Below are 72,089 nucleotides of genomic sequence, written 5' to 3' on the forward strand. Positions count from 1 at the left end.
TTACTTGCAACATTTTATTACGTTGTGATTGCTGTTAAATTCTTGTAGTGAAGACAGGGGATTAAATCTCCCAGTTCACCTTCTGCAAGCCACTAATTAATTCCTGTATTTCTTCTGTCTATCCTTATTTATCTCCTCCCTCATATAACTAATTTTGTTTCATTCCTATAGATCTTCACTTAGGAGTTTCTCTGCGCTTCCAATGAATTTTTATGTTTGCAAAATGAATGTTTATTTTCTATTTTGAGGTAACTCTCCTGACAAAGTAACTAGAACAACAAAGTTTCACATACTTGATAAATCACATTGCGTACAGAAAAACATTAGAATGTTTCTTCAAAATCCTTTTTAAAAAAAAAATAAATTGTTACTTTTCTTATTTCTACTGCAGTCCCAACTCACTACTGCTACCTTCTGTTTCAGCATTTGGGAATGATCTCATCGCTTTACTTCAAGTTCTACTTAGCCTACCTATCAAGGCCCTCCAGCTAGGAACCTACTTGGATAACTTTGAGATAGCATTTTCCTTTATATGCCCTTTTTCATTTATTTCCCAGGCTGTACCAACTAATTGGTTTAATGAAATGATTTGTCGCTTCACATTTCAAAGGTAGAGCCTGTCATGGAGGAATTCATCCTCCTTTTCACGTTCATCATGTAAGTTGAAGATGTCAAAGGCAGATACTTTTCAAACCTGCAAACCTTTTGGAAATAGTTTTCTATCTGGGTGTATTGGGAGACAATGGTAGTCTCTGACTTTTTCACATAGCATTCTTTTTCTATTTAAGAGTTTCATTTGGGCTTTGCAAAACTAAACAGCGTGTAACTTATAATGTAGCTGCTGTAATTAAAATAACTACTAGTTCCTCCATAAAATCTGAATCTGCACTGGCTCCTTCTATATATAAAAAGGCCAGTGACCTAATGAACATCTTCAAACTGTTTAATTAAATGTAAGAAACATAGCATAGCATTATCAAAATAACTTCTTTCTTTGACAAAAGGCCCCATTGCTAGAGAGGGGGAAAAAGTATTTTGTATACTGAAAACAACTGTCCACATTCTGTTTCCAGATACAGATTAATTATGCTGGAATTACTCTGAGGGAAATACTATCTTCAAAACAGTACTTCTAGATTTATTATTCTAGATCTGTAGCAATGTAACATGAAGAATTTGATTTAATTTCTCCTTAAAATAATCCATTAATTTCATAGAGTCATTGTAAAAATTTGCAGCCTAAATCTATTTCTTTTATAAAAGACAATCCTCCTATGCGAGCCACAGACCAGGAAACATTTATAAATCCTTCAGGACATCTTTTTAGATTACTTTCTTTTTTTTTTTTTTTTTTTTTTTTTTTTTTTGTACTACTGCACTTATGTGAAGTTATTTTTTTAGTTTAGTTTTAGACCATTTTTCTGTCATACAATCTCAGGAGATCCTGTCATCCCAGGAGGAGATTCAGATGTAATGCTGATACTCCTTACAGCTTCCCCCATGCAAACAGTCATTAAGCACACGTAACCTGACAGTGAAAAATCAATGTGATATATAAGAAAACCACAGTGGGTATCATGGAATTATTAAGCAAACAATGAAATCCCAATGAAAATCAAATTAATGCTTAGACAACCAGCACAGTACAAAGCCACTTCTATCAACAGCTGTTTTAAGGGCAATTATTAGAATCACAATTTTTCTACCTCAACTCATGTAAAAAGGATGGTTTCTAAGTAAGAACTTCCAATTTAAAAATGTGGAAGGCAAAACAGAGTGGTCCTTCCTTAACATTTCTCTAAATGGTAAGACTTCTTCTTGCTGTATGGATTATGCTTTAAAAAAGACAAAGCAGTCCTTCACCAGTAATGGAGTTGTTAGTATGAACACCACAGTATCAGCAAGGCAGGCTGGCTTAACCAAGAATAAAAGAGATTGAGACTTAGGGAGGATCCTATTGTTTGATGGCCCCTTTTTATAGTGGTATTTAGGCACCTCACAATCTTTGTCTTTGTAGTATAATTGCAAAGTGAGGAATTATTATAATTGCCATTCTCCAAATGAAAAAGAGACTAAGGACGTATATTTTAAAGGTACTTAGGTGCCTAAAGACACCAATAGGCACCTACTGGTGTTTTAGCTCTTAACCTAATTAGCAGATTTAGTTGCAAATTCTAGCCTTGGGCCTTAGTGTTTGATAGCTTTACTATCTATGATATCTCTAGGAATATCACTACAGCTGTCTTCCTGAAGTACATGTTTAGTATTTACATGTAACTTCAGTTAAATGGAAGAGGAGGAGAATATTCCAAAAGAGTGGGGAAGAGACTTAAAAAGAATATACATTAATAATTTGCGCCAAAATACATAACAGGCATCGGAATTATGCCAAGACAGGATATTAGGTACCCTAATTTAGTTACCTTAGTTGCATGGCCTTAGATATATTAACAACATACAAAATATACGTTACAATTTCTCCTTTCGTTCTCAAATTCTAGTTCATGATGCTCCGCTCGAGCTCAAGTAAATCTCTACATTGATTTTACTCCTTGTTTTAACACTTATTTAACCTTTGTATATTGTGTCTTTATCTAAGGTTCAAAAAAAAGTGTTGACTGTATTGGGTTTCGTACGACAAATAGTGTGTTCATACAGCTAAGAAACTCTCCGTTACAACTCAGGTGCAACTTCATGTTAAATGAGTTAGATACATCCAGAAAAGGAGCTCCCAAAGCAAATACTAAATGGAGGGTTAGCAACATGGCTAGGAATTAAAAAATAAGTACTTTAAATGAACCTGAAACCATTAATATGTCAAACTTCCCAAACCAAACCAAAACATTAGAAGGATGAAGTTTATTCTTTTATTTGTACAAATTGCATCATATCTGCATTTATGTCAATTCAAAATTAAAACAGTGGATAGCAAATGTTTCCCATCTTGGTTTGCTTTATAGGTTCTACTAAATTTCATTGTTCAGTGTAACCAAATTAATATTAAATTACTACTGTGTCTATTGTGACCTAAGTATTAACTATAATTCTGCTATATCAGGTGATGTGACAGGAAATGAACTGGCTTCAGTTTGCATTTCTCCTTGGTGCTATGTACTTGCCAGAGCTGTCATCATTTTCTCTTCTGCAAGAAAACTTCACAGTTCAGAAGACCTCTTGCTGCCACCACTATATTTCAAGATCTTACCTCTGTGGACGTATGTATGCAGAACCATACTGTATTCCATTAACAACAGATAAATTAGTCATTGAAATATGTAAAAAAATTAGATGCTTGGGCTTAGCATCAAATAAAAGATAATATTGAATTTAGTTGTGGATATAAGTATCTAATAATATCTATTGATAATGAGTAAGGATTTCTAAATTTAGCTTTAAATTTAGATTGACCAGTTGTTGGTCAATCAATTTCAACAGCCAAGTTAAGAAAGGTCGGTATCTTCATTTGAAATTCACAATCCCAGTCTGATCAATTAAAATAATCCTGGTAAGAAAAAAAAAACCACCACCAACACCAACCCAATACTTTCATAGAGAAAAGCCATTTCCTATTATCATACTATAACACTATTTTTAACGTGCACCTTTGGATAGGCAAGCACAATGTTATAGGGATAACTTAAAAGGAAGAAAAAACTGAAGTCTTTATATTAAGTCTTACAGATGTGTAGGGTAGGTGTTTAGCTTTTTAAAACTATATTAGGTAGAAGTTCTCCTCTAAGGCAAGACATAAAGCTACTGTTATCCTGGGGAAATTTGCTTTAGTTCTCCCCAGAAGACCCATTGCCACCCTACCTTTTCTGAGCCCTGCAGCATGAGGACACTGAACCCACTGTCCGTAATTTATCTAGTTCTTCCCTCTGTGACATACATACTAGTTCAGCCTTACAAATAGATTAATAGCTACCCCCTGCAGTGCCAACAAAGCCAGTTCTTGGACTGGGCTTTAGGAGATGTTACAGGATTAGCCTAGTTACCACGACCTTTCAGGTGACCTCAGAGCTAGCAATATTTTTATCTGAAGTTACCTATGTCCACTCCTACAGTTCTCATCTCAGCAACCCATAACCTATACATGTCTTCAAGAACATCACAACACAGGCAATATCTCCAAAGTTATTTACTGGACCATTTATGCTATCAGAGTTAAATCTCACACAACAGAGAAAAATAAAAATTCCCATTAAATACTAGGGAAATAAGTAAGGCAAATGTGACAAGTGGAACTAGACCATACTTTATTCTTCCTATTAGAAGAGGGCTTATCAAAGCACATGGTTACTTCACATTACACACTCGCTCTCATGTGTTTATGTATATACAATCCTCTTTCATAAGGAAAGAATTAGCTTGACCTTCTTGCCTTAAAATTCCTGGCTGAACACCTGAATCCAGTACTGCCACAGCACATTTATTTGCTTGCATACCCGCTATACCTGAGCCTAGAACAAGAAAAAAACAGCTCCATGTGCTGTTACACACACCAGCCAGCTTTATTACATGTATCTGACCACATTTGGTTTCTAGCAGGTACAAAATCCAGATGGGCCAATCAACTGTTTGGTGTGCCCTTTCTCCCATCACCTGTAAGTCAGCAGAGCTCAGCATGGTTGGGTCCTCTATTTTTTGAGCAGGCAACAGTCCTGACCAAATTCAGGCTGTACAAAGACCTTTCACTGGAGCCACTCCAGTAATATCAGTGATGCTCTTTGTAACATCAAGTTAAGTGACATACACAGAGATATCTTTCTGGCTTTCTTTAAGACAGCAGAGCACTCAGATATAGAGCATCTTGATTTACTGGTAGATTATTTAATGACAGCACTGACATTGCCCAAAAAAAAAAAATATTTAACAGGAACAACCATGATATGGCAGAGAATGATCTCCAAAGAATAAAACAAAGGCCAGACTAAGTCTATGTAATCTCTCATAGAGTTGTCATCTTTTTTCTTTCTGTTACATGATTTATAGCATCACAAATTGTGAAAGAGACTTAATAACTGCAAAGTCTGATGTTAAATTAGTTTTCTGACTCCCCTTATCTTCTTTAGCACTGAAAAGGCCATGTATGTCTGTCAAAGAGCACTTCTCCCTCCAGCAGAATCTCCAGAATCCAGCCTGAGTATACTCTATGCAGGAGAACAGCAGACAGGCTGTCAGTGCCTGGCTTTGTTAACAATATTTTGGGGAAACACTTCTACCACAGTCCTCAGTCCAGAGGAAGCAATAGGGAATTTTTTTGGCCATTAGAGTTGGAGAACATTCTCCAGCATTTGTTTTTCTGTCATTAAGTTTTTGTGTGCAACCACCTAAACTTAATTCAAGAAGGGCCAAGACAGAATCTTCATAGAGTCTTCAGCAGATACCAAATGACTGCAGAGGCTGATTACGGTAGAGGTGTCTGCTTCATTTATTCCCACTATATTGTTCATTGTTGAATATTAGATTTTGGTGGAGTAGGGCAGCTGGCAGATATAAAAATGCTTCTTTGCTTTGCACCGGGTACTGCAATTTGGGTGAGATGGATATCTCTAGGGAAAGGTGGAGGAATATCTCCTTTTCTGAGAGCTGCACAGACTGTTAAATTGCTCAAAGGTTCCAGAGTGCAGGTGAAACAGGCCTGATTCAAAAATCTGACTTCTCCAAGGATGAAGCATGGTCAGTGTCAAAATCACTGCAATGCAAAAAGCTGTTGAAAGTTGCTGGATGGAGAACAAGACTGAAGCAGAAGATTTGTCCTTCAGTGACACACTAAGCAAAGTGTAGATTTGTTTTCCAATCATTTATTTTTATCCAGTCTCAGCCAGGAGACCTCCGAGGTTTGGGGTGTTTTTAATTTAGGTATCACAAAATAACCTTTACTGTGGGAGTTTGTCTCCAAATAATACTGGACTTGAGGTACAGTTTGTAAACTGATCTGACTTTTCTGTAAGCACCTTTTAAAAGAAAGATGCAGGAAGATATACTTCAAAAGTCTGGCTTACACAAATTTTCCTCTATGCTTCCTCAAAGCAAAATGGCAGCCAGTCCCTAGGTGTTGCTCCAGGGGCATGATGAAGGCCTAACTGTACAACAGTAGAACAGAGGGCTCGCCTGTGGGCCCACCCTGAGACACAGATGCCCATTTGCCATCTACATTAGTATACAAGACCTGCTAGATGAGTGCAGAAGGCTGGGAGCCCCAGCTTAGATCCAGCTCCCGCTACAGTTGCCGTCCATTTTTTATAAGGAATGGCCACAGACAACAGTAGGGGTGCTACGGAAACAGGACAGGCCGTGCGCGGAGGGCTTGACAGGGACACCTGGCCAGCACGTTCACACAAGGTCTGTGTTAGGCTGCGTGTGAGGCTGTGGGTTTTACACATACAGAGAACCCAAGCACACCGTGGGCTAAAAGGGGCCTTGCTAGCAGCGCTATGAACGTTTCCAAACATTTGGAAGGGGGAAGAAGGGAAGGGGGGGGGGGGGGGGGTGAGAGGTAAGGGAAGGGAAAAGGAAGGGGCAAATAACCCCAAAACCAAGAAATAAGAGGCCCGTGGGTTGGGATAAGGATAGTTTACTAAGATAACAGAAAGATACAATATAACAATGCTAACAGGACTTTAGAGCAAAAATCTATGAAGCTGTTGATACACAATGCAGTTTCTCACCAAAACCACAACTCAGGCCGTGCCACCCAGAGCCGTCCCAGAACCCGACCGTCCCCCAAGAACCGCGTGTCCTGGAGCCGCCCCAGGCCTTCCTCCCATCAGCCCCCGATATCCTGGGCAGGACGTAACTGGCGTGGAATACTCTCTTTGGTCAGTTGGGTCACCTGTCCTGGCTTCGCCCCTCCTTTCTCACGAAGAGCTGAGAAAGTCCTTGACTGTCTGACAGCAATTAACAACATCAGGGTGTTATCGGCACTACTCCCATTTTAACTCCCAAACACAGCATTCCATCCACTGTTACAAATGAATTTAACTCCATCCTGACCAAAACCAGGACAGGGTTAATTTGTGAAAGTGTCACTGACAGAGTGAGAAGAGCATCACTATTCAGGTGCTGAAATATGGGTGTCTATTGGCATTTTTAAAACCCTGGTATGCCGTCAGACCTCCTGTAAGTATGCTTCCTATCTGCCAGCCCTCTGCAGATGACTCACATACCCAAGACCATAAAAAACAGTTGTCAGATGCTTATGGGTAACCACCCAAGACCTCCTCTCAGTGTTTCAGAGACATTTCTAAGAAAGCAATAGATGGCAGGTTGGCCATGAGCCAGCAGTGTGCCCTGGTGGCTAAGAGAGCCAATGGGATCATGGGGTGCATCCGGAGGAGTGTGGCCAGCAGGTCAAAGGAGGTGATCGTCCTCCACTACTCTGCCCTGGTCAGGCCCCACCTGGAATATTGTGTCCAGTTCTGGGCTCCCTGGCATAAAAAAGACAGGGATCTCCTGGAGAGAGTCCAGAGAAGGGCTACGAAGATGATTAAAGGACTGAAGCATCTCCCCTACAAGGAAAGGCTGAAAAGAACTGGGGCTGTTCAGCCTTGAGAAAAAGAGGACTAAGAGGGGATCTTATTAATGTTTATAAATATCTGAAGTGTGTGACACAGGGGGAAATGGTCAGCTTCTTCTCAGTGGTCTCTGGAGACAGGACAAGGGGCAATGGCTGCAAGTTGGAGCACAGGAAGTTCCGCACCAACATGCAGAAGAACTTTTTCACAGCGAGGGTGACAGAGCCCTGGGACAGGCTGCCCAGGGGGGTTGTGGAGTCTCCTTCCCTGGAGATATTCAAGACCCGTCTGGACGCCTCCCTGTGCGACCTGTCCTAGAGAACCTGCTTTGGCAGGGGTGTTGGACCCGATGAGCTCTGAGGGTCCCTTCCAACCCCTACGTTTCCGTGATTATTCTTGGGCTTTAACTAAGCAAAATATTCATTTAAGATAATTAGAGCTAAATATGAAAAAAGTGAAAATCTGACAGTCTGGATTGTCCCACGTGAAGGGCAGCAGGGCAGGATGGAAAAAGAAATTCAGTAGTAGCCTTCTGATCTGAGCTTTCTATAGCTGTTCTATTAGAGAAATGAACCATCAAAACAGAGATTTGACGTTCTTACTCTAATTCCAGAGACAGACAAGAAGATTCATGATTGTGAACAAGCTCCAAGTTCTTCTCATTTCCCATTCTGGCTCTCTGGTGGCTGAGATGAACGTAAAACCCAACGTACAAACCCGTGAGACTGACTCTCAGATATGACAGCTGGTGGTAGACAGCAACTGGGCGAGCGCAGACAGGAAATTGTTACCAGAGATGCAGACAGGATGGCAGACGTTGCAGGCTCCATCCTAAACTTTTTCTTTGGGGCATGTGGCAGATTTGGAGCTGCTCTGTAGTTATTTAGGATTACCATGCATTAAAACTTGGTCATTAGAATGTTTTTTCTACAGCTGTAGTGATTTACTTTGGTCACAGTCTGTCTGGAAAAGCAGGCAGGAAAGAAAAGCATGGCAAAATATGTGCCACTTCTTTAAGAGTTAAAAGCCAATGGTAAAAGAGGTAGTTTTGTTTCTTTTCCAACCAATCTATAAAAGCAGCTCTGACCCGGACAGGCAAAGAATGCAAATACTGAAGAATGTATAAATGAAGATGAACACTAACAAAACAAGTCTCATGTTCCAAAACTGTCTTATTTACTAATGGAAAAAAGTTATTAACAAGTAATATTATTTACACAAAGTCCATGCTATTCCCTCCTTCCACTGCTGCTGCCTTAATACAAGATACTTTGTGTTAAGAGCGCCTTCTTCAAGGATTATACACCATAAAGCACAAATTCCCAAAAAGAAGAACGATGAATAACTCCAGTCAGTCAGAGAGATGGTATAGCAGACCGGATCAACTAAGAAAACTGAAATTTCACTTTGAGATATGAAATAGTCACACCTTCCCCACTGAGAATGAGACACACGCAGATGGTGTTCAGCAAGCTATTCTCTGCAATTAACCCTAGATATCACGCAACTGCAACACTGTGTACCCTTAAGTATTCACCCAGTCCACACCTGAAACATAGATGCTCAGCCACAGGAGAGAAGCTGCAGCTGCTGCTGTGGTGGCATCAACCTGGGCCCAGCACTCAGAGGAATCCTACTTCTAAAAAAACCAACAACAATAGACCTTTGTTTCAGATTAGCACTGTGGTCTCTCCCCACCACTTTCCCATAGTCCACTTTTCTTTCACACGATGGGAGCATTTTATGGAAGAGAAAAAAAAAATCAGCAGAGAATGAAACAGCAGAGTTACAAATGCTACTGCACAAAGCAACGTTCTCTATGACTCTAGATAGAGGCCAGCAATATTATCAGTATTCACTTGGAGGTACCCATAACCTGATATTTTTATTTTGAAAATGTCAAGACTCGTGTCTTTGTTCATTGTGAAATTCACCCTAATGGACAAAAGCTGTTCAGTTCAGAAGGTCTAGGTGTAATTTCTTCTTTTAGAGAGGAAGTTACAATGAAAATGAAGCACATGAAGCAGTGACTCTACTCTCCCTGTGGTAAGTCTTCTTCAAAATGGTCATCAGACTTTTCTCCTCAGTTCTCATGAGCCTGCAACCTTGTACAAAGCCCTACTGAATTTCTCTTCTTATTATTTCCCCAGGTTGATGAAAATGCAGCTCTTGTAAGTGTCTTTCTGAAGCCCCTTATGTAAATTTAATTCTTCCAATCAGGTGAGGGCTACATGAGGGCAACAATATATACTGAATATACCACACTGAACAAAACCTTTAACCAAACTCTCAAAGATGCTAATGGAAGTCATTCAGTTAGTGGACAATGCTAAAGAGCAGGAAAAACTGGGTATCAAACATCATATTTAGGCTAGAATAAGACATGATCTTTACACTGACAGGAAGCATTGCTAGAAAGGCACACCCCATCTGGTGGCAATCACACACAGTATTTTATCAAAGGTTAAAGCCAAATACAGGTGGCAAAAAAAGCAATTCTCCGGAACTGCCTAAGCACCAGGGACAAGGTTTTCAAAATAGTATGTATCATCACAGAATTATAGAACCAAAGAATATCCTGAGTAGGAAGGGACCTGTAAAATCATCAAGTCCAACTCCTGGCTCCACATAGGACCAGCCAAGTCAGAGCATGGGACAGTGTGCATCGTCCAGACTTCTTGAACTCAGCCAAGCTTGGTGCTCTGACCACTTCCCTGGGGAGCCCGTTCCAGTGCCTGACCACCCTCTCAGGAAAGAACTTTTCTCTAACATCCAACCTAAACCTCCCCTGAGCAGCTTCATACCATTTCCTCAGGTTCTATGAGTGGTTGCCAAAGACAGGAGATCAGTGCCTGCCCCTTCGCTCCCCCTTGTCAGGAGGCCATAGACCATGATGAGGTCTCCCCTCAGCCTCCTCTTCTCCTGGCTGAACAAACTAAGGGCCTTCAGCCTCTCCTCATAAGACTTCCCCTCCAGAGCCTTCACCATCCTTGTTGCCCTCCTCTGGACACTCTCCAATACTTTTATGTCCCTCTTGTACTCCAGCACCCAAAACTGCACACAGCCCTTGAGGTGAGGCCGCACCAGCGCAGTGTAGAGCAGGACAGTCCTCTCCCAGGACCGGCTGGCAATGCCGTGCTTGATGCACCCCAGGATACAGTTGGCCCTCCTGGCTGCCTGGGCACACTGCTGGCTCATGTTTAACTTGCTGTCAACCAAGACCCCCAAATCCCTCTCAGCATGGCTGGCCTTCAGTGTCCAATCCCCCAGTCTGGATGTGCAGCCAGGGTTGCCCCTTCCCAGGTGCAGAATCTGTCACTTGCCCTTGCTAAACTTCACGCTGTTGGTAATTGCCCAGCTCTCTCATCTGTCCAGGTCCCTCTGCAAGGCTTCTCCACCCTCAACGGAGTCAACAGCTCCTCCCAATTTGGTGTAATCTGGACATTTACTTAAAATCCCCTCTAGTCCTGTGTCCATGTCACTTATGAGAATATTAAAAAAGACCTGGACCTGAAATAGAGCCCTGGGGAAGCCCACTAGTGACTGGCCACCAGCCAGATGTAACCCCATTTACTATCACACTCTGGGCCCAACCCATCAGCCAGTTAGTTGCCCATCCAAGGCACTATGGCTTTGTCTAGTTGTACACTGGACATTTTGACCCTCAAGGTGCTGTGAGACACTGTATTGAAAGCCTTACTGAAATCCACAAACATAACATCAAGTGGTATCCCTTGGTCAACCAGCTGGGTGACCTTGTCATAAAAGGAAATCAAACTGCATAGACAGGACCTTCCTCTCCTGAACCCTTGTTGGCTGAGACCAATGACTATGATGTCATACTCTCAGACTCATAAATAAGAATCCTTGGTTTTAAAAAGGATTTTTTTTTTAGTCCTCCAAAAGATTGTACTAAAGAGTAAAGGAAGCTGACAGTGGGGTTTCCTGGTGTGCTTTGGGAAAGATGTCGGTTACCTCATTTATGCTTAAATTGAGGGAGGCCCTTTAGGAAGTTTTAACAATTACAAGGCAAGATAGGAATTGCTGGAGTCATGAACACAACCTCTGGTTTTGCCATCAATTATAACAACACAAGTACATTTTTTGTGACAAGAATATGCAGCACATTATATTATTTCATCTGAGTCTGCCATTTCATTCACGTTAAATTTACTCTATCACAAAATTGAATAAATCGTCTGCTGCTACACAAAATAGCCCCTTAGGGTTTTAGCTTAAAATCAACTCTGCTTTTGCTGGAGGTGGACTGATACGAGGCTTACTTTCTGATACACTTTGCAACACCACAGCTGGAAAGATGTTATCACACATGTGGCACTCTTTTTCTGGTCAAGTATCTGCAGCGGTCTATACAATACATGTTTTGAGAGTGCACGCAGAGATCTCTACAATTTAACTAAGAGTATTCCCTTATTATATTCCCTTACATCTTGAGACAGGATATAGCAGTTTTGTTTATCTGCTGAATTATATATGTTTACTTAGCCCCTCAAGGATACAGCCCACGATACCTTTTTCACAGGCAAGAGAGAAAGATGTCAAAATACGAAGTCCATACCACCTGAGAAAACAAAGAACAATGAAGGAGGCACCTCTCACATTTATTCTCCTCCAGCAAAGAAGCTGCAGATTTTGAACTTTGACTAGCCCAGAAACTGACCCTTCCCCCTGGTCCCGAACTCTTACTACCACTGGCCATCAGTGAGTAGGTGGCTGTGGTTTTTACACTGATGGACAGAAAAAATGGCTCGGAGTTCATCTGAAACAGGGAAAAACATAGGGAGCTAATTTTGATAAGAAAATGAGTTTAAAGGTCTCAGGAGCAGGGAAAGAATGTAAGCAAGGAGACAGGAATGAGTCAAGGAAATGATTATGAATGTGCTGAAAAAAAGTACAAAGCTCCTCAGGAAGGGGAAGGTTATACAAGAGTGAGGACAGGGGGAGGGGGAGGAAGCAAGGGAACACACCAGAAAAAAAAAAAAAAAAAAAAAACAAACAAAAAACTGGAAAAGATATACAAAAAGCACAGCAAAGGAAGATTAGGCTACGTTTACAGCTTTCCTACTCACATTTCATTCCCTTTACTACTAACTTTTTAATAATACTTTCTCATTGGCTGTAATAGAATCCTCCAAGTTCTTTCAGCCTGCCAGTATGACATATAGCACATATAAGAGAGAATCCCTCAACAAGTGACAGGATCAACATCATAGCTACTATCCCAGTCACTTACAACCAGATTGAATCCACAGCCTGAAAAAGAAGGCCACTAGAAGCGTTTCCCAGTCTTTCTCTTGTCTTGTAAGAAACCTAAAAAACCACCACCTGTCCTAGAAAGACAGAACCTAGTAAAAAGCAGCAGCAGGCCAGTAATATGTGGGCTGATGAGTAAACGATGAGAGACTGAGAAAAAGCAGATAATCTTCAATTTATCAGTTCACTGATCCCTAGGTGTCACCACTCCTGATATGTTCATTAAGTCATCAAGCAGTCCTGTAATCTATTAGCTACATCTCTTCAAATTTATAGTGCTGAAATGTGTAATTAATTGTGTGTTGTTGTTACATTATTTGTTCTGCAGTCACAAAAGCTAATCCATTTCTGTGTTCTAGCCAGATAGCTAGCCTGGGAATCTTTGTATATGTTGATCATTTAATGCTAAACAAGTGCGTTATTGACATTTAGAGTCATCACAAAAGACTCTTGTAATTCAAAAAATCTGTTCCTGTAAGTACTTTAAAACCAGCTGACCTTAATGCAAGTGATTGCATGAATCCAAAAGAAAACACAGTAAGAGAAGGCTAGCTGGAAATTTCAACAATCTTTTAATCCTCTCACAATTCTTTATATTACCATAACTCTTCAGGAAATCCACCATCAAAATTAGGCAATTGCAAACAGATGTGTGGTGTATTTTAAACCCTTGTCAATATCCTGGTTACTGAGCTAGAATCCCAAACAGCACAAAAAACATGAACTCGGGAGGTCACAACGCTCCCTGATTTACTCAGTTCAAAAAGGAACCCCGTACCATCAGCTTTATTATCCATAGTATCACTTAAGCATCAAGATGGCACTCATCCTACTTCTGTAAAAAGGTTTTGTCTTCTCTTGGGGCAAGAAGAAGAATGTATGCTTGACAATGGAATCTGTATACGAGCATCTATCCACTTCAAGAGACCCTTCATACCAGTCAGCAATTGATAGGATAAATGCAACACCAATCATAGTATGAATGGAACTCTGAAATCACTTAAGGCTCGCAGTACAGTATTGAATGCAACAGAGATGTTGACACTTCAAGGCTGAATACATACCACTAAGCAGAATATACAACCAATATGAATTACATCACCAAGGAAACTATGCACTCTTGATGCGTGAAACATGTCCAAACATTTACTTTATCTTATAAGCATACATATGTAGATTTCAAGTAGAAGTAAATCTGCATTTTGTATTGCTGCTGTACTTTCAGCTGGGGAAAATGATGAAGTTTAAACCAGGAAAAATAGGAGAATAAAGAGGGGAAAAATAGTAAAGAATATTGTTTTCAGATTATATGATGTAAATACAATTTCACTGAAACATCTTATTAGAGCAAGAAAGTGAAAGCGTAACTGAGAGGCTGAACCTAAATAATCATCAAAGTGGGATTCACCTCATTACCTAGATCAGTCAAAACATTTGGCATATAAACTCTTCTTTCTAGCTAGATATCTATTCCAAGCCAGGTAAATCTCTCTCTTTCTCTGTTGGCAGCCATTCCAAAAGCAAATTTTTTCTGCCTAGCGAGGGCACCTACATTACGATGGCACAGGACACCATTTTTCTCTCTGACTTCACATGGAGGCAACAAACTTTCATGTGACAAAAACCACACAAATGAAATCTGAGGTTTTCTGTTATTATGACTGACAGCTTATCACCAATTTCTCTAGAGGACTGCAAAGGCAAAGCAAAACCTACCTCCAATCTGAGGTACTGGAAGTGCCTAGATTCTAAAATCTGACCTTTTGAACACCAGACCTAGCTTTTCTTGAAAATTCTCATATAAAGAATATGGAAAATACATTTTTATTGCTCTTTAGAGAGCTCTATCATATATACAGAGTATGAAACACCAACTCCTTTTTCTAACAAAGATGAGTAATGTTTAATTAGTTGATTTATATATGTTTTATTCTGACTTAACATTAAAAATATTTTCTTTTTCATCTAGTATACCAATGTAGAACAAAAAGGTATATGAAGGTCTGAAAAAAACCTCTTCATGTATTTTAAGATGATAACCAAATTTGCCTGTTGTTCAGGCACATAATTTTAGAACAGGTTATTCATGGAAAAAAATCAACAGGGGGAAGAACATGACTAAAAATGTTCTGAGAAAAATTAGATTGTGAAAGAGATGTTTTATGTTTTCTTTACATGGCAAATGAACCAAACCACAAGAAAGATAGAATTTTCTATATTACATTCAATTTTATATTAAGCTGAAAAAGAAATTTTTGTGTTAAATGGGGAACTGAAAAAAAGAGAAAAAAAAAAAAGATCCATCCATCAAAAGCTGATGCGTAGTAAGGGGAAAAGGCACAACAAGCCATGAATTTCCAAAAAAGAAAATAATGTCATGAAAATATCTGCAAGCATGTGTGTGAATGTTAGAACCTTCCTTCAGCTAGTTCAAATCAGTACTTCCTCTACTCAAGTTTGTGCAGATAAAAAGTGTTTGAGGTACCTTTCTCTGCTTTTTATTGTCTGTATCAGTTGATTTCCTGTATTAGTTGCAGTAGATTATTCAAAATCCAGATTCTCTTCTAGATTTCTAGGTAGCTAAAAACTTTTTTGAAGACAAAGTATAATGTCTTAATAATAAAGGTTCTGAATATAACCAGGTAAAGCCAGCAGCTCTAGGAAAGGCCATTGCATCCAACTTCAGTACAACCTCTGGGTAAAACTGCTCAGCAAGAAGCAGTGCTCTAAAACTGACAGATTGAGCCAGTACTGAAAACTACCTTTTATGGCAGAAATTGTGATGGCATGTTGCATCTACTCTGAAAAAAAAATAAAAGTTCTAGGAGGAAGCTCTCATAGGTGTATATAGGACATGTCACATACCTGACATCATGGTGAAATCTGGGCATAGCTGTCTTGTGTAACAGACAGCAATCCAAGTCAGGCACTTGACCAGTCCAAATGGAAGGCCTAAGAAATAGGAACAAAAGGAAAAAATTCCATCAGCATCTGCATTAGCAATGTATGAATACAAAGACACCTCCCATGTCCTGCTATCAAACACTTTGCTCTTGTGTGCTATTTGTCAACTAGCTTGTTCCATGACAGAAAGGGCAAAAAACATGCAGGTCTCACTGAGGCTTATCCCATCCAACAGTGAGATGAAGAGAAGCATTAAGTCTGTATATGATTGAAATATACTGCCATAAGCATTTTGCCAAACACATTCTATCATCCTGGCACCGTACATTGCCACGTATTTTTGTATACTACTTGATAAAGAATTCCTAGCCAATATACCCATCTGTCATGTAAGTGAAAATAAACCCATACAAGGAAAATATGTTTGCAAAGCTACAATAAATTTGGTTTTCTGTAACTATGAACACTTGAAGTTTTATGAATGCCTAACATAAAAATAACTTCTTGTTATGCATTATCAATTAAGAGTAAATATTTGATGAGTGGCTGGTTGTACAAAAATTGTTTCTTAAGTCCACCTGATGACTAGGGCAAATTATACTGTTTAAGGTATTTTAAAATAAAGATATGTTGACAGTACTTATTTAAAAAAAGAAAAACGGCTCTAAAGCTGAAAACTCAAAACTTGAAAGAGTCTGGTATGCATTATAATTCAATCTTGATTCAGGAGATCAAAAGGCTACTGCTACAAAATTTATCTGTGGCAATAAATCTTCAGAATCAAAGGTAGAGTAGTTCACAGTCAACGGAGTAGAACAAAAGACAACATTTAGGGACTGAGCAACCTGCTTTTGACAGTGACAGAACCAATTTGCTATAGACAGCTTCCTTCCTCTGCTATTGCATTGTATTGGCAACTGTTTATTTTTAACTTGGACCTCATGCTTCTGGAAATTTAAACAATACTCCACCAGCTTTTAAAAAAATGGAAGACTACTCAAATTCAGTTGGTAGGGTGGATACTTAAGATGTCTATGCTCCCTAAAGATTTGATATTTTACCGAATTCAAGCTCTAAACACGTTTTGGGTACAGAAGACACGCGTGAGTTATCAAAGAGAACTTAGTTGCAAGCTATGAAGTGTATTTTGAACCCAAATAAAGAAGCTACTTTTTCTTCCAAGGGACAATGAACTTGTAGTCACTTTAGAGGTGAAAAATATATACCAAAGGAATATTTTTTATATTTGGTAAAGCTGTGTATCTTATAAAATTAAATATCTAAATCCAATTATTAAATATTGATCTTATATAATAAGAGCTTAACAGTTTATACTAAAATGTTACTACATCTGACTGAAACCCTCAGTAAACATTTATACTATTAATAAGTCATAAAAAATATATGTCCTATATTAACTTTGTACAAACTACTGATATATTTAAGGGATAAGGAGTTCTTTTCAGTATAAACCACTAAAATATATCAGACTAACTGATCTCTTTTGGATGCTGCACCATTCAGAACATGAGTTGTGGCACACATTTTTACTGTCCTAAAAGTCCCCGAGGATCTCATTGTCACTCACTCTCCAGCAGTCATTCTCCAGCACTAAGTTAATTAGGATGTGCTAGATGACCTTTCAGTTCTCTTTAACTAAAGAAAATAAAGAAATAAAGAAATGTTATTTACCTAAGCAGATTAACATAACAGAAGTTAAATGCTGAAGTTGTTAGCTATTATAGTTTAACCTGGCAACTAAAATTATTTTGCAATGACAAAAGAACTCTTCTGATATCCATTTGATATTCCTTGGCAAACTAAGCCATCTACGTATCATGAATAAGCCATGGAAATGCTAATGGAACCAGGATCCACATGTCTCCAGAGTATCTGCAGAAATCCATTCTGAGTTGCTAGTGCTACAAAAGCTGTACAACACTGAATGAAAAACTTCCATGGAGTTGGTAGCTGAATCCTTGCTGCCATCAGATACCTCTCAAATTAATTACTGCAATTGACATCTTCATGAAGAAACTCAAAAAAGAAAGTGGATCTGAACTGCATATGTGGGGGAACCCTCTGTTGATCTCCTGTATTTCCTACAAGTTACCATCTTGAAGGAGGAAAACTTAAATTGAAAGAATAAATATTTTCTAAACATCTTAGGGTTTTCTTTATCTGAACTGCAAGTGATATAGAGAATTAATCTCGCAAAAGAACCTATTTTTTTAATAAAACCATTAATAAGAGAAATGAGAATAAAGTGCAGAGAAATTGTTGAAAAGAAAGTTGCATTCTCTAAAACAAATTCTGCTCTGGGCAGAGATGGTTGATACTAGGTAAAATCCTTTCCACAGAATATTCATAAATGCCCTGAGAGTCAGTGAGAGAAGTACCCTCAGCCTTCAACTCATTTGGAAGTTAAAGTCTAGAGATTGTCAAAAAAGAAACTATACAAAGGGCCCTATAGAAAGGAAGGGAGGTCCTCTTCATGCATTTTGAGTTCCACCTTCTACAATTAGACACACTACAGTGAAGAAATCATTACTGGTTCAACTTGCTGTATGGAAGCTGTACTAGGTAGCTATTACCCTCTGGCAATGGAGACGTTCTGATTACAAAGGTTGAAGGAAAAGTTAAATTCTATTTGTTTTCACCTGATCTAATGAAAAACCTAGCTTTGGCACTCAAAACAATCCATCACTGTACTTCCAGAAAAATAAGTTGGAAGAGGCCTCTGTAAAACTTGTCACTATTTCTTCACATTACATTTTTGGTATGTAAAGGACACAATAAAGTAAGTTAAAGCCTAATAAAAGGCAATTTACATGGCCTGTTTAATTCCTGAGTTTAAGGCATTGGTAACAGTTTATTAGTTTTTAAATCAATCTGTATAAAAATGCACGTTCAAGCAAACACAAATTGGACATACAGTTAAAATACAGAAATACAAATCGAGCTTGGTCATACATTTACTTTTCCACATCTAACTATTAATAATCACCTGTTAAAGCAGCATTTCCTGAACTACATGGCTAAAAGCAGCCATTAAATACTCAGCACTGCTGTTACTCTAGGAATATTCTCTGCCTATTCTCCAGAAGGACTAGTTAATTGTGAAGCTGTTTCTCTCCCCTCTGCACACTGAAGAGCAACGCACAGGACACACTACAGAATACTGTTCTTCCTACAAGCTAACTTTACAAAAAAAGGGGGTGGGGGGTGTTATAAATAATCTCTATCAGAGTAATACTGGCAGCCTTCAACAAGATTCATGTTCATGGAGTTAAAAGAAAAAAAAACAACAAAACAGCACCATACATCCTGGTCTCAGCGTTTTCCTTCACAAGCCTTGAAAAGAACTCAATACAAATGAAAACTGCGTTTATTTGCAATGGTCACAGAAAGTTTTTGCTTTAAAAGGGAAGACTCCTAGTCGTGTGCATGTACAAGTAAAGTCTCTTTGCTTCTAGTATAGTGGATAAATTGTTCAGACTCCAGTTCCCTATAGAGAAATACGACCTCTGTAATTGCTGTCAAGGTCAATGAGAACAGGGTAAGTACTTAAGTGCTGGACATATAATTTACATCAGCCTGGAGCAATTTTAACATGAATTTTCAACTTTTTCAACCTGTTTGTTTAATGTTTACTCAAACATTACAGTTTTTTAAAAATAGTTATTTGGAAAAAATAATGTGTCTATTTGACAACAAATTCTGCTTTCAAATACATGCAATGCCTTTTTGCAATAATTTCTGCTTTCACACATTGTCTTTTTGCAACCATCTACAGCAAGATTTAGAAAAACTCTGGATTTGCATAACTAAAATTGAAATCAAATGGCATGACTTTCCCTTTCAAAATACCAGCATCCCCAAGATACACCAGGTTGAAAAAGACAAAAAAAAAAAGCAGAACCATAAATGGTAACTTTATTTCTTCACAATTTGGGGGGATATTTTTTATACAATTAGTTAACTGCTGTTAACATTTATTGAATGTAGCTGAAACAACTCAATTCTGATACACAATCCGCAACTTGCAGTCTCTGGGCTACAGCTGTTAACAAAACGCTGCTAAGAGAAAGGTTTATTTAGGTTAGACAGGCATGTGTTCCCAACGGATTCCAGTAACAAGGTTGCACTGGTAGTGAAATGATAGATAACCTGCAATGATGAATTTTGACCTACGTGTAAGCTTTATTTACCACTTCTGTTTAACCTCTCCTTAAACCTACTTGGCACAGTTATAAGATGAAAGTGTCCTGGGATGCTAACAGAACAAAACTGACACACAGTTCATTAACCAAACCTGAAGATGCTATTATGGTCTTTAAATTAAAAAAAAAAAAAAAAAAAAATCAAACATCACACCTATAATTAAGAAGACACACAACTTTGGGACTGGGACTATGCTAAGCTTATCGTAAGTGCAAGAAAACAAAAAGCAAGTTACTGAATTTGCCCTTTACAGCCTTGACCTTGGAAAACAAATCAGCCCAATATTTTTAGGATATCTATTTTGCTATAGGAAAAAATACATACTCTCTGCACATCAAAAATGACACTATCTTCCTTAGAAAAAGATGCCTTGTCAAATTCTCAAAGAAGTCTCTTAATTTCAACTCATTTACTTGGCTACTTTCTAAGAACAAGATTTACTCCCCCTAAATCATTGAAATAAAACCAGATTACATCTCTGGTAAGATCACATTTGAGGCTACTTTGCTGTAATTCCACACAATTTGGAATTGGTCAGTATCGCAGTCAGAAATACTTGGAAATGCAGTGCCATTACCAAGGAGCATTAGAAGCTGACAAGAATTCTAACCAAAAGCATTACAGTGCCAACCTTGGTTACCATGGCCTTGCAAAGATAATTGAGTTGCCTTGCAACGACATCAGCCAGATTCTGCAGTGCACATAGATGCGATGTGTTAGGCTACATGGGCTTGGAGATGTTCAGTTTTTTCAAGTGTTCCCCAACCTGATACTCCTCTTCCATCAAGAGTGAGTCATTGTTGAGACTGGTGAGTCTCACATGAAGCTCACAATCAAATGTGTGCCCCCGAGGTCAATCCAGCTCAATCAAGTTCATTAACATAAACATAAGTCAAGGCTATACATTGCTTTATTTTCATGCTGTCCTCCTCCCCTCCAAATCTGCTGAAGTTGCAGTACATTTCATTGATAAAGTTATTGTGAAAGGAGCTCTGAAATGGGAGGTACATTTCTCAATCATGTGACTACAGAATTGTATGATAGATGGCCGGGGTTTAAAATTGCAGGTGGCAAGTTTTGCTATTCACTCAGAGGACAGAAAAAGGAAATAAATCTATTGTAAATTTGGCTGGATGGGAACAACACAGAGCAACAGAGTCAAGGACTGAGATTCTATCAATACTGTAGATCAATGCTTTTCACAGTGCCATCTGGCAAACATCATTTCATATGGCACTAAGGGGAAGCATAAACATGATAGACAGACATACACACTTCCAGATTCTGTGGTTACTAAGATAATTTCTTATGAAGGCTTGGAAAATGGCTTCAGGGGTACTTTCAGGTAAAATTCTGACAATGACTCCACAAGATCATGATAACATGCCTAATAACGATTGAGAAACAAGGAATTCTGCTGCACCAGACATTGATTAATGACAAACTTTGAATTCAGGAGTCTTTGTTGTATGTGCAAGAAGGTTGCAGCAAATTACATACATGCATCATAAGTACCAGAAGTGTTCTTTCACACATGGAAAAATATTGTCTTTTGAGGACAAAAGAAAGTATGGATCCAAAATCTGGGTGCCAGACATGCTGTAAAACTGCTCAAAAATATGGAGAGGGGAAGAAAAAACCCCCAAAAACCTAAGCCAGAAAAGCCAAACCCACACAGCGACCAGCTGCAACAAGCCAACCAATACCTCAATGAGAAGCAAAGCTTTTCCCCAGTAACAGCTGGAAATACAGAGTTGATTCCAGGACCTACTGTAGACAGAAGCAAGAGAGACCCCAAATATTTAACTGGTCTGTTATGGAGAGACAAGAAAAAGAACTTTACAAAAATCAGCAGATGTAATGGGATTGTTTCTCAGTATGCACAGAACTAAATCAATAAGCACCCTTTTTACTGTTTTTTAAAGTATTAAAGATGTTCCAACCCGCTCTTTCCCTTCTTCCCCCATATCCCAACAACCAACACAACTCTTTCTATAGGGAGCCTTTCAGAACATGCAAACACACCCTAATAATTGTCCCAGAAATATATATATGTAGCAATAACATGTTTACCAACCAAAAACATCACTACTATTGTGATGTTGCAGTTAAAGAACTTAAGTTTCTTCAGTGTTCTTTGCTTCTGGTTTCTATAGTCAAATTTAGACTCCTGAGATTTTAATCTGAAAATTCAGAGTTATGTCTTTAATCAACATAGTATGTAGAGAAAAATGTATCTTTTTTATATCATAAAATAATAATTTATCCTGCATATTTGCTTTCATATGTTTTAATTGCAAAGAATCAGATACCAGTGTGTGCTTGTTTCCTTGGCTTTTCATTTAGCTTTTTCTTTGAGTATCTTAAAAGACTGCTAATAAATGCCCACCCAGATACAAGTGGATGGTCTGTTTAGACCAAATTATGTAATCAATTACAGCAGCAATTTCTCGTGACAATTAGCAGACTTCCACTATTACTTTGAATTTATCTCATATCAGAAAGCACCTGAAATATATGCTCATTGTTTCATTAGCCCTCTTTGGCAGGGGAATTCTAAGTTTACAGACATAATGGAAGAATCGTATTGGAGAAGGCCAGGCAGACATGGCCAGAACATAATCACCAAGCAGAGGGCAATAACCTTTGAGAAGAAACAAAGAGAATGGCAAATCCTGCCATTTGCATTAAGACGGAAAGTCTCCAGCATGAAAGCAAGGACCAAGGCCTAGCCTTCAATTAGCTACAAAGATGCTCTTTGCCTACGTATGGTTTATGTGTGTTTAGGAAGAACTGTTACCTCCTGGCAGCATGTCTGGACACATAATCACTTTGGGATCAAAATTATATTCCTGGCTTTCCTATGCAATAGTATGATATAGAATCAATATGCTTTTCAACTACTATTTACATAATATTACTTGTCAAGTGTTGTTTCAATACCATTCTTCCATGCATATAAAAGGGGGAAAAAGCAATGCCATTCCAAAATCAGTGACCCCTATTCAACGGGGGCAGGCCCAATTCAATGGCATTGCACCTGCCCTCTCAAGACATGAATCTGACCTAAAAGAACAAATGTCTTTGAAAATACCTTTATTAAAAAAAGCTAGTGTATTAAAATAAAAATAAGAATCACTATTCTCCAGATATTAAGTAAGCTTCACAGTTGGTGTTTTTTAATTGAGGCTTACAAATAATCACAAAATAAATATACCACATGCACACCGCCACTACCCTCAACATACATGTAAATTCTCAACATGCAGTACATCTCTGGCTTCATTTTTAACCATGGAAAATGTAAAGGTTCAAAATAAAAGGACTTGATCGCAGCTTAACACCAAACCTCTGACAAACCCAGGCCTGCTGAACTCCCCATCATCTGCACTTTGTTTTAACCCTGTTGCAGTAAGGTAAAAATCTACTTGCTGCAAAATCTTAGAGACGGTTTCCCCAAGCTCTGCTCGGGGATTGAGAGGTAACTGATAGATGATGATAAACTCACAACCTTCTAACAAAATGAACGGCAGTGCTGTTCCATCCCAAAGGTGTAACAATGCATACCTTCTATATGTGCAGCCACAATAGGAAGAAGTCAGTATCATCATTTAATTCATGCTCAAGGGGGCCCCCAGGCTCAAAATGACTGACAGCTTCAGCTCCCCAGAGCTCAGGCACTCACCCCATCTAGTGCAACCAAGAGGTACTTTGTGGTTCCTACAGCTTCAGTGATTTGGATGGACAATTCAGAAGTTCAACTGCAGGCTATACAGGAGTCCTATAGAATGCCCTGAATTGGGATGACATCAACTACAAACACGGAACCTTCTCTGCTCTGCAACATGAAGTACAACAGACCTGCTAGCTATGAAAAGGAGAGAGGACTGCACAGTCTGAAGCAAATTTAATAAAATTTAACAACATCATAAACCCAAAGAATCCTGTTATTTTTCAGATGCAATTCAGGCAGTGAAAGTAATCGCTGTTACACATGTAGGACAGAATCATGGAATGCTTTGGACTGTAAGGGACCTCAAAGTTAGTTCCAACTCCGCTGCCATGGGCAGGGACAACCTCACTAGACCAGGTTGCCCAAAGCCCCATCCAACCTGGCCCTAAACACTTCCAGGGATGGGGCTTCCACAACCTCTCTGGGCAACCTGTGCCAGGGCCTCCCCACCCTCACAGTAAAGAATTTCTTCCTAATGTCTAATCTAAACCTACCCTCTTTCAGCTTAAAGCCATTGCCCCTTGTCCCATCACTACACTCCCTGGTGAACAGTGCCTCTCCCACTTCCGTGTAGGAGCCTTTTAAGAATTGCTAGGCCGTAATTAGGTCACCCTGCAGCCTTTTCTTCTCCAGGCTGAACAAGCCCAACTCTCCGAGGCTTGTCTTCATAGGAGAGGTGCTCCAGCCCCCTGATCATCTCTGTGGCTCTCCTCTGGACTCACTCCAACAGTTCTGTGTCTTTCCTGTGCTGGGGACCCCACAGCTGGACACAGGACTCCAGGTGCGGTCTCACAAGAGCAGAGTAGAGGGGCAGAATCACCTCCCTCGACCTGTTGGCCCTGCTGTTCTTGATGCAGCCCGGGACACAGTTGGCCTTCTGAGCTGCTAGTGGACACTGCCAGCTCATGTTGAACTTACCAGTGATCAGCACCCCCACATCCTTCTCCTCAGCGATGCTCTCAATCCATTCACTGCCCAACCTGCAGTTGTGCTTCAGATTGCACCAGCCCACATGCAGGCCCTTGCACTTAGTCTTGTTGAAATTTATGCTATTCTCAAGGGCCCACCTCTCTAACCTGTCAAGGTCCCCCTGGATGGCATCCCCTCCCTCCAGCATGTTGACCTCACCACACAGCTTGGTGTCGTCAGCAAACTTGCTGAGGGTGCACCTGATCCCACTGTCCAGGTCACTGACAAAGATGTTGAACAGTGCCAGTCCCAGTACTGACCACTGAGGAACACCACTCGTCACCTCCACATGGACACTGAGCTGTTGACGACAACTCTTCAAGTATGATCATCCAGCCAGTTCCTCATCCACTGAGTGGTTCATCTGTCAAATCCACGTCTCCCCAATTTAGAGACAAGGATGTCACACTGGACAGTGTCAAATGCCGTGTACAAGCCCAGGAAGATAATGTCCACCATCCTTTCCTTGTCTACCATCTCTGTTACTCCATCATAGTATGACAATAATTATCTCAAACATGCTTTAAAGAAACTCAAAGTAGTTCAGTTTTTAAAAAAAGATGGTCAGTGAGATGCACACAGTGTGCAAGAACTTTGGTCTGAGTGTCCATGTAAATACAGCAGACAGCATACCCATCAGTATAACCTGACATTTATCTTCCCTTAGTAAGAATACTTTCCACCATAGAAGCCTAGCTCACACTTTTGCAGTATTGCTCTAATTTCAAAAAGCATAACAGGACACTTCCCTGTCTGAAGAAAGAAGGCTGATTAGAAGGCTCCTCTCCTCTTCAGCAAGGTTTCAAACTCATCATCTCAGTGAGCTAGTTCAACAGCTTTTCTAATTTTCCTGCCTATCTGCCTCCCTTTACTATCCTTATTGCTCCAGTGATGGTAAATTCAGGATGTAATATGCAACTTACCAACTCTTTCAATGAGGTTTAGGAACTTCACTTCTTAAAGCAAAAAGAAGCAAGGGTGTGAAGAGGAAGTATATTTTGCTACAAGTCCTTTGGGTTCCATACAGATACAGATATGGGTAGAGTCCCATGCTTTATAGCTGCTTTAATGATTTCTTTACTGCAGCAGTAAGTGACAACATGCATTTGTTTTGCCTTGTATTTTTTAAATTTCAAACAAACTTTGACTTTGCCCACAAGCACAAATCTGCCTTTACCTACAACTCTTAAATGAGGATTCTGTTAAAGGAAGTGAGCCTCTCTGTACTTCTAGAAGAACTTTGCCTTCAAGAAATGAAAAAGGAAAGGTGCCAAATTGAGTAGATCCCTAGCAATGAGGTATCAGAGCTCTTTACCATTATGCCAAAAACCAGTATACAGTATATAGTTTGAAAACAAACTGTTTCATTGCACAACAGATTGAGAAGTACAGAGAATGTTTACAGTCTGATGCTGAGAGAAAACAACATACTAGATACAGTTGCTAGAAATCTTCTAAGGAGCACAGGGAAAAGAAATGGCAAAGGAGGCAGGAAAGGAATTCAGGCAAGCACATCAGCCAAGCCAAGGTCCCGGGTCAGATTTTGACTTGGGACGATATACATGCCTTGATGCTGCTTCCTACCCGATGTGCAAGATTTAGAGATTATTTTTAGGAAAACTGAAACAATTCTCACCTGAATTTTTTATTTCAGAGTAACATTAAACATTGGAGTGCTTCTGATTCTCAGTCTAGGGCATGCCATACCATTTAAATAAATCCATTCCGAAACGATGAATTTTCAACAGCATTAGAATAACGTATTGGGGGATGGGAGAAGACAGCACTTACATCGACACGACTGCAACTGAACAAAACGTGAAGCAAATAAACCATTTGGCTGCAACTACAAAAAGCAATTTAGCCACTGGAATTCCATGCTGATTTTCTGCTTTCTTGGACAAGAGGGGCATGAAAACCTGCTACTGACATATAAAACACAAAAGAGCATCTGTCAAAATACTACTCTCTGATCTTAAACTGGCAGGGTTGCAGAGAACAACTCTGCTTTTAAGTAAAGAATGAAACAAATCACTGGTTTCATCAATTCTTAATTGACCTCAATTTCAAAATTAGCAGCAAATGTTAATACTGCTAACTTAGCAACACGCATGTAAAAAGCAGAACAAAGAAAATAAAATTGATGATCTAACAGTAGGGCAAGTTCTTTGGGTTAGTGTTAGTGTTTCTGAGTGGCCTTGTTAGCACCCTTCCTCTTCACAGTTCGGCTGAAAATGAGACACCTGTCATATACAATTATATTACCAAGCACAGGACAGGACCAAAAGATGTAGGAGTAAATGAGATTACAGTAGTCATTTAGTTTGAGTGCAACACATAGAAGTGTTTGTGTTGGGGATATTAAAAATGCGTGATCAATATTAACATAAATGATAAGCCTGGTATTCAGTACTTTGGTCAATTTTGCAAAAGTAAAAATTAACAATGTTAAAAGTTAAAAAAAATGTTACAGGGTACACAGTAATTTCTAAAGGATTACAGAACTGTTGCTGTATAAAATAAACCCAGTATTTTCTGGACTATACCTGGTTTTAAATTTGAATACATTCCACAGTCTGAAAAAAAAACCCAACAAACCAATACACAAAAGATGCAAATAAGTTAGCCCTCCAAATACATGTTGCATGGACAAAATATATATTGCATTCTCCTGTTTTGTAGGAAGACTGCACACCAGAAGTTCGTACCGATTATCTTTGAGAGAAACAAAATAAGATAGATAACCCTAAGAAGCTATTTTGTAATAACCATTTTGTATTTTTTTCCCCTTAAGAAACTTTATACAGTGTGTCATGAAGAAATACAGACTGAAAGGTTCCAGGATATTGGTCGTATGCAGGTAGTGATGAGGAACTCTTCACTATTCATCTCAGAAAGGTCAGTTAGACACTTGCTAGTAGACATCCCATAAACAGAGCAATGATCTGACAAGAGATTGCAACTAGGTTTGTACTGAAATGGAAGGTAAAATCCCCACAGAATATGTTGGCAATATTATTCCATCAATCCAAAATTACTCCAGATCATGTTTACTAAAAAGGAAAGGTGACAGCTTTTTCCTCCTGTTTCATCTTGGGTTTCCGAGGTTTGAGTTTGGTTAACTATTGGTCCTGATAACACCTATGTACTGTTTATGATGATTGGTCACCTCACAGACACTATATTCTCTATTCTCTGATGTTATGACAAATCTAAATTAAAAGGTAAAACAACTGCACACAAGAGTAAAGACTTCATGATGATCCCAAACTCTGCAGACAAAAACCTTTGCACAAAACAAAGGCCAACTCAAATACTAGTGTCATTATTCTAGTACATCAATGTTTTCACTATCACAATATTGATTTTACAGCTATATTCAGAAAACTAATATAAATGGTCATGAACATCAAAGAAAATTCTCAGTTTTTACTTAGGCAAATGTTGGCCAATCCTTCACGTCATATTCACCAACTAGTAATTACAAATATCTGTGGCAAAGTCCACACCAAATCCCCTGCTGACTAAGTTTTCTCTATAGGGGAATATATATAATAATATATTATGTATAATCTGTGTATATGGTGATACATGTCTGTTTATTACAAGCAATATAAAAAGGATTAAGTAGGATTTGTGATAAGGATTTGTGCATGATTTGTTCCAGTTTAGCACTTTTTAGACGTTATGACATCATAGTTAATACCAAACCTCTTGATGTAGTTAACCTGATTTATAGGAGTATCATATTCCCACTTGGGTACACGAGAAACAGAATACTAAATATCACAGCTGACACCCTTCCCAAAGGCACCATCAAATATTTCATTGAAGATCTTAAGCTGTAATAACCCAAAATCCCAGCCATTAAAAAGCCTTCACACATGAACATATCCACTTACTGTTTAAACAAAACACTTCTAGTATTAGAGCTACAGCTCTCCCATACAAATCAATTCCTTGTTTCAATTTTTCACCATCTAGGTAATAAGAAATATTAGAATTGAATGTAAGGATGATCACCCGTTATTAAAAGATGGCATTAATTACCTTACCAATGATGCTATAATTCTGATGTCAGGACAGAATCAAACTTTCATTGTGTCAATGGCAGCCAATTCATATGTATTGGTCCTGGAGTAGGAACCTAAATTTAAATTCCTTCAGAGCAGTTGGTACAATTTCCTGTAACTACCACAAACTGTTGTCTTCTATTGCTTCCTTTATCTCATATTTTCAAGCACTCCTCCACAGAAGCTTCTGCCATCAATTGTCCTCAAAATAAATCACTAACCCTTCAATTTCTGCCTCAGTAGAAGAGCTATCAAGGTGAATCTATTGTCTAATCGTAATAAAAAATGCCAGTGAACCACTGCCTATGGTTTTGGTAGGTATGCAGCAGTAAAAAACTTCTATCAGGCAAGCTTTAAATAAAATCTGAAATGTGAGACATTATAGAAAAAATAATTTTAGTTTGTTTAGAATCAGCAAGTCCAGCATAAAACGAATATGAAACACAATGTCTCTATTCATACCTAAAACACAGGGAAAAATCCACTTGCTAACTTCACTGCATAGGCTCTCCATGTACCAATGCTGTTTCAACGCTACTATAGTCCCTTTACACCCAAGAGATGAAAACAGAAATAGCTGAGTATTTAATGTCTGCAACTGTGAGGACTGGAATTCCAATCACTCACTCTGTCAGATCTAAGCAAAGCTCAATGATCTTATGCAATACTTGTTTCTTGGATTGCATCAAACATTCACTTCACGAAAGATTTAGATGATTTTAAGTAGATTTTTGTCTTTGCAGATCAGAGTGAGCAGTACAAATGAGCAGGGTGTTTGGCTGCTGCTGGACTGGTTTGGTTCAGTAATACACCTCTTTAATTGAAAGCAGGGAGTTTGTAGTGGTGACACCAATAATGAAACATGATCTTTTTGTTGAAAGGTGTAGGACATAGCTGAAGCCATAAATCATTAGTCTTTCTGAATGCTGAATTCAAAAGCATGCTTTACTTTCCCTCAGCTTGCCATGAAACATCCATCCCCAGTAGGGCCAAAGCACACAGTTCTTCCAACGGATACTTCTAAAATATCTTTTTCCACAGGATCTGCTGTAGTGATTTAGGGCTGTCCCTGGATTCTGTATCATTTTCTCTTTTCCCTTTAGTTCACTGATTTTTTTTCTCCCTTCTCTCCAGACTCAACACCCCACAGCAACACTACTATTACACAGCCTCTCATGCCACAAAATAGCATTTAATCACCTCAATGGACAATGTAAAACCACTCTAGAGGAGGCCTGTACTGCCTCTAGGAAAACAATTGGTTAGGCCCAGTACAGCCCTTTCGAGAAGCCAGGTGTGCCCTGTTCGTCGAGAGACCTTCTACAGTCCTTAGGAGGATTTTAACTACAAATTGGGTCAGGGCAAACATGTCAGTAAGCCTTCATTAAAACTACTTTTTTATTGCTATTGATTGCTAGTTTGCCCAATATAAAGAATAGGAAAATCAGACAGATGATGTGTGGCAACATACAAAAATATAAGTAATTTTACTTAATGTCAAGACTATCCTATATTTTCAAGAAAGCAGAATTTGCCTTTTTTTTTTTTTTTAATTTAACATTACTGAAGAATACCCTTAAAAAATCTGTAACTATCAGGTGGCATAAATTTTAGAAATTCCAGTAAAATTTATCCCCTTAACAACACAAGTTATGGAACCTGGCCATAAGCATGTGATTGGGAATGGAACTTGGCACAACTGTACTTCAGCTAGGAGCATTTTATCTTTGAAAGATACACTCAGAAAATTTAGTTTAGTGATGTGTAGGCTACAGATCTATAAAACAAGCAAACCAACCAACCTCTATTAGCACCTGAGTTGAAGAGACTCAATTTCTACCTGTGTTTGCAGGTAGACTTTTTTGACTGATTCACAGTAAGGCTGCAGCATGAACAGAGCCCTTTACAGATACCAAAGAATCCTCAGGAGAGACAATGCATCTATGAGACTTCGTTGGTGTCTGATGAGGGCTGAGTTCACCGGCGCTAAGGATAACACTGTTCTTTCCCCCATTCAGACACTTCCTTTTTCCAAACTTTGATTAAAACTTTTACTGGAGTGAAGTGTATGAAGAGCCCTCTAACAATTTCTGTTTAGCATTGATGGACTGTGCTTCTCTTTGCCCCAATTCAACATTCCCCAAACCCTCCCAATAATCCCTGTGCCTTCCACCACCTGTGAGTTTTGCCCTGCCTGGCTGCTGGGCAAGCACTGGCCAATGTAGTTACAACACTGTGCAAATCAGTTGGTAAGGCTGTGAGTGCAGACTGACTGACAGTTGTACCTGTTCTCACCATCAGACCAAACGGAGCTGTTGGCATTTCCCATGCTTCAGGGCTGCGCAAGGCCTGACAGGACGCTGAGCAGGCCCAGTGTAAAAATGCAGTATCAAAATACCCACATCTCAGTTAAAACTGGTAATAGGTTCAGAGGTTATTAACAGGGCCATGAAAGACAGACATTGCACAACTGAGTAGTTTTCACCTCCTTTGGAAAACAGGTTAAAATAGAAGTTTGGGGTACTGTTTGTTTCAAAGACATTTTTCTCTGAAATGAGAAAACTAAGTCAGAAGTCTAATACAACAGCACTGCAAATTGTAGTCTGAAAGCTTGAGTTTTAAAATAAGAGAGAGAACTAGCACAACATTTCTGTGGCGGATGAATGATGGGATGAACTCTAATTTTATGCATTTCTGAAAGCAGTTGAGAATCGTTGACCAAAACAAGTCTAAAAAGTAAAGACAAGTCTCAGTCGCTGCAATGGCTAAAATGAACATTACAGGTCAAAATGTTGTTTTACAAACCTTAATCCCTAATGTGGCAAAGCATGCATTTTATACAGAATCAAAGTAGTACCGACCTCCATGAATGAAATTCAGAACTACTAAGCTGCTAAAAAAAAAAAAGTATTCCAAGTTACTAGTGTAATTTTCTTTGATTCCCATTGTGCTCCTTGTTTGACTCACAATCCCAGATAGGGTCTGATCCAGTAAATGTTTCCAGATGTAAAGCTCATATTTAATACTCCACCTAGAAGTAAATCTTATTCCCACTAGTTACTGTTTGTATAACCCTTCTGAGTTCAGCCTTAAAAAAAAGTAAAAAACAAAGTCCATATCCATATCCATTAGAAAGCTATTAACTTCCTTATTCCCTGTCAGAGATAAAAGGTACACAGGCCTAGCAAACCAATCAAGGTATGCAGATCATTCATTTTAGCAAGATAAAATTCCCGCTGACTTCCACGGAACTTGGGATCTCACCCAGGTTACTGAAAATCTGACCCAGGACCAGCTGAGAAGGGAAGCATGGGGTAGAGAGCGACAGTCTCCTACATCTTTCCAGTGCTCCACAGAAATAGCCAAGCTTATATGTTTAATCCTTGTCACTGCCCATCACCTACCATTCTATTGTGAATACAGTAAAGAGCCCAGGAGACACATGAAGGGACAGAAGAAAGCTTTTACCTGATTGCCCACGTAACAGAAAAAGGAGAACCCTTGGGGTTACCTGCAGCATTCTCTCATTGGCCAAAAAGTGGGGCTAGCCTTCAGTTGTGTACAATACAGTCGGTAGCCTGCCATGCCATCTAGCAATCTTTTGGGCATTGATTCAATTATTCTTGTTTTTTCCTATCACTTCTAAACCTTTCTGTAAACTCAGGCTAGAAACTCAGTGAGGTAGCAGACATAGTGCTAAAAGCTACTTTCAGAAACTACTGTAATCAGGTCTGCGATGCTGGCAGGTCTTCTGGGTCCCCTTTTACATAAGAGGGATAAGGCATTAAATGAAGTCTTTAAATGTTGGCAAGAAGCATGATGGGATCTTTAAGACTTAACTCTCTGCAAAAACAGTAACAACAACTTTCACTATCATCCAGAATTCCAGAGTGATTCTCAGGTAATTTACCTTTCCCAGAGAAGTAAAATTAAATATACACACTGAAAGCTGCATATAAAACAGATGCTTTTCAGGGATCTCAGCAGATTCTTCTTCGTATTCCTCTATTTCCTTGCAACAAAATAACTGACTGGTTCTTCTGAGATACACCATTTTGCCTCTTTAAAGGAAAAGAAGTCAAGTCTTTTCTCCTAAAAGTTACTTTGAAGTTACTTTTTTAACCCAAACTTAAGAAAACAAAAAAGTAAAAGTATTAGCACATTCCAGACAGTTTATTAAATAAGATGCAAAAGCACCTCTTGGGTGCTGGAAGCATTCATGCTTCAGTCTTATGCCTTTACAGCGGCCCCGTCATGTGTTAATGATTACATATATTCATTCACTACCAAAAATAGTTTCCTCTAGAATTATGCACAAAGAACATTTGTCCACAGCGAATTTCAAGCTTGGCTGGTCTGCTTGGGTTACAGTTACTCCTAATTTTACAGTGGCAAAAATCCAGAAGTCTACTTTCTGTTAGCAGTTTATCTTTTATGTCAGAATATTTTATTCATTCATTCAAAAGTCAGGAAAGTAGCAGCACCTAAAAACTGAAATCTTTATTTCATCCACTGAAACAGTTATCACAATATACAGATTACCACACCAAAATCTTATTTAGCTTATCTGGAAAGAGCATCTTTCTCTTTCTCCCCACTTGCTTCTCTCCTCTCATTTTGGTCTCCTCGGGAAACCTCAAGTAGGATCTTCTCAATCACTTTCATATGCCTTAAGATTAGTATACACTATCAATACCAGAACGTTTACAGGCTTAGTAAGTAAAGGCAAATATATAACAAGAAGTCCTATGTATTTTTAATACGGCCACTGTCTCACAAAATACAAGTTGGGGTTGGCGGGGGGGGGGGAGCAGCTGCAGATTTTTCCAACTACAGACATCTATTATTTAAGGTGTAAAACATTTTCCACATTTTAAAAGTTAGCTGCATAGAAGCCTCTAGAAGATTTCTCCTGTGTTGCTTTGAAGCCCTCTATTCCCTGCTCCTTTTTTTTTTTTTTTTTTTTTTTGGATGCAGAGAAAAATTGCTCCATTCCTGCTTGGAATCCAAAGGAGAACAGGAAGTAACGTCTGAGCTCCATAGAGATTCATTTTTATTTGCTTACAGGACGTGGCGGATTCAGAAACTGGCTTCATTTTTCAGTATCCTTAAAGGACCTAACTCTTCTTTTTTTTTCTTTTTGGCAGGGAGCATGGCTGGAACTTCAAGTTCAGCCAAAATAGACAATAAAACAGTAAGAAGGCATAATGCCAAAAATGCAAAAGCATCAGCGTCCAGAGCATAATTCCACCCTTTTTTCTCCCCCCCCTCCTCAATGATTTACACAGGAAAACGTAAAAAACAGAAAACTCTCTTTGTCCTAAAATGAACTCCTCATATTTTAAAACAGCCTACGAACATCTCAGACCCACTGGAGGCGAGCTAAAGAATAATATTGCTCATTTAAGCTGACAGTTGGGGTTTTTTTAATCCATATGTTTTATTGTTATGTTCTTTTGAATATCAGACTTTGTTCTGCTGCTTGGGAGAAAACATGAAGTAACAACATGTGGAATCTCTCACACAACACAATATGAAATTTGGTTCAAGAGTAGCCTTTTTTCCTCCTCCCTCATGATACACATTTTAAAACATTCTCACTGGCAGTAGGGCTGTGCTAGCCTCTAAGCCAAAAAAATTCCCATTTAATATAAAACTCTCATTTTGCTACAGCAAACCTGATTTCTTTTAATTATTCTTTTTAAAAGGGTCTAATCTTCAAATAATGCCATGAAAATTATGTGCAATGACCAACAAATATGTAAGGCTTCTCCGCGAGGATATGTGCAAATGTTTCCTCACATTTGCAACAGGAAGCCAGGCAGGATGGGTCTGGGGGAAGGTCTGGAAGCTATATAGCAAAAGTGGAGGGAAAGACAAAAATAGATTTTAAAGAGGATATTGTCTTCCTTACTGCATTAATCCTTATTTGGAATTAGAAGCTAACTATTCAGTGTTTCCTTTCCATCGTGTAAAATTGAACCTATATGATTTGCAGAAAATAGCCAGAAGCCACACAATGCTTTTTATTTATCGTCGAGTCAAAGAACTACCTCTGGAGAAGCAGCTAACTCAGCCCTTATTTTGCCATTTTTTTGCTTTCTGTCTCCTTTATGTAAGAAGTGCACAGTGCTTTCTGAAGAAAGAAAATAAGAAATAACTATGACACTTGCATTTAAAGCAATTAAACCAAAGCAAAAAGGTAGACTTTTCAGGAGGGTATAGAGTATTTTCTAGTACATTAGAAATCTGTGTAACCGTACAGAAAAACACAGAGAAGAAAATCACTGAGAATTAAAACGTGTGGTTTTCAGAGGAACCACAGTATGAACTCTCTTTGCAACAGGTGGGGGAAGAGGCATACTAGCGTGTGCTAGTGAAAATACAGATAATCAAGCAGGATTAGAAGAAGCCTAGTAAAAACAACAAGTGGGGGTTAAAAAGAAAAAAAAAAGTCTGATAATTTTTTTATGACAGTGACATTTTTCATTGGGGTATTCAGAAAAGAAAGTGTAGCAGGTACAGTAAATTTAAATATAAAGCAGATTGCATCTGCCCAGCCTTGTGCTGATCACATGAATAAAATAAGGCAAAAAATTTAAAAGTCTGCCAATGAAAATAAACCAAAAACCTTCACAGACTAGACAATCAGGAAAGTTGACCCAGGAAGAATGAAACAACTGGCTGCTACAGAATATTTAACAAATCCCTGCAATTTTAAAAAGATGAATATCAGACTGCTATTCATATGCTCAGTACATGAGTATTTGCATGAGGGATGTATCTTGCTGGCGTCAACATTAAAACCCACATTACATTACAAGAGCAAAGATCATATCGCATTTTGGACTAATGTGGACCTCTAAAAGAAAAAAAAAAAAAAGAAAAAAAACCAACCAAAAAAATCCCCATCACAATAGATGCCAACTATCTAACAAATAAAAAGATATCCAGTAGGATGCCTAGCTTTCCAGAGGAAAAATTAGGCATCTGATTATGGATGGGCTGGACACAAAGCTCTGCTTCATCTGAATCATCATGGTATCTCATGAAAATTAAATTTCAAGTCCCTCATGTATCCATCGTACAAAGGAAGTCCTGCTTCCTGGCTGGACTGCTACTTCCCTTAATGAACTGTAGCTCAGTTCTAGTGTTACATTATAAAAACGCACCAAGCAGCAGAATCACTGACTCTGCTGTGGGGACCCCAGTTGGGAGATGTTGTTACGTGTGTATCTACAGCCTCTTGCAAGGAAACCCACACCTGTTCTGCCCACTCTCCAGGTTGGCTGGGTGCAAGTAAAGCCTGGACACAGCTCAGGCTCGGGGTTGTACTGCCAGACAAGTAGTGTTCTGAGGCAAATCTCAAACCTTTTGCAAACCATAAGGCTAACTCCTTTTACAAAAGGCTGCATGTAGGAACATTTAAAATTTTCAAGCACTTTTTTTGTTAAATTGTCAGCTTACATCCCAAACATTAGTCAAAATTAAACTTCAATTTACCCCACGGCTAAGTATGCTACTACTCAGCTCTAACCTGGAAATCATACACAAGAAATTACAATAGTCAGTACAACAGAAACAGCTTGAATCTTCAGGATATTATAATCCAGTACAGTAATAAGACTGCAGAATGTATACTATTTTAGAGTGTGAGAATACTGATGCAATATACCCTAACAAGAAACATCTATATCCATAGGATCTGTAAATCCAAAGGACAATCACATTCAAAGAGCCTGGAGACAGGTGCTCAAAGAGAGGACTCTATTTGACATTTGTTTCCAGGGTTATTTTCCCCCCCTTTGTTTCAATGACTTCTAACGTACATAGAAACCACAGTTGGGAAGAGACATTATAAGAATACATACACCACTTCTGCAGAAATATAAGGTGAAAGGGCTCATCAAAGTTCTAGGCACGCCAAAGCAGAAAGAGCTGATTCTAGAACTGATAAATTTTCACTCTAACAGGACTCATTCAGCGTTAGCAGAAACCTTCTATGTGCTTAGTTACTAACGCCGCGTTGTCTGTTAAAGACCTAAAAGGAAAAAAAAGCCCATCCCTGCATACTCTTTATCAACCTCGTGAACACACTGTTCAAATGACAGCAGAATGGTTAAGTGGCCCAGTGGGCCTACAACCAAGAAAGCAAGCTAAGACTGGAGGAATGGGAACCGAGCCAATTGTCTAGACAGCAGGCAAAAAAACATGCTGGCTAAATTTAATCAGCTGCCTCCTTTATTTTGTAAAGTGAATGGGTAGATTATAGCCAGGGTGACACATAATTTGTGATTGAAATTGCTTGTTTAATTGTAATTTTAAAAGAGATGAACTTCATCCCAGTTCCATATCCATCATTCTCATACTTGCACATTGAACCAAGAGCCATCTTCAAAATAAACAGCAGCTGTTAAAAGCCTCCAACTTCAACAGTAGCTCTGCACTCTCCCTATCTTTATAGATTCATTTGTTGGTCCCCTCGCTCACCCCTAAAAAAGAAAAAAACAGCCCTTTTTCAGGCTACCATAGGTTCTCTGCTCTCCACAGAAGGTCTTTTAAGATTCAGACTGGCAGCTTCTTTCTTGAGAAGGGGGCAAACTTGGCAAAGGACAAATAACATGATTTATAACATCTACGGTCTACAATCGGTTGCACAGACTGCAGTACTGAACAGCTGGCAGGGTAGCAAAGAATAGGTCTTAGTAGAGATCTGCTATTTAATCTCAGTAACTACATACAAATTTTGATCTAAAGGCCTTAGAAGAAACATGGTGAAATTCTGAAACATTTTGAGCGGGTATGGGGGGAAATCTGCCTTCATTGGTACAGATGTCTGAAACTCTTAATACTCAATTTAACCCTTCTCTAAAATTTAAGCTGGAATTTGTGACTACAGACCTCATGCAATACATGATCCAGTAGGAAGGAAAACAGAAGAAAATGGGATATGGCTAACAGTCATAGTTTAAGCAGAAAAATTTCAATCTGAAAATAAAGTGTTAATGAAATTTATTTTTATGTTGCCTCTCCTACCACTATTTTTTTCTCTTAAAGTACTGAAATTAGAGTAAAATCACAATGAGGTGGTAAGATTATGTCAAATCATTTATTTTTTATCTATAATGCAGCCACTGAAAATCTCAGGGGAAATTTTAATAAACAACTGAATATTGACCAATTCTGTTGTTTAAAACTTCAGTTTTTCACAAACTGTGAGGCAGCTGCCTGTGGCAGTAAACATCTCTTATGTGACTGTATACAGAATTGACAGTGTTTTTGCTTAAATCTATTTTTTAAATTCACCAAATGAAACAATGCTGAAACTGTCAGCCCTGTAAATAATAGCAATCTTCGTAACATTTTTAAAAAGAAAAATGAAGATGCCTTTCATTAGCTGCTCGGGTTGACGTAAAATAGCATATTATGAGCCATTTTTAAAAACAGAGAGTGGTATCAACAATAAACTCCTTGCCCAATGTGCAGACACAGCATAAAATGTTAATGGCTTTACAGCTTGTTTTAATCTAGAAAAACATCACTAAAATAAATGTATAATTAACAAGCCAATTTAAGAAGTGTACTCACATGTATGTGCTGGGCAATGTTTTCTGAGAAAACCCACTGAATTACAGCAAGTTTCTTTATTTAAACAGCAACAGCTAAATAAATACTACAGAACATACACCAAAAACATATTCAAAGTTTATCAGCGCAGCCCCTGGTGTTAAAAATGCTATCTCCTGCACTCAGACTCAGAGAACATGTATGTACTATGAAATTCATACTGCAACTCAAACAGTATCTATTTCACATAATATGAAGAGTGACAGACCAAGAGCTATGTATAGGCTTTTCATCAGATGTCTGTAAAAAACAAGCTTAAGAAAATTACATCTGATTCATAGATAATCTTGATCAAAGGAACTTCTAAGTGAACTTCTACAGTCACAGCAGACTCCCATAATCACTTTACAGTATGAAATACAGAAAAATAAACACTTTTCTGCTCACCAAAGGAAGGCATGGATACAATTTATTAAATCAATACCTTTAAAAAATGCTTGCTGACACATAACTACAACATGCCAATAACCAGTAATAATAATATATAGTGTCATTTGTGTATACACCCCCCCCCATTTTCTTTTTTTAATGGGTACAAACATTGAAAGGAATAAAAGAAAAAAAAAATCAGCAAGTGAACCTAAACAGAATGTATAAAATACAATTCTGCAGATCATTTGGGGTCAATTTGTTGGCTTGTTATCTTCTGCATCAAGTTTGCCTGGGGTTCCATGCACCTGCATAACGCAAGCCAGCAGGAATGAGAACTGCACTATAGGCAAGAAAGGCTTAAGGAGGAAAAAAATAAATAAGGAATCATGTTTGCAGTAAAAAAGATCCTGTTTCCTCAGTGCTACGTACAGCTTCTAGGATTGCTTCACCTCTCAGCCTGGAACAGCTACCATACAGATAAAACAAACCACTCCAGGGCATGGGTTGTCAATATTTTATTTCATTCTACATTCAAAGCATATAGCATCTAAAACACTGCTGTCACAGACAGCAAGCAGATTTCATCCTTTTTTTTTTGCTAACTTGGCTATATGGAGGAATAGGCCAGAAGGCATACGTTGCGAACACAGAAACAGCAAAAAACAAATGAAGATGCAAAGAGAAGTCTTATGCTCATGAGAGATCAAACATCTATGCTAACCACTTTCTAATAACCATAAATTCATGGCAATGAAAGGGATGTAAAAAAAAAGGTAGAGACGAGAATATAAAGAAATACAAATGACCTAGTATAGCAAACTGATATGTATTTGATTCCAGGGACAAAAGTTAAATGAATAGACATGTACTGGCAAAAGGCCAGCTCCTAACAGAACATAAGCCTCGTAAGATCTGAGTTCTGTTTTTAATTTCAAAGCCATGAACTTTAAGTGGATTTGAAATTAGGCAAAACATGTTCATCCATTCCTATTTATAATAGCAAAGACAGACAGGCAAGCTCTAGTTTGGGCACTGGAAAGGCAGGCAGTGACACAAATCACCCTTTTGCTTCCCAACCTGAAGTCTTGTAAAGTAGAGCGTGTGTACCCTCCTGCTTTAAAGGCAACACAAAGGAGAAGCTCACAGCTGGCAGTGCCCCTCCTGGAAGACTGCAAAGTGTACAGGCCTGCTGAGGTCTCCAAAGCTCTCTTTTGTCTGTTTTTTTGTTGTTGTTAAGTTTACAAGAAAAGGTTTCTATTCAATGAGGGAAAGAAGGGGTAGAGGGGAGGAATCTCTTGGAGAATTTCAATGCAGGAGTTACATAGTTATCACTACTGCTGCAATATGTGCAGCGTACCCACTGTGCTCCAAGGATACAGGCAAATTTGCCCAGATCAGTAACACCTCTTATTAGGGTGAAAGACAGAAAGGGAAATAATGTTTCAGGCACACAACCACTTCTATGTCCAACCTGAAAAAAACCTGGTGCGTCTGAAATCTCCCTTGCTTTTTCTAGTCTGGTCAGCAGGTCTACCACAATGTATTGTTCTTCTCAGCAAAGGTTTTTGAAGAAAAAAAAAATATTTTGAATTATATGTAAAAATTTATTTCCATTTGGAAGCCTAAAAGAAGCTTAAAAACTGAACGGTAAGCACACTGCTTGATCTGCTGCTGACACTTGTGCCATAATTTGTTGCACCACGTCTCACTGAGATTTCTCCCCTTTCACTAAAAAAGGCACAGAACACATTCGCTTCAGACAGAATTATGATCACCACGCTTGGAATTAACTGAGAAAAGCAGCTAGGAAAAGGCACTGCTGCTGCTGGAACCTGCTAAAGCCTGATGTCCCATATCATCCATACCAGGACCATCTGTGGAATAGCCGGTGTTCACTCTGAGCAATGCAACAGCGCGCAGTGGTTACTGCCATCAGCAGAGAGTACCACGACCATTAATAACAAAGAGGAGCGGGAAACTCATTCTCCAGGTTGTTTTCTTCTTTCCAGTGAGTTCAATCAGAGCAAATTCTTTAGTAAAAAATTTAACAAAAAGATCCAAGAAATCAAACATTGACCTGGTAACATGCCGAGAGGGGAAGAGCAGAGGGGGAAGAGAGTTGGCAGGCTTTATTATTAAACACTCTTTGTGTTACCCAACAGATCCAAGATTAACATACAGAGACTGGATTCTGTACAGGAAATCGATTACACCGACTGGCCTTGATCATTTCAGAAAGATCAAATGCCCAACTCTTGATGCCTCAGGAATAAACATCAGTAAGTTTCTATTTTCTCATATTTGAGATAGACCTAATCAAAATTTTTCCATGGAAGCTGTTTCTCAGCAGTGACACACATTTTAAATAAAAAAAAAAAATTCTCTTTTTGTGAAAAGTATCTGCTTTTGGATGCTTTCCTGAGATGTAATCCAGCTAGGAAAGCACAACCCAAGAGCAAGTAAACTTAGAACTTTTTCACTAAAACCCGAATCTTTCATTTTTTAAATTTTAAAGTTGTAAGCTATTGGTGAGTGTCCAGAGGAGGGAAACAAGGATGGTGAAGAGTCTGGATGGATAGTGTTACACGGAGAGACTGAAGGCCCTTGGTTTGTTCAGCCTGGAGAAGAGGAGGTTAAGGTCTCATCATGGTCTACAGCTTCCTGACGAGGGAAAGCGAAGGGGCAGGCACCAATCTCCTCTCTTTGGCAACTAGTGGTAGAACCTGAGGAAATGGCATGAAGCTGTGACAGGGGAGGTTTAGGTTGGATATTAGGAAAAGGTTCTTTCCTGAGAGGGTGCTTAGGCAGTGGAACAGGCTCCCAGGGAAGTGGTCACAGCACCGAGTTTGGCTGAGTTCAAGAAGCATCTATCTGGATGACACTCTCAGTCACATGGCCTGACCCTTCCAACTCATTATATTCTATGACTGTATGAATTCTCTTTGGTGGGAACCCTTTTCTGGTAAGATCTCATTTTGAGGCATTTCCTCACAGGGAATCCTTTTGGAATTCCATAATATTGGCACATTTAGCATTTCAGTTTAGGTTTTACAGGTGTAAAACATCCTTTTTTCCAGTTTCAGTGTGCTATTAAGTAGAATTTGCAGAGAAATAGCAATCACATGATATCTTGCTCTTCTGCCCTTGATTAGGGCTAAGTATACTTAGCACTTATGAACTTGACACATCAGTCATTGGCCTTTGTGCTCAAAGGGAGCTCCACAAGAGCTCAGAACACCATGGTTTGTGAATACAGGACCACCCTATCTTCCCCTTACAACTGTCTTTATCTCACTGCATGGGCCTTCTGTAAACCAACAGAAACCTGAAGAAAAAGAGCCTCCATTGATACCCTAGTTTAATATTTTTAACTGTAAAGACAATTAAGTGGCAGGATTGATTGCCAGGAAGGCCTTGGATTTTTACCACTAGATGTTTCAAGACAAACTTACTGCTGAAGCTGATCCTGCTCCCAGTAACACTTAACTAACAGTTTGGGCAATTCCTCAGCTGTACTTTCCATAATTCTACAACAACTTTCTCCAACTGACTGTAATGGAAATTGGACAATGATTTCACATTCTGAAGTTTAAAAGAAGCTTACCAGAACCTCAGTAAGGTTTAACTCTTTTAGTAGTGATTAATCTCTCCACTTTTAAAAATCAAGAAAATCTTAAATTGTCTTTCAACCTCCAAAGCTTTTCTGTGTCATTTTTAAAAGCCTACTTTTCAGTACTTCAGCAGGAAAACAAGTGCTCCTCAACAGAAACCACAATACCAATCTACAACCAGAGCTACATGCTTATGGAAAAAGTGATAAATCCCTGAAAAGAATTGTCTGATAACTGAAGTGCTGCCACAGCTGCTTCATAGCAAAAGGAATAGAATAACTTAGAACTAAGCAAACTGCTTTAGACTTCAGGTAAATCAGTGCCTAGAAAATCTGCACCTAATAAATAAATTTTCTTTCAAGCTTTTTACAAAAATACAGCAAGATACACAGCTAAATAAGAAGCTGGCCACTCCAAATTTAACAACTGACTTTTAAAGTAATGATTTTCTATTTTTCAACATTTTTAATGAAATAAGCAGCCCGTATATGTTAGACATTCTGGACTTAATTAATTTCAGAGATATTTAGATTAATTTTCTCCCTTGGAGAATTCTTTTGAGACCGTGATCAACAGATTCCTAAGATTAAGTTAAGAAATACATTCATCATAAGCACTTCGTATCTATTATACACAATTTCTTTTTAGATGAAAAATTAATACACAGACTATAAATATTTTTTCCTTCTCCCCTTCCTGAACTTACAAAACAGCAAGTTGTTCCACAGTAACAACTGCAAAAGAGCAAGTGAAATTGTGAAACAGGCCTACTATGAAATTCAGATGAGAGCATTAATTCGGCTAGTTAGAGCTATGTGCACTTTTAAGATGTTTTCCACATTCCGTCAATTTTTGTGCTATTTTATGCAGTTGCAATGCCTCACTTGCATTTTTTTTTTTCCAAGACTGTAGTCTCATTCTATGAGACAGTCACGATTAATTTCAAAAGGACTCCTTATGCTATCAGATTTGCTTGGCTGCGCTACAGAAGTTAGCACCTAGAGCTCCAAAGAGTACTACCTACTCAGTTTAGCATGCATTGTATATAATTAAAAATAGATAACCACACTGGCTCCATAGCCATAAAACTTTTAAAGCTGCCTTTTACATCATAGAAAGCAGATCTGTGGGTTCACAACTTGCGGCTGATTCCCCAAAGGGAATTTACAAGCAATGAGACATAACGAGAAAGCGACGGCTCTCAAAGTTCCAAGCACGGCATCACGACCCAAAGACTTTAAGAATAACTGGTTCCCACTCACAGAATTCCATGCTTTCTAAACCACCTGTATAACGGGAAGTATCTATTCTAGTCCTCTCCACCCAATAATGTTAATTTGTCTATTATCTCTGGAATTTCATTCCACTCATGTAGCCGTCTTTTCTTCTTCAGAAATACACAGCTTCTTTGTGTCTACAAACCATCCTCTTCCTTCAAATTCTACAGCCTACAAGGTATCCAATATTTTCACCTTGCTTCTAATGTTCTTCCTCTCTTCCTCACCTTGAGGGCTTTCTTTACTGTGCCCTTTTCCTTATTGTGCTTACACACACATTTTGGACAAACTACAAGAAGAAAAGGATTAGTGTGGTGGTAAAGCGGTACCACAAAATTTTTAAAAAGGCATCAGAATAGATCACAATGTAAATAAGAACTACAGAGAAAGGTGAAACAAACAGGCTTGCCCAAACTGAAAATAGAATGCCAAAAACATTGTAATACACCCCCAACTGCACTGGGAATAGGGATTACACTTTATAACATATAAGCCAAGGCTCTACAACTCCACATCATCTTTCCTGAACAGCATAAACAACTACTGCAGGCACAGAGAACTAAAGAATTCAGTTCTTCAGGTGTATGAGTCTGGTTGCCTCACTCTCAGCTCTCTCTTAACACCAATTCACACAATTCTTTTCATAGTTAACTACTTCAGTCTTTTTTTCCTCATGCACATCAATGTTTTTGCTTTTCGTCATACTTACTTAGCCACAGGATTTAAATATTTCTTCCCAGTGGAGGAAAAAGAATTAAGCATCATCTTAACTATGCACCTACCATAGAGTTGAGTGCCATCCTGCATACTGCAGGACTACTTAAAACATCACTTCTAGGTCATACAACATACATGCAACCAAAACTGGGCAGAAACGGAAGAATTAGAAGATGAGAGAGCAACTGTAACTAAGTAACTTAATGTCATACTTCATAATCTCATAAAACCATCAAATGTTCTAGCAAAAAAACCCCAAAAGGCCATTATTTTCCCTTATGTAAAAAAAACCCATTTTTTTTCCTTTTTCTGGCTTCTCAACCTCCAACATTTTATGAAAAACACTGATCTTAGGCAAACAAGACTAATTTAAACTTGAACAATACATAGGTCAATGAATGACATGTTCAGTTTTATAACAGGTGATGCCATTCAAATGGGAAGAACAGCTATATTATTTTCTGTTCATTTATTTTAAGACAAGTACAATACAATGCAAACATCACTCCTACAGGAGGAAAAAAATAGGACTAACATACAAAGATTTCCTAGTGAAAGGGGTGGATGCAGAGTGACGACCAATACACACAGCTCAAAAGGCAAAGCCATTAAATCCAGTTTACAAGAATCCTGTGTCAGGAATGACAGTATATGATTTTAGCTAAAGAGAGAAATAACCTTTTCTCTCGCTTTCCCAAACACTGAAAAAACGTATCATAGAAAACATTTACAAAACGTATAGGATACTGATAGAATTGCATTCTATAAAGCTCATGATTGAAGTACATGCCAAATGTATTAGATGCCACCCAAAGAATCTCTCATTTTAATGCTTTTCTATTTCAAGCTTCCTTATCCAATGGAGGTATACAAACAAGTTTCCACAAAGACACTACACCATCCAGCTGCAGTACAAATTTTGATGCAGCATTTGGTGCCCCTGGCATGCTATTGAAAGGAGTTCTGTCCCACCCCAGGAATAATTTTTTCATATTGACATCATTATTTATTCTAAGGACTTGTGAGTATGGATCAGTTAAAGAAAATAACAGTTATAACTCTGCTTACACACCAGCAAAGTAACAGTGTTATGTGCTATTTCAGCATCTTAAAGAGATTTAACACTTCTGAAAGGTTAGAGAATGACAGCAAAAATATAGAAGCTGTATTCCTATATACACAATTTATTCCTGAGAAGCCAACACACCCTCAGCTTCTCTAAACCATTTCAACACTTCAACACCTTTGCTGTTGCAAAGCGAGAAAGGCGCCTATGAATGGAGGACACATATACCCACCCTCTCTCTGTATGCTTCTTCCCAGTATCACTAGTAGGGTACAGATTACTCAGTTTCTGTCCAAGTTACCTAAGCAGAGAACAGCCTTCACTCTTGATGCATTATTCAAATCCAGTGTTTTTATAACCTCCACTAGCTGTCACACGTCTTGAAAGTAAGAAATGCTATATAAGACAACTGAGTGCTGGATTACAGCAGAACTTTGTCAGTATATATTGTTAAGCAATCATTTATCACTAGGCATGACATTCCTACTGAAAAGATTGTTTTAGTTTATTTTAAGTGCACACAGAGAAAAAGAGGAGTCAAAACACTGACCTCCACCGAGAAGGATGGGGCAACGACTGTGGTTAACTGAGACATGATATACAATGAAAGCGACTATTTTAAGCTCATCAGGATGACAATTCTGAAAAGTTTAAAATAAGTTTTCATAACATAATGCTGGAATGCAAGAACAACCTTTTCTAGTGTAGTGTGTGAAAACCAAGCAGAATTTGTTGCTTGTTTCTACACATACAGTGGCTTTGCTAATAATATTGTGGCACCATTTTTACATACAGGCTTCAAGTAACCAACATGTGCAGCTAAAGTCTGCTGAACTATCTCTCAAAAAATGTCACTAATCCATATTTAAAATCATCTTTGAGGATAATTTTGCTGTTGCACAAGCAAAGCAGCAATAAACATCCTGGTGTCAAAAAAATGACAGGATTCGTGCTTAAGTACATGCATTAAAATATCTTTCATGATGAAGTATTGCAAAAGGACACTGCTTGAGTTGTGGTAACAGCAAGACTCAGCAAACTAACTACAGGTATCTTTTTTTTTTAAAAAACTCTTACTACAAACCTTTAAGCTAGCCAAGACCATTTTGACTCTACCAGCCTGGAGCAGCTACACACAATGATGCTATCAGAACTTTGCCTTTGGCAGAATTAAAACCAAACCAAAATGGAACAAAGCAAGGCAACTCAGAAACAGTGAGATAAGCTGGTCATCATTAACTCCAAACAGCTGTAGCCAAGAGCATGCTTGACCACACCTTACATCCCTAAGAACATGACATTAGGACACCCATTTCTCCACTGCTGAAAATGTTTAGTGGAAACTCTTAGATTTTAAAAGCAGTCCAGTGAATGGAGCTTCTGTCCCCCTTTACATCTGTCCCACTACAGAAAGTGCCAGTTGGCTACATTCTGAAGGAAGACAGCGACAAATCCCAGAAGGAAAATCAACACTTGCCTATCTGATTTTTCCTCAATTATTAGAAAATACTCAGTTCCACCCTGATTGCAAATACAGACATTTTCTTTAGGAACTAAAGGATGCATATGGCTAATAAAAGAGACTAGCAAAGCCGTAGCCAGACCTTAAATGCATATTCTATTGCATTAATCTAATTGGAACCCACGTTTTTATCATAGCCACCATGATGGGGAGCTGCCAGCAAAGGGGGCATTAGGAGCAGTTAGACTGCTGGTTTGCTGGGGTCATGAATACATGATATCAAGGTGAATCCTTTTTATGTTCAAGCCTACCAATATTCAGTATTGATTTTTTTTCTCCTAAGCTGCTGCATACTATGTTAATATACCAGTAAATAATATTAAGAAATAATATTAAGAAATAACAAGAGAAACAGCCATAAGAGCAAGCTTGGCTTTTTGCATTTTAAAATTTAATTTAGAAGTTATAACTTTTAGTGTTCCTTCTTCCCTCATCACTTTAAAGCACCCTGGATAAAAATATTGGGAAGTATTAACAGACATTAAGAATTAATTTCAATAGGAATCATACAGCCTACAACCTTGTTCAGCTGTACAGATCTTCTCCCTAACAATAACTCATGCTAGCAGTCATGCACTTGTCCATGTACACTCTTTTAGTACTAGGCAAAAGTACTCTGGACTTGTGAATCAATTGTTTTATGCAAGACAAGCTATTCTTTGGTGGAACGATGTAACAAGCCATCTTGGGAGTTCTCCTAATGCTGTCATCAGACCACAAGCTACTTTTTATTTTTTAACAGAAGCAATGACCTAGACCACTGTTTCTCATACCTGAAGTGCAACTCTCAGTGAAGTAACAAGAAGATCCAAAGGGTGGGAGTCAGAAATAGAAAGGGGAAAACTTAATTAAACAATTAAGCTATTAAAAAAATAACGAGAAAAACTATAAAACCAAATTACTCTCATTTACAGTGGAAAGCAGCTCATTTCCTCCAGGGGAGTCAGAAGCAGCTATAAGTACCAGCTGCACTTATTTACACTAGCTGGGACACTGTGCTGGCTGGGACGCTACCAGATCCCTTAAAGTTCCGGCAGCAGCTCAGTTCCTCCCAGGCAATATAAAGAGTATTTACACCTGCAGCTGATAATTACAGCTGATTTTCAAGCTTTCCCACCACCCCCCAACACTATGAGGAGCTGAGCTGCTGCCAGCAATTAAAGTAGTCCAGTAGTATTTTGTTTTTCCTTGAGGGTTGCATAAAAGCAGATGAACACTGTGTTCACATTTGCAAGTTTGGGAAACGCTCACCTACCCCACTCACTACTTCACCAATGCAGAAACCCTCTGTTGATTAATACAATTTAATATGCCTGAAGGTAGGCCCACGCTATTTTTCAAGGTTTATGAAAAACTTTTCTATCTAGATACGACAAAGGCATAGAGTGCCAGAAATCACATATATATTCCAGTACTAATTACAGAAGACTTTGATTTCATACTGCTTGACTTTGTTCTACCTGAGCATCTGATCTATTAAAAACATTATTTCTCTCTCCTCAAGCCATCACTGTTTCCAAGAAGCCACCCAAATTACAAAAGTGGCATAATATAGCCTCACAGTCAGTACATGGGGCATTCCTGGAAGATTTCCATACAGGCACACAGTCCACAGGATTAGAAATACTGTTAAGCTTCTGAAAATGTGCTCTCCATCCACATTAAAATTTGGCTTAGCTTACTGAATGCAAAAACATTCCGTGCTGTCTGCTGCCTGCTTTACCATGTCAAGTGGTAAATTTTCAGATGGTGCAGTTATGTAAGGGGTAATCCTTCCCATTTGTAAATGATAATGTCCTTAGCTTAGTATAATAAGAGTATATGCAGTAGCAGGCCACTTTTGGAGGAATGGGCAGTTTTACACTGCGGCAATACTGTATATCCTATTTTTATGCCATGAGTTTATCAAGGTATCACTCTATGTAAATGTAGATTCTTCCTCCTCCCTGCCCACCAAAACACTTGTCATGAAGTTTTCTATCTTCTTTAAGACTGACATTTATTTAAAAAAATAAAATATACTTCTGATGCGGAGTGTGATTTTAATTATACCCTCTGATAAGCCTCAAATGCGTTACACAATCTGCAAAATGGGAAAAATCCCCTTCACAATAGGTATATATTCATCATCATTACCTTTAGAACATCAAATCAGAACTTTTTTTTCTCCCCAACTGTTCTTCAAGCAATTTTCTCCCAATCTCATCCTTTTCATGCATTCGTTTAACTGGAAATTAAAAAAAAAGAAAAAAGAGAGAGATTTTTCGAAGAATCTCTTAATCACATAGTGGGCAGAAACATATAGGTTTTAGACAAGTTCTACTTTTTATGAAGAAAGAATCACAGCATTAGTCTGATATTTTCTAGTTCTTCTCTGAATTTTGCATTATTCATGTACTGAAAAAGAGAGCTTTTAAAATAAAGCATCAACCATGTACAATCTCTATGAAAATTCTGACAGTCAAGTCAAAAGAGTAACAGTGGGGTCATTTTATTTTTCAAGACCATTCATTATTTTCAGGTCATTTAATTTTACAACTTCACCTATTGCTTTTGGAAAACCTATAGATTTTAAAAACACATGCAACATCACATCTTCCAGTTTATATGTACTTATATTCAGCTAAGAATGTGCATCTGTGCCAGAAATAAAGCCTTAGTAAAAAAAAAAGTCTCACAATCTAAACTCTCCTAATTTATTTTTAGATTTAAAAACTAGTTCATTTCACAATTAAAATATTCTCTTTGTTATTCTTTTTACATTATAGTATAGCACATGATAATTGTACTTTCCAGTGGGTAACTGCACAAACAAAACTACTGCAGAGCAGATGTTGATGTAGCAGAGGCTGTAACCCCACATTTCTCACAAGCAGCTGTCATGGGACAGGGAAGCATTCTATGGCTACAACCCCTTAACCGCCCAAGCCCCAAGGACCATCTTTTACCTTCACTGACACGCAGTTTTGGTTCTCACCAGTTATTTTGTCATAAAATCCTACATGGGGGCAAGGTTTGATTAAATTACCACCCAGCAGGTAGAGCAAGCCTTAAAGCTGTCTGGTGTCCAGTGTTTTGTATAAGCATCGCTAATGTGTAGTTTGTTGAAGCAGCTGTAACTTAAGAGGTCACAGAGGCATTATAGACAATAACATGTTTATCTGAGATCAAGTCAGAGACAACATGCAAATTAAAATTCTAGTTCACTGAACTAGGGATGCTTTATCAGGAGATACAGAAAACATCTGCAAAGGAGTATGAGATTACTTCAGAGTCACATTCAAGGCCGTTAAAAACTTAGCACTAATGCAAAAACATTTTATAATTGTACATATCTAACATATACATCACTGCTATTATTGTAATGCATACAAACATAGGTAGGTTCACCATCATTCTACACCATGCAAGGGATCAAATATCAAGATATACATAGAAAGTTTTACAAAGTGGTAAGCGTCATTACATTCATTTCTTCCTTACGTACAACTAAATAAAGAGTAATCAGAGAGGGATATAAACCATACACCGTCTGCGTTGAAGCTAGGTCAGCAACAGGTACTACCAGTTACTTGGGAAAAACATCATTACTGAGCCCTACTGAAGTGAATTAGTATTTTTCATTATTGAAGCTATTCTGTGAGAAGGAAAACCAGATCAAAACCAGCCTTCAAAATGCAAAGTGGAATCTCATTTAAAAAAAAAACCAAAACAACTAGAAAGAAAGAATGAATCAAAAAGTATTACTCCTACACTGCTGGCAGCTACTTGGAGTTACAAATGTGTCCAGATTTATTAATTCAAAGCCCTGCCCGAAGAGAGAGAGATGAAGAAAAACTCGAAAGTTAAATGTCACTGGTGATTACTTCCTCTCCTTTTGCCCTCTCCACCCTATCTGACCACGTTAAAGCTCAGAAAGTCCTACTTCTAATCAACTAGTATATGACAACCTTAAATTATCCAAAGCAGGTAAGGAAACCCCCCAGAAGAGAAAAATGACTACTGACTATTGACCATGTCACTCCTTAACCTCCCAAGCAAAGGATGCCACACACAACTCTTTAATCACCTGGCTCGGTCAGCCTACACTCCTACACACACCCCCTACCACAGCAGCTCCTTCATGCCATCACACAGCCCTCTTCTAACATCCTTTTCTCTTCCACCAGCAAAGACCCTGCCTCAAGCCTTCCCCACACTTCTTCCCAGCCACTTTATTGCCACCCACCCAGGCAGAGGGGACACCTGAGGACACAGTCCACCTCCCAGGCCATGAGGACTATGGCACAGTCTGCTTACTGCTCCCTGACCCCCTGCTAGCTCCCACCTGCCCCTTCCCTCCAACCAGCATTCCACACATCCCTGGCTGAGCTTCAGCCCCACTCCCCCTACCCAGGAAAAAGGCACTTTCCTCTTACAGGGTTACTATTTTAGGGGATTGCTTGAGGCAGGGGTTGTGTGTAGGTTTTGGTTTGGGTTGCTGGGTTTGGGGAGGGGTCTCTGAGGTCCTAACCCGGTGCTCACTAACGGCCACTTCCACAGGCTGCTCCAGCAGGACACGGCGGACCTTCCACGCCTCAGCCGAGCCCCTTAATCCCCCACCCACCCCACCCTCCGCATCCACCCTCCCGGCCACCATCGGGACGGGTAAGGAGCTACTGCCCACCCACCCCCTGCCCCAGCCCCCTTCCTCACCTGCCACGGCGGGCAGAGAAGTGCCACCATCCCGGACACCTAATCCTCTGAGCCCCCGCCGGTCTGTCAGCGCCCCGAGGAAGCACTCGCAGCCCCACTTGAGCCCCGTTCCCCCCCTCCTCCCCACCATCCCCAAAAAGAAAGGTTTTCCTCATGCTCGTTACTAATTACTTGCAGATCCAGCCTCAGCGCTGTCCTTCCCACACTTCGGAAGGGCGAAGGTTTTGGCGGAGCTCGCCACCGCGGGCCACCGCGTCCCGTGCCCCACAAGCTCCCCGCGGGGTCGGGCGGGTCGAGCTCGCCCACCTCCGCAGCGGCATCGAGGGCGGCTGCTCCCCCTCCGCAGCCCAGGGTTCTGACCCTGCCCGCGCCTCACTCACCTTTGGCTCGCCGTCAGTCGCGGTAGCCGCCCGGGCGAGGAGGGGAGGACGCTTCTGCCCCTCGTACCAACCCCAGGCAGGGCGGCAACGAGCGGCGCCGCCGTGCACCTGCTGCGGGCGGGAGGGCGGCCGTTGGGCTGGCGCGGCGGCAGCGTGAGGGCAACGGCCGGCGCGGCGGCGGCGGCGGCGGCGGGAGGGAGGGAGGGGAAGCGAGCCGGGGAAACCGAAATTAAATCTGCGGGAGGTTAATACAGCGTAATCCCCAGCGTCGCTACAAGAAACTTGCCGTACTGGCGGGCACGGCTCCCCGCTCGCGGAAGCCGCGTACCCCGCGGGAAGCGGGGGTCCCCTCACGGCGCCCGCAGCCGCCTGCGAGCGGGGAGGAAGGCAGCCGTGCGGCGGGGGTTCAGCTGGGTGGCTGGAGGGGCATTCACACCGCAGCTGCACGCTCGCCGCCGTGATTTCACACGCAGGCTTGAAGAATAGTTTGGGGCGGGGGGGGGAGGGAGCGTTCTTATTTTGCTACGCACCGAAAAGGCTCCGAAAGGCACTTTAATGTGTTTCCTATTAAAGAAACAAAACTCACCAGGGACACAATAATCTTACCTTTAAGCATCACCTTTATTCCCAGAGCAACTGACGAGACGCGGCCCTGACTTTGGCCTGCCGAGTAACTCGGCCTGCAGGTATTTATTGACAGGGTCCGGGATTGCTCAGGACTTCGCACGTCTCCTCCAAAATACAGCCACTTCGGGATGAAGAAGTGGGACAAGCGTGCCCTGCAGTAACGGAATGGGAGCTTTTTTGGAAGGTTTTTGGTCAGGAAGCCTACTGCAACTAGGAAAAATGCCACTGGCAGGGACAGTCTGCTGTTAGCAAGAGGGCTTTTAGGCAGAAGTAAAATGGATCCCTTGCCGTGGTCTGACTTGGAAATGCAGAATTAAAGGGAAGAAAAACCAAAAAATAAAATCGATACCTTAATTTTGAATGCATTATATTAAAGGATTAATCAAATTTCTTTCATCAAAGCTATGTAAAGGTGTCAAGGAATGGTGTTTTCCTCTGTATTTCATTCACCTTTTGCATCCAGTCCCAAAGAGGTGAAGTGATTGTCCTTTCATTTTCAACCCAATGCAAATGTCAATAGAGTTTCCCAGTAAATCTGCAAAACCTTAGGTCAGGGTTTTTGTACTTACAATCAAACCTATATTGCAGTGATAAAGCATTTTTCAGAAAAAAAATATTTCATAATCAAAGAATAAAAGAGATAAAGACAAAGCAGTATTAAGTTGCTTTTTTCTCAGTGATTTTTAATATATACTAAACTTTTAAAAGAACTTATCTGAAACCAGTTAACATAAAATGAAGAAAAAAAAATTAAAAATACTATGGATATTATCGTTCATAAATTCGGGCACAGTTGTAGCTTGCTCATTTGGCATCCTGAAAATACGCTGAAGTCACCCAAACTCTGATGGTCTGCATGAAATGTAGCTCTTGCTTCCTCTAACCAAGCTTCAGTCTCTTGTTTTCAATCAGATTATTTCATTTTCTATTATTTAATTTATTAAATATATAATGTCTGCAACTTCTCTCTCTATATCACATTTGGAGTGATCAAATGCTAGAAGCAAAACTTTTTATTGTTCAGAGAAAAGTTAATTCACAATCCAGAAAGCAAAATTGTTCAAGTGGATTTAGGTGTCTACACACAGAAACGACTGTATGAAGGAAGCTTTCACCCCTGGTTGTGAAATCCTGATACACTGAAACATTTTAAGTAGAACTCGAATCTTATGACTTTATAAATAAATTGTCACATTTTTATGTTAAAGGTACTAGTATTTACTTTTTGCTGATTAAATGCTTTCATGTGTGTTATATATATAGATAAAAGATAGGAACTGGTCACCACTTGTACATCAATCTGAAAACCTAAGACACTCATTGCTACATTCTAGGACTCTCTTATTCTATCAAATAAGAAACTTGAAAGCATTAGAGATGTCAAATCAGTATGTTTTCCACACTGCCTTTTTTTAACCTAGGTATCAACAGTGTTTTGCTGTGCCACATGGTGCAGAGAGGCCTAATATTTTAAAAATCATGGTCATTATCATTTGCAGAAGTGTCTTCATTTATTCTAAGTTCGTCTCTCCCTTTCTTTTTGCCTGTTGAAAGTAGTATGTACATAGAGCCTCTGGAAGCCTTTTCATGATTGCAGAAATGTGACATTAATCATTTGTTTGAAGAAATTAATATGGTAAACAACAAAATTCTGCTAACAGCATTCGAAGACTGAAGTACAATCTCTTTTAGCAAGAATTGTGTAGAGCCTTTAATCTTGGTTTAGCTGAATCATTATTTATTTATACACAAAGTCTGTAGTTGGAATTTCATAGTAATATATTAAGCTATGAGCACACATATCACCCTACTTGCTACTTTTTTAATACTTGTTCTGTATGTTTATCCATGTATTACAGCAAAGAGAAGATTATATTTGTTAAAATCACATTTCAGTCATATTTATCTTTTGCTCACTACTTTCTAACGTTTCTTTAGGCCTTAACCTTTTCCATATTTATTGCCCATATAAAGGGTTTCTTTTGGAGTTTGGGATTTTTCTCACATGGAAGCCTAGGTGCAGTATTGAGTTGAACAATACACATGAGTGGCTAGCGGGTTGATATTTCAAAGTCAGAGCTAACATACGTGACGTGGGTTTAGTCTACAGTAAGGAAGAAACTGCCACCTCTAGTGAGGACAGAATGCTTCAAGGAAAGCACTACTTCATAGCTGATGCTGAAGCATTCATGTTGCCAGCACGAGCTTCCATGATAGCTCAGGTGGATGTCAGTTTTTTGGTACCAGTGACTCTCTTTGGTGTTAAGCTGTTTTCATTCATGCGAGTCCTTCAGAGCTGAGCCATCCCTCGGCAGCTCAGCTCGGAGATTAAGACGTGAAGCTCAAGCCTGAAGAGCTGTTGAGGCTGCCTTCAAGAGCCATACTGCCATTCTGTATCATCAACCCTCCTCCTTATCAGAAGTCAGAGCAATGACACGTAGGAGTTATGCCACAGTAACTCCTTTGGTAACTTCCACCCTCACTTTTCTTCACTTGCCACGGGCCACTTCCAGGTCAAGCCTAGTCAAGGGTCTCTATTGTATAGAAATTAATGAATAGAGAAAAAGTGCTGCTCTTAACTGTGGAAATAGCCAGGTGCACTAGGTAAATGGTCAAGCCACCATCTCGGGAAACAGAAGTTAACAGCAACATTTCTTAAAAGATTATTTGAAATTGTTCATTATACTAACAGCTCCAAATTTTCCATTCTGAAATCATGTTACAAGGATCTGAAAACAGGATATCATCCTTTCTCTTATTTTTAATAAAGTTATCCACATGGCAAATAAACTGGGAAAAAAACACCAAACAAACAAACAAAAAAAAAACCCCACAAAACACTAAGTCCAAAACTTAGAAAGCTAAAGCTAAAGGCACTATGATGCCTTTAAGCAAATCAACATTGTTTCAGTTATTTCCCAGAGTTGGAAAACCAGACAATAACTATCGTACCAAGCTAGATAATCACAAGCTATTGGCACTGGCTGCATTGTACTTACGAAAATAGGAGCCAAGAGCAAAATTTCTTTGGACGATCAGCTGGAAATGATGAACACAGTGGAATTTTACAAGGAGAAATGTAAGAATTATGCATTGTGTCATGCCAAAACCCCGTTGCCATACTTAAAGAAAACTTGCTGTTGAAAAGCAATAGTTTAGGCAGGGAGAATTACATAGGAATGCACTAGGTTATCACCATTCTTTAATTCCTTTTCTTTCAAATTTAAAAAAAAAATAAATAATTGCAAAGCCAAAACCAGCTCTAAAGCTAAAATCAGTAATGTCAGTGAGATCCGACACCCTGCACCACCTAGCTAGGATCAACTGCTCATCACATAGGCATAGTTTTCAGTGATGGAAAGTGAATGTGTGAAAAGAGACTTCAGCACCCCACGTTGGAAGTAGCAGCCAGCAACAAAAGGATAATGTATTGCGTTTCCGGATTACACGCCACTCACTTCTTTCTCACCTGGCTGCACAAGAGCTTCTGGCTGTTCTTGAGCAATTAAGCGCTGTACATAATTCAGGCCAACTTGGAATAGGAGCCATAATCAGGTTCAGGCTGAATAGGAAGTGAAGCAGCTAAAATTTGAAATACTAACTGCAAAGGTGTATATACTATAGGCTTAAGACACTTGGAACAGAAATGTCCCAAACTGTTTCCTACATATGAGCATTGATGTTTTCTTTAAAAAAGTGCAGTAGGTCATACCTTAAAAAAAAAAAAAAAGTGGAAAAAGGCTTTTACTTTTTAACCCAATCCAGCAAATAGCAGAGTATTTTACCATAGGTTCTCCTAAAATAAAACAGAAGCTGCTGTCTGCCCACCAACTAGAACACAGACCTCCCCCCTCAGTGACTTAAACACCATGTTTCAAGGTCATTCTTAGACTTGGTTTTTCCACTTCTGGTCCAGGGACTCCCTAATCCCCCATGTACCTGCCAGTGTTTCCAAGGAGACTAAGCAAGTGAAATACTGCTAATTTCTGAAGGAGCAACTAGGGCAAGTTCTGCATTTGTTTTGTACTTGACCTGATGTCACCTGACACTATGCAAAATGACCCGGAAAACTTGGTTTCTGCTTTTTTTTCGGGGTTTTTTTTTTTTTTTTGCTTCCCTCCCCCCCCGATTTGCTGTCTTTTTTAGAATCTTTATCAATTGGATCAATTGGATAGGATCAATTCTTAATCCCCAAAATGAGGAAGCCGAACAAAATGCAGTCTATTTATACCATTTCCTAACTTTCATTTTAGTTTGGGTCTATATGTGTACATTTGCTGCTCTCTTAGGGCCATCATCAAGCTGAGCCAAGCAGCTGGATTTCTGCACCTCTGAAAACCCACCAGTATCAAGGGGCTTCAGCAGGTTATGGGAGTCCACCTGAGTATATCTCACTGCACAGTTAAGCCTGACTAGACTTCCCCACCGTTCCTTTCATTCAGCCTCAAAGGGTTGCATCACTTTGAAACCTTCTGGTGAAGTAACAGCAACATTTCTAATTGAGAGCTTGGTAATTTTAAAATAAATCCTGTGCTCAGCCTTTTAAATCCTCCCTTCAAGTTGGCTACCTAGATAAGCTGTGCAGCAAAATATCCCAACAAAATTCAGAATCTATCAAGCTTCTTGAAGGTGTCCCTGCCCATAGCAGGGGGTTGGAACTGGATGACCTTTGAGGTCCCTTCCAACCCAAACCATTCTGTGATTCGATGATTCTCGGAGACAAAATCAGAACTGAAAAACTTTTCTTTAAAACCAACCTACAATTAGCTACCAACCTACAAGTAAACAGAAACATTAAAAGAAAAGGTGCAGAAAACAAAATTTCCACAAAACCCAGAAATTATCAGTGTTCTGTGGCTGCTGCAGTCATTAATTGTTGTGCATTTGGCATGATTCACAACAGTCAGCACACTGCTAAACTGGTTATAAATGGATCCACTTCAACGTGTCATGAGAGGGGTTAGAATATCGTGACCCATAAGAAGGTCACTGGGGGTGCTGAGATTAATAATATGCCAAAAGCATCAGGTTTTCTAACCACTGTGCTCTATTAGTAAAGACCTGTGTGATTTTCGTCAGTGCTGACATGGTATCAAAGGGAGCCAGAAGATTAAAACCAAGCAGAAGTATGATTAAAAATGTAGGCACGGACATTGCTGGTTTATTTTTAATGCAAGAGGACTGTCATATAGTGACCACTGGTTAATAAACATACAGCGTGCATAAATGTTTGACATTTCTGTCTGAATTTCGTTATCTTACAGGCCCAGTTCAGGTGCAACTTTCAGCTCTTCAGGATATCACAAATGAATAGGAAAATTATAAAATTACTACTTAGAGAATGAAATGTCAAAAACTGCAGCTAAATTAAAAACCAAAACGCTGTTCAACTAACACACATGCAAGAAGCTTTAAAAACATGGTATTTTTAACCTGGCAGTATTAGCTTTGTGGCTGAACAGCAAGGTGGGAGGAGGAGGAAGGAAAGGACTGGCTGTACTATAATTATATAGCATCAATCAACAATATCCTCCAGATTGTAACGTGACTTGGCCTGCTGCACAAGAGTGAATCAGCTTGAAACATATTCTAGGCACCTGTGGGACAGATCTATAATGAGAATGATGGAAACCACAAATTTAACAGGTTTTATTTAGTGCTATCATATTTCACTGCACTAGAAAGCACGAGTGCTTTAAAAAGATGACTTTACCAGGTAAGCACATTGTCAAAAATATTGTTTCAATAATATATTTGTTTTTAATAATACACTAGTCTATAATAACCTACAATAGTAACTCAAACTGACATTATCTATAAAGTGTAAGATCCAATATAATTCAATTAAATATCAATCAAGCAATTTTTATGCAAATTACTTTACTCCATCTTACACATTCCTTTATCTCTGGGGATCATTCTCAATTTCCTTTTCTGCAGCTTTCCTAGCGCTACACTGCATTTTGGTAATATCACCACTGAAGCTGAAGACAATATTTCAACTATTAAGCCTACCAGAAAATTGTAGTTAGATTTATATCTGGTTTAATCATACAACTTTGCTTGCCAATGGTTTTTCAAAGTACTTTTCCATAAAGACTAGAAAGTTCAGACAGGACACCAACATTGTTTTCAGTCTATTTTGACTTTCAGACTAGTTTCTGAGTATATTAATAGCCTTTGTACAAGCGTATTCATTAGAAAGAAGGCTGTTAGCACATCCTAGATTGCCAGGCTCTTCCCATTTTGAGTCCCAGTTGCTTGTCACTTTGCCAAACATTAAATGCTCGGGTTGAAATTTTCCATGCGATGTCTACGCCTCAAGCTGAGATGTGTTGGAAAATTTCAGCTGAAAAAAAAAAAATTACAAAACCCAAACCTATTTCCAAGAATGAGGGTAGGGGAAAAATATTGTTTCACTTGTGGAAAAAAAGAAAAAAATAGAGAAAAAAAAAATCAGGGACATTTTCTTTGCAAGGTTCACTCTTTCACGTGCACTGCCCTGAAGTTGGCAGGGAAGTCGTTTTATTAGGAATTACACTTTTTTGAATTTCTCCATGAAAATCAACGCAGTATGAGTTACTAAGAATCCTTTGAAAAATTGTGGTCTATGCAAATTTGCTGCAAGACAGGATTGGAAAGAACTGCCTAATGGCCTGAATTCAGTCCCATGTGTTCGTAACAAACGTACAGTGCATGTCCAGGTCCAAGAGCTCCACAGACAATCTTGGCTTGTGCTCCTGAAAGCCCTTGGCCCCAAACGCTCCGTTACAATGCTCTGTTACAACACACTGAAAACATGAAGCATGAGATTAATGCCATTATACCAGTTTAGTTCGGGAAGAAAGCAGTAGAAGCTTGAGAAAGAGGTGGGAAGGAATTGCTAATTACAGTCATGGAATAAAATTCCAAGGTGACATAAGGACTAGATTGCTGGGAAAGGCCCAGGATACAGGGGAGGGCAACAGTCCTTTAGCAATTTTATGTGGAGGGAAATATTCCTCTTGACCCCAAGTCTGGACTTCAATTTCAGCAGCAATCATCATTGGCAATTACATCCACATTGACAAGATTTTCCTCTCTGGTCTGGGCATTTCCTGGGCATATTTGTGAATGGAAAATGTGGTATCTGGCTCTCCCGGACTTTCAGTGACCCACTGCTCCTGACACAAAGGAAGAAGCGGATTGATTCAGAAATCAGAAGAACAAGACCTAGCCCTGCAGCAGCTGCTGCAATTCCAACAGTGAAAGGGAGCCAACTGGGAAGAGAAACCTGGATTGGAGTAAGACTGGTTGAGTCTGTAGGAGCAAGGGAAGACTGCAGTGCTCAACTCACATACGGCACACACATGGCATTTCAACTTTGATATCCAAATGATTTCAAGATACAAGGCTGTCCTGACACCAGTCTTTCAAATGTATAAGCCATCACTATTCTGCAACCACAAAATAGCAGTTTGCTAAGACTGTGACTTCCCTGGGAGAGCCAGATTCATAAGCCACAACAAAAAATGACGAGCGGGATCCCCAGAATCATGATGAGCGCAAAAGTTCTGACAAGGGTTGGGCATAAAGAATGAACAAAATTACAGCTTATCTAAACTTGTTTTTTTGAATTCTTTACCTTGAAATTGCTTGCTATTTTGGTATTTTTAGCTGATTTTGTCCGTGTGTTCCATGAAGCCCTAGGCACAGTCATTATGCTTTTTTGTACCTTTTGTGGTTAATGCCCTCTGGTTTATTCACAGGGGCAACTCACCACCACAATCACTCCAGCTGAGCCCAGAGCATTACTCTGTTATTTTCCAAAGGCACCTGATGCAAATGAAAAGCTTGTGTTGTCAGAGTATACCATAAATATCTAGCTGCCATCAGCCCAACCTTTGACTTGCAAGCGGCAAATGAACTACTTGCAGATCCAGTGAAGACTGTGAGAATGAACTTCTAAGTAGCAATCATGGCTTATTTCTGTACCAGCTCTGATATTATAATAAAGTGTGTGGTTCAAGAGGTTTGGGGTGAGTTTCTGCAGAAGTTCATGAAAAACTTGCTTTTGCATGTGGAACTTCTGGAATCGTTGCTGGTCAGACTGAAAGATTATATAAACCCAATGTGCTCTCTCTTCCTATGCGTCCTACAGAAATGCCACATGCATTTAAGGAGAAATACGACTACAGCATGAATCCCGTCAGCCACATGCTTGCGTTTTCTCCCAATTCAAAGCTTCACAGTGCTGCTCTGACAGACTGCCCATCATGAACACTTGTGGTGTGAGGAAAAAATGCTCCTCTGGTAGACTCACAGCTGTTTCATTCTGCCACAAATAGACAAAAATGAGCATCCCACTGAGCCACTAAAGACAGACAGTGCACCACATATCAGTGCTTATTCACATTCAACTTTGGATGGCACTAGGACAGCTGGGACATAGCCCTGCATGCTTTAGCATCACCCACAAGTACTCAGAAACTGAAGATGCCTGGTACGTTGTGGTAACAGACAGTTGTGAATGGAGAGTGGTCGTTTGTAGGCTTCAAGTTCAGGGCAGAATCACAGAGTTTACACAGAGTTTATTTGCTGTGGAGAAGTGCTGTACAAGTGACGGAAATTAGAGAATCGAGAACTACATCTGCCTCTGCTTTAGAGGTCCTGTATGGTGGAAATAAAATAATTATCTTTTCCACAGCTAGAAACCTAATGATATGGTGCTTCTTTTCTGTCTGGAGATTCGAGAACATGATCTGAGGAAATGCAGAGATGTCACAGCTGGAGCTAAAGTAATTGCGAATTGCAGCTTAGGCATATAAAGTGCAATAATAAAGCTATGAACTCCTGAGGCTCAGAAACATTTAATTCAGTGTCTGACACTTGTGAATGCTTCTAGCCTCATGTAAGTGCTATGAAAGACAAGAAAGCTGATTGGCAGACCAAGCAGTTTAAGAAGGACCATGAGAGGGTGACACTCTTGTAAAGGAGTTACCTATGACAAATCCCACGTTATTACTCGGTGATATATGGGTATATGTGTTTGTATTTATATGAACCTTTTGGACCATGGGGATGAAAACACATTACATACTATCTTGTCAAAGCAATGCCATATATCACAAAAAAACACCCCAAAATAATAAATCTAAGAAAGGAGGAAAGACAGTTTACTACATCTTCCAACACAATGCATCTTGAGAAATAATCATTTGTCCTCCCTTCCTGCAAAGGCTACCTTGCATAAAGAGGAAAGAGGACAGGCTTTTTAGTTTGTGGCAACTGTAGTACTGTTTGTATATACCAGGCATCTTTGAAAATCATCCTAATGTTACTTTGCAGTATGGGATAGACAGATCCTTTCATCTGTGAACTGCCTGTGACTCATGCTGGTAACTGTGCTTCTGTTTTATCTGTTAGGAATATAATCAGAATGTTTTAATTGAACAAATACAATTCTCATTCATGTCAAACTTGATGCTTTAAGGAAAAGTCAAGCATAAACTACGCAACAGTATTTTAAAGTGGTTTTCTTCCTTGCTCAGCTAGCTCAAAATGAACAACTGAACATTTCTGTGGAACATTTGAAGAGAAGTGAAATCAGAGAGCAGTGAAGGAATTAAAAATCCTGCTCTCTTAGACGTGAGTACTGTCCTAATTTCTTCTTTTCTTGTTTCTCTCCTCTCCTAACTGCACAAAGGATCTACATGCTTTAAGTATCACATAGTCTTTGTTTTTGCATATGGACAATTTGAGATAAGATTTTATTGTTAACTGTTTTAAATGCCGTGAACTAGAGAAGAAAGGACTCAGTGCCACTGAGCTGTCTGGTCTAACTTAGGTCTGTTTCATCCAAAGCCCTTATTGACCTGTATAAATGTCAGCATATACCTAAATCTATAGGATTAATGTTTTTAGAAACTAATTAATAATTTAGTAGTTTAGATACATGTATAAACTCAAGAAAAGGAAAACAGTGGAACTCTAAGTTAAAAAATGAGGAGCTCTATGGTAGGAATTTCCAAAAACTTAAGCCATTCAACGCAGCGGTGATTTATGAACACAGAAGAATTACCTCTTATGGCATACCCTGAACCACAGGGTTCCACAAAGAAAATGTTATGTGGAGTCATTATGCCTGAGCTAACTTTGAGGCTAACTTCACTTCTTGAATTTCTCAAGTAAGAGCTTGATCTCTCAAATTCATGTTGCACAATTCTTTATGTTGATTTTGCTTGTTTCGACATTAAGAAGGGAATCAGGAACTACAGCGCACATAAGCTTTGTTAAACATCTAAGGAACCTTAGCACAGTTAAGTCTTTTTAATGAGGGAAGAAATCTTAACTATGCTAAAACACTTTAAATGCTTAAGTCTCCTTAGGAGTTTAGAGTAGCCCAGCCATGCTACAACACTCTTAGAGCTTAAAGAAATTTTAATTGGTTAATAAGCCATAAATTCTTAACCAATCTTAAAAGAGTTAAGTGCTATAATCCCAAATGCTTGATTCTTTTATCCAGTCAAAACAATCAATGGGGTCAAAACTCTGAGCCTCTGAAGTTCAGCATAATTTTCCTTTGTACCACTGAGCCAAAGCCTGCAACCAAAGCCTGCTTCCATGCTTAACCAAATCTTGGAGACAGGACAAGGGGCAATGGCTTAAAGTTGGAGCATCAAAGTTCCACACCAATATGGGGAAGAACTTTTACACAGTGAGGGTGCCAGAGCACTGGGACAGGCTGCCCAGGGGGGTTGTGGAGTCTCCATCTCTAGAGATATTCAACACCCATCTGGACACCTACCTGTGCGACCTGTCCTAGGGAACCTGATTTGGCAGGGGGGTTGGACCCAATGATCTCTCTTCCAAGCCCTACAATTCTGTGATTCTGTGATTAGGCAGTCAGTGAGCTCTGCCTGCTCTGAATTAATATCTCTTTGCCATTTGGGTGAATTTGAACTAAGAGCTCAGCCCTAAATAGTGGTTACCTGAAACGTTACCCAAATCCTGCCACAAGACTTGTGTGGTTCTCACTAGATGTATTTATGTAGAGTCAAGCAAAAAACCCGCAGTCTAACACTGATCTGCCTGCCAGTCTCCTAGTTCCCAAGCCAGTGTCAAACTACTGACATGTCCTTTGACCCAGGAGGTCTACCAGGAAGATTAAAAAGATGTATCAGCTGCATGGTTGAAATCTGTTTACAAATTACGAATTATCTTGATGGGGAAACACAAGAAATTATAGTAATTCCTAAAAAACCAAATAAAATGCAGCAAGCAGTTAGTGATTCACTTTCAAAATGATCACTCCAGGTACATTATTGAGCTGTGTATCAAAAGGCTCAGGTAAAGTCCCTACCTAGTGGAGAGTTGAGCCCTATTGTAGTGGAGGGCTGCGACAACCATGGAAACCATGCATTTTAATCCAACTACCTGTGTCTATCTCCATCCCTCTAACATGCTAAGATTTTTTTAGATGTGGCCAAATTATTAATTTTTATAATGGTTGTCTGATTCCCCACCCTCCCAGTGTTAGTTGATGCTGGCAAAAGTAATACAGCGACCCTTCTAAAAACTAAATTTAACATCATTTAATAGGGCAGTCATTATAAACAGAAACCTCTGACTATGCAGTCAGCAAACCAAAGAGGAATGTGAGGATTAAGGGAATGTTCCAGAAAAATTTATAGAATTAAAGTAGCCAGATTAATTTAAAACAGTGTGTCATATTGGTATAGATGAAACAAATATGCATATTTATTAGAGCAGTGATTTTCTTGCAATTTTAATTATTATTTCAGGAGGAGTTCTTAAAGCCACCTAATAAAGGTGGGCATACTGATGCTGTACACCGCTGCTTTTAAATCTTACAGAGGGCAAAAGATCCTCCCCCCATATCAACATTTCATTAGTGGCAGTGCTGTGTTCATATGTTTTCTGACTTCTCACAAAAAAGTAGCTTGTGACCAATAAGAGATCCTTATGAATAGGTAGCAAATTTTGGCCACTACTCATGGGTTGGAGTCCTGCTGGCTCCTTGATGTAGAAGGGCTCCATGTACCAAGGACCTAAATTTGTAGGATAGAATAATGTCTCAGAAGTGTGGCTATACTGCCAGGGAAAGCTTAAACTGTGTTTTTTCAGCTTTGAAGCAACTCAGGGGGCTTTACTGAATAGCAGTTATACTTTTTATGAACTGCTAAACCAGATTTGAGGGGCTTTTTGTTTACTTTTGTTTGTTATAGAATCACCTTAAGCAGCAGCAGCTCATATATGTTGTAAAGCCAGGTTCAGACATTTGGTGCGACATAGTGCAAACAATTGAAGAAAGAAACAGCAGGTACCACAGGTTTTGTGGCACTGCAAGAAGGTGGAGTACACAATTTTAAGGCCTTACAATAAAAAAAAACAATTAAAAAAGGATGAAAGAAAACCTCATAATATTAGCCCTGCTTAAGGCCATTCTCAGCTAGAGAGTCTAGAGAGTTGTGAGGTACATGGACAAATGAACAAGAGTGTCCAGTGAAAGGAATCTGAATCTTCAGAATGAGGGAAGAAGACAAGGAGGCCAGGAAATAAGCATTTAACATCCTGGATGGGACTCTACTGTAGTACACAACATTTTAGACTTACTGAAGTGGCTCTACATGGGCTCAGATTTTTCTGGTGGTACCAGCTGAAAGTGCCAGTCAGTCTTCAAAATATGAAGACATAAAAATTAGACATAGAGACATAAAACTAGATTTATAAAAATAAATATCTTATGTGTTTTTTTGATTCCTATCTGTATGTTCAGAAACAAGCAAAAATTTGGTTGAACTTTTTTTTCCCACAACCATAAAACCTAGAAATCATAACTAAAAATATATTGTTTACAGAGGTGACATTTTTGTCTTCTATCACATCAGTTTAAGGGCTGGGACAAATACACAACTTCCACACCTATGAGCTCATCTGCCCAGCTTCATCCTTTATCAGTCAGTTTTATTGGAACAAACTGTAATTATGCCCTTTGTTTAATGTTTGCTGAGTGTAATTCAGCTTAATAGTGAAATTGCCATATATCTAACAAATCACTGTGCTCGAGCAAGACTGATCTTGGACCTACCTGAGGCAAGACAAGAATCATTACTACTCTTTACCCTACTTATCGTTCATAACTAGAAAAAGTCCCCTTTTCATCTAGCAACTTACAGTTCCTAAAAGCTACTGAAACCTAAGAAAATATTGTAACCTATAAAAGATCTACTCTCCTGGGTAGTTCATTTAGATGTTTAAAAATTGCAAAGAAAATACTATCTTTTAAAAAGGTTGCTTGCATAAAGGCTAATTCTCTAAATAGCTTGTAAAGGTGCTTATCTTTTCTGTCTGTAGATACTTTTGGAGGACAATTTATGCTTATTAGGTATAAGAACAGACTAATTTTCCCATCCTTTATTACTGCTATAATCAGATTAAATTGTTTCCAAAACTGAACTCATTGAAGCTATATTAATAATGTAAATATCACATGTATGTACACACACAGGCATGTATCCATATATATTTCAAGATTCTCTTGGCTGACATGAGGAAAAGGATGGAGGATGGACTGGCAAAATGATTGTCTGTATTGAGAAATGATCTGAGCTGGCAGCTACTCAGCCATCCCTCCAGTAAGCCCAGGAAGGTTTCCACTTAACTTTATCCCAACCTGTTTGGTTTGAGCATGGCTCAGATTCCCTTTAGGTAAATCTTTCTAGCCAATTTTGCCACATTTGATTCAGCTGCATGCTTGCTTTTCCAAGGCTGCGTTAATCCAGGCCACTCAGGAATTATTTTTGGTGGGGGGGGAGGGTGTGTGTATGTGTTACTTACTGAATCAATTTCAAGTCACATCTCTGATTTCCTTTCTTTCTATATGCTGATCACAACTACAGAGTCTGTGGCTATCTGTCTTTTGGACAGTTAGCAACTGCAGCTATTACAGTGTTTGTCCCATGGCCTTAGGGAAAAAGGTAGTGGAGATGAACAGACCCTGGCAGACTGGAATCTTTTCCTTTCAATCCACCTTGTTGTACCAAAGGAATACCATCTCCCAGATATGTCAGATGCCATATTTGCATACCAAACACTGATGTGTTTGGATATTTGTAGTTAATAAAAAAGGTTGTGGCCTGATATTTATTCAGTGTGGATGCCAAATTAGTTGTTGAGCAGTAAGGTCTACTCAACTTGTGCCAAGGTTGAAACTAATAAGAGTCTGCAAATGCTGTTTTTTTAAAATAAATTGATAACTCTCTGCATTTAACAATTTCCAATTAAACATCAGAGAGGGGCTGTTGCTAGAAGCCTATTCTGCATTTGTTTTCTGTTTGCACTCAATAGGTCTCATTTAGGCCATTCCTGTTGCCTGTGTTTGGTAACAAGAGACAAATAAAGAGCTTCTTTCCTTTCAAAAAGGTCACTGAATGTTTTTCTACTACTGATACAAGAATTGGTGCTGCAAATTGTTGATCTGTTTCATTATCTTGACAGCTTTCATACCTCCCCACAGCTATTTATAAAATAAAGGTGGGAGTTTTTTTCATGGCATGGTGACTTTTCCCAGCTATTTGCTAGTTATCCAACACCACAAGGAAAATAATTAATGAATAGTCTAGAGATCTAATGAATTTGAATGCATGCTTACATTCTAATGAAGTCCATAGGTCTTAGGCACACAGTTGAGTACTTGGCTGTGTGTCTAAAAGAAAATTCACAGTAATAAAAAGAATGCAAGCTTAAAACTTAAATGTATTCATAGTACATGTTTCCAGAAGTAATCTCTGGAAATACATGTATATTTTTCCAGGGATAACATCTTTACTTAACAGTTGTATATAATTCTGAATTTATCTGCCTGTGACAGAGAACCAGCAGCACACTGCCTTCTCTACCCCATTCTGTATATGTGTGGAAAGGGAGTAATCTGTTGACAGAAAAACATACATAATGAGGCTCGCAGCACTCTCCTATCAGCAGGCATGCTTTCCAGCTTCTGCAGCATCGCAGCAATGCTGGCCTACTGGGGTTCTTCTGCTAGCAGACTTGGGGTGAAGAAACAAACTTTCATTCGCCCATTTTGCATAAGCAAAAGGGAAATGGAGCCAATTCTACAATCTTGTGCTGGTGTTAAAATAAATAAGCAGTATTTCCTCTATTCCAAGAATGCTGCAGCAAATAAATCATAGCAGTACAGTGCAGTATGTCCCTGTGTCCACTGGGATGTCACCCTCTTTGCTTTCTGTCATCAGTCAGCCAAAGGACCTGCCTTCAGGTGGTCAACATGCAGACAATATGGCAGTGAATATGGTATGTCAACATATGGATGAAGAAAATCTGAAAAGGAATGACCTTTCTTTACATACAGTGCTGTCTGGACTCTGAGCCACTTCTCTGTTCTCATAGCCAACCTGTTCTTGGTCTTGCCTTTCTTCTGTGGCTTGTGGCTTGAGGGGCAACCATCAGGAAGGCTTCAGACACCCAGTAATCAAGTCTGTAACTACATAAGAACCCGTTCAATGGTTAAGTTGGCCCTTGTTTCTTCAGAGCAAAGACTTCCTTGCAAGTCCCACTTCCTGCTGTGCTGCTGCCATGCCTCACATGACTACCAAAGGTCAGTGCTCCTACATGCCTGCCTGACTCCCACTTACTCTCCTTAGAGGGCAAGTTGCCTGAAGCCGCTAGCATGTATCTCTTTATGCTATCTGTTTAGGCAGGTATCACCCAGGCTTAGTAGAGGCTGACCTTGAAGGACCAAAGTAGCCCTACTTTGGGGAGGATTTACATTTCTGGGGCATGACCATGAGGAGTTCGTGCTCCATCTTTAGTGCAGTGTGGGCTCTCCAGCAGCACATGGAAGACCAGCAGCACTGTAGGCATGGACTCAAGTGTTGGTATAGCTGGAGGAAGAAGAGAGGGGTAGGATCTCAGAAATATCCTATAAACAGTGGCCATTAAGAATCTGTGTTAATTAGATCAGCTGCACTGTAAATCCCTGATAGGTGTCTGTTGTACATTATTTATTCGTTCTCCTCCATAAGTGCTGTGCATAGCATGACCAACCAGTTAGTTCATATAATGGTGCTTATATAATCTGCTTTGTAAATAGAGCCAGAGACGGTTTCATTCCTGGAGCTAGAGTATTTCAGGAATGATGTCAGCCGGTTTTATTTATATTATCCAGCGAAACTGTTTTCTCAGAGTGCAGCAACACACACAAGCCTGTGAGATGGACTGATCTGCCCATCAGGAGTCCAAACCCTCAAACTGCTGAAATAGGTTTAGATTGCCTTGCTTAAGTTGCATCTTTAACTCATTTTTCATTTGGAAACCATTGTGCAAACCATAATCCAGATGATTATGGAACAGAGAGACTAATCTTAGTTCCCTGAATAAGACTCATTTATTTAACACCAATATTTGAAGGAGTAAGGGAAACCTGTGTCTGGAAAGAAAGAAAATGCATGTGTGAGGACTTCAGGTGTATCACATCACACCAATTTTAACCAAACAAAGAATTTTATGTGGGGAAAATCCAAAACCTGATAATAAAACCTTAGTAGTGTCTCTGTTTAGCTATATAAACAACACTTTCACTTCACAAAGTCCAGGATCATTCAGCTGACTTCACGTAGATGTATATGTGCATGCCCTTGCGTTCTTCTTCATCAGTTTCCAATATGAATATGGGTCTGGGGACAAATGGGAGTGTCACCTCCAGTCAGGGCTTCAGTGAGCTAAAAAAACTCCACAAACCTAACAAAAAAAAAACCAAACCCAAAACCAACCAAACTAAAACAACCCCAAAAAAAGCCTAAAACACCTTTTCACAAGTGAGGTTGTCATGAATGTGACAAGTCACCAGACCTTTATAGTCCTTTGAATCACACCAGGGCTGTGGAAAACAATCCGTTTAAGACAATATCCCAAACAAAGACTTTGTGGTGATGTGGGGGTTAATGACAAACAACAAAGGTTCATTATACATTCCAGAATGTTGTTCTCGCGCACAAAAGGCGCTCTCACTTGTTAAATGTCTAGCCTAGGCTATCAGAAATTGCATTACACTTGCTGCCCCTCCCCTTATTCCCGGACTTTCTTACCCTGGGCCTTTTTTTTTTTTCCCTTCCCTCCCCTTCCTCCCATCTCTGTTGAAAGATAGTAATTAAACACTAAAGCCTCTCAGTTTCTGCAGCACTGCAGGGGAACTCCTCCCTGTAATAAGCTCCAATTACTGGCTGCGACTGCAGCTGATGAAGGATTATCCTCTCACTCAGCTACGGCAAGCTCTAGAGTATAATCTTCAATTAGTTCAATTCATGTAGCACACTGGCAGGCAGGCCACTACGTTTCCCACGACTTACACAAACAGCCTTTCTTTGACACCCCCCAACTCCGCACAGATGGTCCCAGGACTGTCTGTTGCAAAGTTCAGTGCATCTGGCCCCTAAACCCACCTAATGCAGGCAGCAAAACAAAGACTGGGACTCAAGTGCTCTACAGTACCTATTTGTTTCAGTAACAGCAGGCTTTTTTTTTTTCCCTTTTTTTTTTAAATAAAAGAAAGAGAAATTATTCAAGGAGTCAGAAAACAGGTGGGTAAACAAAAAACAACCAACAAATCTTCTGGACCGATGCTATCAATCACTTCTAGTAATTTTTAACGATGTTTAAATTTTTTAAAATCCAAACTTATACTGTTATAAATTATATGGCTGCAACAGGCAAAAGCTAAGGAAGGCAAACTTAAAACTACTAGCCTATTACTAGCTCTTTCCCTTTGTGCTTAGGTATTGCACATATTGTCAAGAAATAGTTGGCAGTTTTGTTTGGGCTTTTTTGCTGCATGTCTGTTCAGTACTTGGAACAAAGGCTGTTGTGAGCCCAGATTTACTCTGGGCTCTGACTTCTTGCTTCAGCATCCTGATATTATATACGGTCTGTGTATCAACTTACTTTAATTGCTGATTCTAAAAAGAAACACACTGTTACTTATTTAAAGAAAATATTTAAAAGCAGGTAAAGTTTAATTAGTTGTTGGCCTGCCTTTATGGTTTTGATACTGGAAGATTTTGCTGTATGACAGCTAAAAATAAGAATTAAATAGATTAAAATAGATTAGTTCCACTGACGACATCATCTCATACACTGAATAGTTCTGCTGCTACTGCCATCGCTCCAGAGGAGCTGACAGGGCTGTAAGGGAGGCTGCATGGACCTAAGGGCGCGCCGCTCCGAACACCTGCTTTTATGGCCCAGTGTTTACATCTGCCAGATGGAATTTCCACTGCTGCCTCCATGTGGCTGCCTAAGCAGAAAAAAAAAGTTGGGGTATTTTTATAAAATGGGGGCTTGACTTCACCTGGAAAGAGTTTGTGTGAAGTTCCAGGATGAGTTACAGCAGATACTTAGCCATATTGTGTGGGGAAAAAAAAATATACTACAACGGTAGCTGCTCTAGGACTTCTTTCCTATATAGACTTAATGCACAGGCCTCCATTCCCAAGCCATTAGGCCAAAGACATTTTGCAACATAGTCTGTCAAAAAATCCACCCTACTACAGCAACCAATGTCAAGTACATGTTTGCAAAATTATTCCTTATCTTGTGGCCTTTATTTCCAGGTTCCTAAGAATCTGCATCTTACCCCATAATTCACCCTACTGAGCCGAGGAGCAGGTTGTCCTTGCATAGGGACCCTGCTCGGTGTGTCCAAGTACCACAGACCTCAGTAGGACATGACAGAAGCTGATTGCACATAAGTACAAGGGTGACCTCATTGCAGCCTTCCAGTACCTGAAGGGAGCATATAAACAGGAGGGGAATCAACTTTTTAAAAGGGTAGACAGTGGCAGGACAAGGGGGAATGGATTAAAACTAAAGGAAGGAAGGTTTAAATTAGATATTAGGGGGAAGTTCTTTACAGAGAGAGCGGTGAGGTGCTGGAACAGGCTGCCCAGAGAGGTGGTGGATGCCCTGTCCCTGGAGGTGTTCAAGGCCAGGTTGGATGGGGCCCTGGGCAACCTTGTGTAGATCCAGGCCTGGAGGTTGGTGTCCTTGTCTGTGGCAGGGGGGTTGGAGCTCTATGATCCTTGGGGTCCCTTCCAACCCAGACCATTCCATGATTCTATGATTCTATGATACTTGAACTTGTAGGACAAGTGGAGTACAGTTACGTACAGTAGAACTGACTTTTTTTCTTTTTTTTTAAACTAGAGCACAGTAGCTTCTTTTCCAACGTAACAGATTTTGTGCGCTTCAGGTATGTGGGCTCTCATACATCCTCAGACCTGGAAAAGTCTGAAAGTGTATATGGGGGGGTGCAGGGGTGTGAGGGGGGTGGAGTGTTCCTACTACATTAATTGCGATTTAATAAAGAGAATATTTTAATTCATAAAGCTTGCCTCACATTCTTGTATTATCATGTATATTACCCTGAGGAGGATACCACTATATATACACTTCAATCAAAAAAACCAAACCAAAACAAAAGAAA

General features: G+C 39.3%; 1 long non-coding RNA gene across 1 annotated transcript; it reads right to left on the bottom strand.

The window, feature by feature from the left end:
• Positions 1-12,059: 12,059 nt before the first annotated feature.
• On the bottom strand, positions 12,060-52,096 carry LOC311193086. The gene is made up of 3 exons (XR_014617372.1): positions 51,962-52,096; positions 15,657-15,743; positions 12,060-12,099 (listed from the first exon to the last, which is right to left on the bottom strand). It is a non-coding gene; the product is annotated as an uncharacterized lncRNA (long non-coding RNA).
• Between the last annotated feature and the right edge of the window lie 19,993 nt (positions 52,097-72,089).

Source organism: Gallinula chloropus, assembly GCF_964237585.1.
Source record: "Gallinula chloropus genome assembly, chromosome: 1".
Taxonomy (NCBI): domain Eukaryota; kingdom Metazoa; phylum Chordata; class Aves; order Gruiformes; family Rallidae; genus Gallinula; species Gallinula chloropus.